Source organism: Pagrus major, chromosome 17 (genome assembly GCF_040436345.1).
Source record: "Pagrus major chromosome 17, Pma_NU_1.0".
In the NCBI taxonomy this organism is placed as follows: Eukaryota; Metazoa; Chordata; class Actinopteri; order Spariformes; family Sparidae; genus Pagrus; species Pagrus major.
Window position 1 is genome coordinate 13,375,865 of NC_133231.1, and position 71,189 is coordinate 13,447,053.

Consider the following 71,189-nt stretch of genomic DNA (forward strand, 5'->3'; position numbering starts at 1 on the left):
TTTGCAATCACACATTTAATCCATTGCTGAGTTTTTCAGTAGAACTGGACGATTAGTTGATAAATCGATTAGTTGATTGAAAGAAATTAAGTTGCCAAACCATCGATTGTTTCAGACATTTTCCAGCAACAATGTTAAATATTTGCCGGCTCCAGCTACTTTTTGTTTGGGCACAAGCTATTTGAAGACGTCACTTTGGGATCCGGGAAATTGTGATGAGCAATTTTCACAAATTTTTTGGGGCCTTTATTTTGACAGGATAGCTGAAGAGTTGTGGTAATGACACAGCCGCTGAACATGGGGTGCACACATTACCATAACACACCCCATTTTTCATGATTGTTTGACTGTTTATTGAAAACATGATTAATCCTGAGCAGCTCTTTCGATCGATTTCCTATTTTCACAATAATAATTAGTCAGGAAAAAACTCCCACACTCTATTTGCTTCACTTGCAATTAATTTTAATAACAATGTTTTGGTACTCAGACCTTCATCAGGTCAGGAAACGTTATTAAAATTAATTGGAAATGAAGTGTGGGAGTTTTTGCAATTGTATATTTTTTTCAGAAAACATTCAAAAACAATTATTAAAACAGTGTTGGGCCTATAAAATTAAGTGTTACTTCAGTATAATCCGATTGAGTAACAAACGGCAGCTCAGTAGAGCACATACCTCCACCAAGGACCAATAGTCCCCCTTTAAATTAATCAAGCCTAAGCCAATGTCAAACTCCACAGCCCTTTATCTCTCTGAGCATAATTTAAGATCACCAGATCTCAGAACCGCATCAAGATTAATTTACTGTATTATTCCTTGAGAAATAAATGATGTTGAAAGACGCCCTATCTTGCAATGTTAAAGAAAGTAAAAAAAACAACTAAAATCTCAAAAACCCTGGATGTAATGGATCTATTCTGGTCGGACACCCATCCTCCATCCAAGTTTTGTGGAAATCCGTTCCGTAGTTTTTGTGTAATCCTGATGACAAACCAACCAACCAAACCGCCATAGGTGAAAACATAACCTCCTTGGTGGAGGCACTTACTGAAATAATTCTTCTTATAACACAAGCTGTTCCTGTCCACCAGCCATCCTCACCAAAGCAGAAAGCAGAAAATGTGTCTCTCATGCATAATAATAAAGTGTAGTGTCTAGTCATCTTATAATACAATGCCAAGTCAGAATAAAACAATTAGCTGCTCTGAAGCTTTCTGTTATGAAGTTCAACTACTTCACAGATCATTTCATGTTATCTTGGCATGACAGATGTTTTTGCCAGAAACTTGTAGCCAGCTCCTTTTGGAGAAAACAACACGACTGGCGGCGAGGGTTGTATCTCATCACGGGGATCCAGAAATCTTAGCAGTGTTCCTGATCAGTTTGTACTGATGACAAACAAAAAAATCTGACTGTCGGTCATAATGTAGCCCTGCCCTGTGCTGCACTGCTCGTGGCTTTGTTTTAACTGTCTGAATAACAGCTACCATACAGACCATAGCCTGATAATGTAACACATATGTCTTAGAGACACACACAGAATCCTTATATCTTGTTGTAGTCAGGAAGTTGCACACAAAAAAAAGACTCCAAAACACTTTATTGTGTTACAAATAAAGATAAAATATGTACATTCATAAAGTCATTAAATTATTACTGTAGTTAGAAATTAAATGAACGAGTGGGAAAAGTTTTAAAATCGCGTTTGAAAGCAGCTACAAAGAAAAGAAGACTGAACCCTGAAGCCAACATCGAAGCCCTCGTGGCCTCTCAGTGACTGCAGCCAGAGCAGAGTGTACTTCTGTTGGATGGCTCGGGAGCAGTGGGAGTGTATCAGAATAGACACAAGATTAAAAAGAAAAACATAAAACATCTAAAACAAAAATATATTTCTTTGTGATCGCCTTAGTGAAGAAACGATAAAATCAAATAAAGGATTAAGCTCATTAAAACAGGCTTAATGTAACAATTTAAAACTAATTAGGAAGGCTTAAAAAGTAAACACGTATAAATGTGTGGAAATCTGCAGTTTTTTAAGGTTGAAATAGACATTTGTTCCACTTATTCCTTAAGACTGTCTTCACTTCTTTGAGGTTTTCTCCAACACCCAGTCAATGACCTACAACAACAGAAAATAACATTAAGCAGGTTCAGTTTAGGAGCACAAAACCAAGTGGAGAACCACTGGTGTTCGGTGGCGTTACCTGTTTGACGTTGCTGCTGGCTGCCTTCTTCATCTCGTCATGGAGACCCCGAGATGTCTTCAGATCCTGGGGTCAAGCAACAGAAGAGCAGGATCACTCATACTGACAAAGTGAGATTCTTTGGTACAAATCAAATATTTTAGGTCACAGGGAACTGCGGATGATGATTTAAGTAGAAGAGAGAACAGGAAAAAGTGTACAGTATATAAGATCATGTAGTCAGCTAGCACATTCAGCATTAAGTACATTTGTCCTCCACGGTGTTTCAGAGGGAAATAATGTACTTGACAGCTATAGTTACTAGATTGAATTTTTTTACATTTTACATAGAAAACATACGAGTTGTAATAGATTTTAGATTTTCCCCACAATTAATATAAGTGAATTCAACAGACCACTGATGCACCACAGGAATAAATGATATTCAAGCAAAACAAGTTGATTGTCATCCATTTGTCAACGTTTTCCTAATGTATTATTTATGACCATTTTAGTGTTGTCAAAAATGTGGATATAGCTTACATAGCTTCTGAATATTTGAAACAGTTTCAATACTCATTTTCTTGATACACCAGTACCAGCTGAGCTTTCTCGCTCTCTCTCCTCTCTGACAATGAGCTGACACACTATTTTCAAAGGCCTTATCTAAAGAGGATTAAAAATGTTTTTGAATAAGTTAGATGTTTATTATTTACTACAGTTTTTCTGCTGTATTCTGCTACTAGGCAAAAGAAGAAAAGTCGTATCTCATTGTCATGTTATAGCCTTATGTTTCTTATCCTCTCCATAGTGGTGAATGGATATTCTTCAAAGTATCAAAGTATTATATAAAAGTGATGTCAACACTAGACTTTTTCATGACTTTTGATTAACTTTATTTGTTGTCTTTTTATCCATTTCCCTTTTCCTTTCCTTTCCATCTTCATTTTCTTTCACTTATTTAGTTTTATCATCATCATGTGGGAGCTCTTGTTCAGTTTGTTCTGTTTAGAATAAGGTGCTCTTATGTTTCCTTATAACCTTCTTTGTCTTTACGGTTTGTTAAAACTTGAACCAAAAAAGATGTATTATAACATATATTATATATATATTAAGAAATGTGTTTTTCTTAAAAAGGTTTTATTGCAGTTGGCCAGCATGAAAAAGTTTGCAAAGAAATCACAGCTCGTTCAGCCCGTCTTGCTCGGGTAAAAAAAGACAGACCCTCCCAGGTGCATGCTGGGTTTATATATAAACCTGAGATGCCTGCAGTGCTGCCCAGTTCTTCCAAAACAAAAAAGTAGGAAAAGAAATAAAGAAAACATCTCGATTACAACACTCAAAGGAAACTATATATAACTCCTACATTACCCAACAGCTCCTCCTCGAACAGTTATAACATCAAAATATACAATAACGCATCAGTAATCATGATCAAATTATATAATATACACAGTATACTACACTCTGGAAAGAGCATAACAAGTACTTGAGTACATTGCTGATAATATTTATGTATCTGAAGGCAATTCTTTACATTCTACAAATGTACTTTACATTGTTGTTTTCCTATGTTTACTTAAGTAAATTATCTGAATACTTCTGCTGGCAAGTTTTCCCTCATTGTTTATTTCAATCAAACAACAACACCTGATTACAATTTACAAGGCGGCACAAGAGGAAAATCGATGACAATGTGGGTACTGGCAGAAATAGCTAATCATACAACAAAAGGTGTCTTCAAACTGCTGTTATTATCCTGCTAATTTGCTGCAAGGATCTGTGACAAAACACAACATATGGTCCAAACATTGCAGTACAAAACCTGGATGCATGGAAGCATACAAATAAAGAAAGAGAGGATGGCGCTGACTGTGTGTGGGCAGTAAAAAGACTAACCTTGAGGTAGAATTTGGAAATATCAAAGAGTCTTTTGCTGCAGGCCTCAAAGCACTCATGCTCGGCACAGATCCCGTGCTGTTTGAGTGTTTTAGCTACCACCTCCAGCAGCATCTGAGGACACACAAGACAGACACAAACACAATGTCATATTAGCACGATTGTCAAAACATTAAATGTAGTTGTTCTTATTCCCACCTGATGCAAACTTGGTTCAGAGAAACTAATTTTAGCAAGGCTCCTTTTTTTAAGGACAAGATGTCAAAATGTCTCGACTTTGGGGGACGTCCTTGCACAGAACTGCACGCCTTTACATTCACAGTATGAGCAGGTAGAAACATACAAATATTTTACTGATAGCGTCAACAGGGAAAAGACATTCCTGAAATAAATAGATCTGCCTTTAATCTTGTCACAGCGACTGTTCTGAGGAAACACCATAAATTATTGTGAGGAATCATCTGTGCCACTCTGTCTCATGAGGAGCAGAAAGCAGCTTTTAATCTCTGTCCCGAATAAACTGCTATCATTATTTCTGAATAGGACCAACTGTTCTTTCCTATACTTGGGTCTGGATGATAAGCCTGTTTGCATAGTAATCACAAATCAGAACAAGTCAAGGTCGGGATGCAGATTGTGAACTGTGCGTGGGACAGAAGAAATGGTGTGAAGGTGTGTGTGTGTGTGTGTGTGTGTGTGTGAGCACTTGAGCACGTATCCACGTATGAGCTGCTGTCATTGCACACACTAAGTCGAAGAGGAGTGTGAAAAGTGTGTGTGTGTGTGTGTGGAGGCAGGCAGCAGGTGATATGGTAATCGTAGAGTTGCTGAAGTGCTCCTGCCATGACATTATAATTCAGCCCACATATTCACGGTGATCACATGCAAAACGTAAAACATTTATCTTTACTGGAGCTGTTGCATAACTCTCTGTCTGCCACTGGGTCCAGTTTGTGGTGAATAAGGGAATTTTAGTAGAAAGGTAAAAGATTTTTTTTTTTTTTTATTCACTGCTAAATAAGTGAATATTATAGGAATATTTTTTTCGTGGCTCCAGCCTCTGCTTCTTTTGCTTTTGTTTTTACTCACCAAAGTAGCTGAGATCTTGTTTAAACATGGCAACAGGGGCCGCAACTAAGGATTATTGATTAATTTGCCAATTATTTTCCTAGTTGATCGACTGTTCAATCGATGTCTGTAAATGTCAAAAAATACTCATTAAAATTTAGCAGCACTGAAAGTGACATCTTCAAATCCCTTATTTTGTCCAACCAGCAGTCCAAAACCCCAAACCTCTTCATCTACCATCATAAATGACAAGGAAAAGCAGTAAATCCTTACATTAAAGAAGCTGGAACCAGCAAATGGTTGATATTTTTGCTTGAAAAATGACTGAAAATATTAATTATCAAAATAGTTGGCAGTTCATTTTCTTTCCCTTGCCTGATCGACTAATTATTGCAGGTCTAGAGGTGACATCGGTAAAAATCTTGCAACATCTTGTTTCCAAGAAGTCAACAATAACTGTTCTCCATTCTTCCTGTGAACCTCTGTGTGAACGGCAACATACTAAAATTGCTAAAAGGAAAGTTATATTTATTCATTTTTTTACTTTTCACCATTTTAAAAGCTTGAATGTCAAAATCAATAATAGTAGGTTTGCATCCCTTTAAAAATAAGACACACACACGCGCGCGCGCGCACACGCACACACACACACACACACACACACACACACACACACACACACACACACACACACACACACACACACACTCACTCTGTTGTGTTTCTGGGAGCGTGACTCTTTGGCAGCTTTGTCCTCTGTTTGTCCATCATGTGTCTTCTGCGGCGGAGCTTTAACTTTGTCAGCAGTCAGAAGAGTTGCCAAACCTGTATAGCACCGTCAGGAAAATGAACAATGAGGCATTACCATCATGGCAGTACAAATCCTTACCATATGACTGATAGGAACAACATATAACAAATGAGAATATTCATAATAATCACCAATATAAAAATGGTCCTATGATCTCCTGTAAAGAATTGCTCGCTGCAGTCTAAAGTAATTTATTTTGTATTTGTATTCTGTGTTTTAACTAAGCCTTTAGAAGTTTTCACCTAATACATTTGAAGGGTTTGAAGTATTAAAAATTGGAATTAGCTTATAAACATATTTATAATATCCTTTCTAAAAAAGAAAAAAAGGATCTATCTAAAGTATGTTGTTTCATCTTGCATTCCATCATTTGCAAATCCACTCCGATATGAGAGGATTTGTAATGTAATGTGGTAATTGGATAGCTTAATTGGCAGCTTGTTGGTGCCATAATCACACTCAGAAGAACTTTCATGCCTTTAGATTAATTCAATAAATAATTTGTGAAAATCATCACGGAAACCCAGTTTATTATTATATATGATGATACAGATTTGTATTGAGAAGAGTTGACGGATAATTGCTAGGTTCAAGCCCCGTCTCCACACACATATTAATCTTTGATAAATTCAGCGACATAGAGGAGACCATTTGACAGGAGCGGGGACATACTGTCTTCCATCCAGTTTAGGTTATCTAGATGTTGATTTTGATTTTGTTATACCTGGTGCATTCCCAGGATTAGTTTGGCGCAGAAAAATTAAGCTGATGATTTCTTTAACGTTAAAATGTATAATGTGCATAAGTGCCAATTTTGAAATTCAACTACAACAGAATGAGTGTTGTTTCGAACATTAATGCTGTGCAATGTAAAGCAGTATCACCAGTCCCTCTCATTTAAAGTTGAGTATTTTTTTGTTGTACCTGAGGATGTCCGTCTTGCTGCTGATGAGGATGCAGGGCTGTTGGAGGAGGAGGTGGACTGAGATCTGCTCGGCTGTTTTCGTAGAGACCTGACGGCGGGGTGTGTCCCACTGCTGCCACTGCTCTGAGAACAGAGGGAGTCGCTGCTCTCTGACTTCACCAGCCTGGATCAGACAAACACAGAAAGACATAAACATGCTGAACAGATGACGACATTCCACAACCCTAAGATCTACCCAGCCATCCACTCATCAATGTATCCATCCACTCAAACGCTTTCTTGTTGCTCACCAGGAGCAACATATGCTACCACCGTACCTCTTGCGAGGATGACCTCCGATAACGTCCGTGTCCCACGACCTGCGCTTGAGTCGTGCTACATCAGCGTTCTGCAAAGTCTCTCCATCGGGAACACTTCCTGGTTCTGACATCACAGCAGGGGAGGGGGCGGGGCTGAGGGCGAAGGGGAGGGCACAGGGCTCCTTGGAGCAGGTGGTTTGGGTCTCGTAGCGAATGAGACGGGACTGGAGTTTCACAAAAGCCTGGTCCCGGTCCAAGGACTGCTGGTTGTCTAGACAGAACCTAGATGAACACATTTAATTAATTAAAAATTGAAAACTGTAAAGACGTAATGGAGACTGATGTGGCTGAGCTTCTCTGATCATAATACATTTTTTATATCTGCCTTCAGTGTATAATACCAGCTACTGTAGCTCTTTGTATAGTTTATAGAAACTTACTCTATGCCATGGTAATGTGATGCTGAGGCTTTGTTGAAGGGCATCTGGCTGACTCTCCCGGGAGAGAGGTCTGGTGACAACTGAAACACATTACTACTGTATAACAGAGAGAGAAGAGAAACAAATAAACAGTCTGTCAGACAATAAATCAGTCTCTTCATTAAAACACAAATTTCACTAATTAAAGCACACACAGTTCGGCCTGACAGAATTATTAGCACTAAGTGATGACTGCTCTGTTCGAGAATAATGTTTGGTTGAACCAGACTCAATCATTTTTCTAAAAGGTTGTGAGCTCACTGTAGCCGTCTGATGATCATAATCAAATCCTCATTACGGCCTCATTAACCGTTTGTCATTGAGAAATATCCTACAACAACACAGATGCTGTTTAACTGACTAGAGTATGTGTCTTTTGTCTATGTTAATTTTTTAAAAAGAAGAACAACAGTTAGCCTATTTTGTGTGCCTAATGACTAGTTTTTCTTTTTGCTGGTTTCGTCACAACCTTAGTATAAGATTCAGTCAGTTCTGACTTTGGAAATCCAGACAAGTGATATCTAAAGTTTCATAACAAAGTGCTACTCAGCAAGTAAAACATGAGTGAACCCACCCTCTATTGATAGTCAGTGGTTGTAGCTCCGCAGTAGGCAGGCCATCAGATGTGAAGTGTTTCAGAAGCTCTTTGGCGTCCAGCAAAGCAGCAGAGCCCTTTTGACTGTCTTTAGGACCCAGCAGACTGTCGCTGGAGCCTGGACCTAACAGGCCAAATCTAAGACACACAAAATGCACTGCAGGTCAAACAAAGCACATTAAGAACACAGAGTTTCATGTGTCTGTTTAAATCTCATTTACCTCCTCTTCTGTCGTCTCCTCTGCAGGTTCTCGATGTTGTGGAGGACGCTCCTCTCAGGCCAGTCAGACTGCAGGTGGGTAACGGTCTTAAAACCTACAATGACATAACAACAAGGCTGAGCTGGTTAGAGATGTCGTTCCCGCTGGTTAACATGGAAATTCCCTTCAAGCAAGAACCAGCATCTCTGAATGTGGGTCTCACATGAAACATTTTGTTTGTCCGCGAGGATTGAAAATATGACCAAATGTTGAAAGGAATCACGGTCTTCTTCTTTTTCAAAACAGTTTGAAGAACAAGTTAATTTCCATAGAAACTGCAGTCACATAGCATTTCATAGTATGAAGTAACTTCAGTCACAAAGGTACACTCAGCCTTCGAGTCTGAATAGAGAGATTGTGTATATTAGGCTTTACTTGTTCGATAGGGACATGCCTAAAAATACCAAGCAACTGCTTAGCTGTTATACTGTTTGACACTGCTTGATCCCTTAGCTGGAGCTCACAGTAGTCTTTAAGTGCTGATAGATTACTTACAGCATCTTAAAGTATATAGAGTTTTGCTCTGCCAAGAAAAATCTGTAAAACATTATGGTGCACAGGCACAGGCAACAGGGGCACTATGTACGGTATGATGTACTGTAGTGGTGAAATATAACTAAGTACATTCACTCAAGAACTGTATAAAGTAGAAATTGGAGGTACTTGTACTTTACCTGATTATTTGAATTTTTAGCAACTTTATATTTCTACTCCACTACATTCAAGAGGCAAATACCTACTATCAGCTATAGTTACATTTCAGATAACTCTTGTTATCCAGTAAAAACAATATACTGTATCTCCTTTTGGTGATTTTTAATTTTAATTAAGTGTTCCTATTTGGGTTAAGAAAATGTTCCTGCTTCTTAAGCTATATAAACAATTTAAAAACCCTCTTGGATTGGCTAAAATGGATCATCACAAAGCTTAAAACTGTTTTTATGAGCACATGAAAAGTTGACTTTTTGGAGATATGTGGTTCACAAAGGACAGTGACTCAACAAGACATAATGATCTTATAGATTATTACATCTATAAACTACCCAACAGTGTATAAAGTAGTTAAAATGAGCTCAACCTTAAAACATCTACAGTGGTAAAATACAACACACATCACCACCACCACCATTGTTCTGCAGAATGACTACTTTTACTTTTAATACATTCAGTAAATTGCTGATAATACACTTATTAAGTAATGCTTGAATACTACTTTTAATTAAATGAAGGCTCTGGATATAAGACCTGTTTCATTAACTCTCTCTTTCAAAAAATGACTAAAACAAGAACTGCTGACTCTTTCTTAGATGTTATTTTATTGTGGCTGTTTTTGTAATACCTGTTTGTTTTTGTTTATTTTTTGGTGCTATGGGTGTGTGATAATTTTGTTTTTGTTTCCACTGTGGGCTGCTGCTGTTTACAGTTTCGTGTGTAGAGTCAGTTAACTTGTTTTCTGATATTTGTAATCAGCTTGTATTTGTGTTCTCGTGTTTTGTTTGCACTATGCAATTTTAGATTGTTGTCTTTTTGTTTAGCTTGTTTGTGCAGAGATCCCAGAAAGAGTAGCCCCCGCTCTGTGGAACAGGGATCTAAAAAAATGATTAAAAAACAAACAATGCTTCTCCTACCAATGACAGACTGCAAGAGTTATCCCTACTTTCACTTGAGCCAAAACACTGAATTCTTGGCAGACAGAAACCTGAACAGATAAAATCTCAGCATCCGAAATATGATCATTCTACACTTTTCTTGTGTTTGGACAGGAAGATTGTATGTTATCTCAAGAAGGACAAAAATGTAATGAAACTGTATACAGCAGGTTCACTGCTGAGATGCACAGCAATGGCCTGAGGTGGTAAAGTGCGTAATAAGAAGAGACTGAAGCTCTCCGCCAGCTAGAGCAACACAAAGTCATTCACACCTTAAGGCGATGCAGACACTAGATTGCTGGAGCTGTTTATTGCTGAAGACAACATTCCAGTCTCCAGAGCAGAAAGTGGGATTATGGAAAAAATAACCTGATTTCCACCTTGTGCAATATATGTTTCTGCATGTGTACCACCTATCATCACTTCTGACTGGCTAACGTCTTGCAAAATTCAAGTTCATACTTATGTGAGGTCATGGAGAGCTAAATGCATGTAAATGGTACAGAACATGAAATTGGGAGGAAAGCCACTATATGGACTTAGACACAATTAGACAAGTGGTACTTTTGCTGGTAAAGTTGTTTGTGTTGATTTGTTTCTGTCATATCTAATGCAATAACACTTTAATTGCAAAATAAACATTATCAAAGACAATGTTGTGCAGAAACTCCAAAAATAATTGGCAAATAAAGTCACAACATTAACAACATGAAAATTATTTGACATGCAGGTTTATTAGCCCCACAGCTACGTCTTTAAAACCGGCACCAGCCTCACTGTGCACATTTAGCTATGGCTGCAGGCTGGGACTCGTTTTATTGCTCACGATTTATATGTGTATTATTAACTGGCATTGTTTCCTCAAACTGGCATCCTATGAATGTGCGTGAGGTGAATACTGATGCACTCCTGCATGACAATTCACAGGCACACTGCTTTTCACGCTGTGTCTATCTTTAGATTGGCTGAAAGGCCAATTAATACCTGTAAATCTTAAAATCATTACAATAACCTTTTTACGTGCATAACTATCATCATAGAAGTCCCCAGTATGATATAGTCAGGGCCAGAATTTAGAAGTTTAATACATACAAGTTATCTAGAAGCAAGTTTTCTACTTTTCGTCTAATAAGTGAAAGAACTCGCAAAATATCAGGAAAAAGAATATTTTTACAACTAAATTCCTTCCTAAACAGAAAAAAGAGCAGCAGTGGTCAGTTCTTTTTGGATCTTCCCTCAAATGTTGTCCATATCTTACAAATTACACCTTTAACACATATACAATCGATTCAGCTGTTTTAAAAGGGTCTGACAACAAGGCTAACGAAGAGGGTAACCATAATAACTCTTCTGAGTTGCAATAATGGCAGTTTCCCCAGTTTTCCCAGTCAGCCAACATGGTGTAAATGTAGCATTTCCAAACAGGCATTACATGAATGGAGTATAAGACTGATCACGAGTAATAATCAATGATGCTTCAAACTCCAAAAATTGTGAAAATACTGTTAGATTGTTTTCTGGTCTCTTTCTTACCTGAGTTCTTGGTGGCCATGCCCTCCTGCCCGTCTGTCAGACAGGAGGCAGCAGAGGGCAGAGTGGAGTCAATCATCTTTAGATATTGTTCCCTGGCCAGACTCAGAATGACCTTCAAGTCATTTACAGGTATTGAGGTTGAGGCTGATGTTTCTTCTTTCTGTCCTGGACACAGAAACAGAGGCTGGTTTTCATTTTGGCAACATCAGTATCAATGCTCTTGTTACTTGAAAGGTGGGTTGTTGATTCTCCTGTAAAACAGGAGACTATTCTTTAAATTAGTTTTGTTTCAAAGCAGCACTGGGTAATGACACATAGACATAGTCCCACAGACATAAATATGGCTGGGCAAAAAACCTAATGTAGGTAATTTGATTAATACAATGTTATTTATTATTGGTATATTTGGTAAATTAATCTATTCATCCAGGCTGGCATATGTGGATCGCTTTAAGGCATTTACCTCCTTACTGAGGTAAAGTTAACAAGGACATTGGTTAGGTAGCAGTTATGCAACATTAGTAATCTAAACCATCCTGAGAGAATCTCAATGTATTCATTATGACCTGTTGGGAAGAAGTAACAAAAAAGTGTTTCTCACTGGATTAACTTCCTTACAATTACAGATAGTTTTGCATTTCTTCACTACACTACAAGTTTCAATTTCTCACTTCTTGTGTTGAGAACATTTCCCTCTTTTGACTACAATAAACTCAAAAGATTCTTTGTATAGAAACAGATTAAGTTCCTCTCTGGCAGAGCCACAGATGATGAAGAAGCAGTTGCATTTTTACATTAAAATCTTGGAACAGCAAACCCTCTTAAACTCTCTCTCTGGACATTTGAACAGGGGGCAAGTTGGGCATGTGAAGGGTAAAAGCACATTTTCATGTAGTGGTTTATTAAGAAAAAAAAGGAAAGTCCATTTCTATCTGTTGAGTAACATCGCTTTGTAACTTTTGAGCTGGAAAAGTTACTAGATGTTTTCACAAGTAATTTTAACATTTGTCAGCAGAAGTGACATGGGTGTGATGGGGCAATTAAAAAAGTTTCACATTAAATAAGAAATGGTGGAGAGTTAGATATCCAGTGAAATTGAAAGTGAGAGGAATGATAAATGAAGTCCTTGGCATGCACATGCATCAGCTTGCATACGTATCAGGCAGACTGATTACAGGCTGTAAGACAAAGGAGAGAGACCCACGATATTGCACGCACACACTGCACATAATCTGAAAAACTTCCAACAGTACTTCCAACTTTTGCAATTTAGAAGGACATGCCTTGTCCCAATTTCGAGTCAGAATATATTGAGTTGAATTTCATTAAGGCCCGTGGTCTGTCAGGACTCTTCATTCTGCTCATGGCCTTTTCAAAGAACAGCCCTATTGCTTTTCCTCAACTCTGAAGAATTTCACTCCACTTCCTTTAATCTGGCTCTGCTCCACTGGTGTTTCACTATCTGCCTGCCAAGGGGACATTATGTGTGTCTGTAAAGTAATGATATTTTAACAGACTTTCTATGCAGCAGCCTGTGCTGAGGGCTGGAGGGAGCTGAGAGTTCAAACTGACGACAATCCAGGAAGCTTCGAGTGGTCCCGACAGGTGATACATCTCTTTGTATTTGGCTTTGGCTCCGGCTCAGGAATGAATACATATCTTAGAGACTGACATTTATTTTCAACACTGGGGACTTTTCAGGCTTTTTCTTTATACCGCCAGGTGACTAAAGAAAGCGGACAAGTACAGTCAGTAATTACATTACAGCAACACACCGTTGGTCTGGCATTACTATTTACATATCAATGTATATATCAAAGAAATTGTTTTTTGATTACGACAGTATCACATACCATGTATTATGTTATAAATGTAAGAGCTGCAAGTAAAGACTATTTTCATTATTGACTAAAATACCAATTATTTTACTTATTATTTTACTTAATTGTCTTCTCTATAAAATGTGATTTCTTGTTTTATTCAGTGAACATAACAAAACCCAAAGAATCTACAGCTACATAAAACAGAGAAAAGCAGCATATTTTCACATTTGAGAAGCTGGAACCAACAAATGTTTGGCATTTTGAAATGAAATCAATTACCAAAATAGCTGTCTGGTTTTTTTTGTAGATTGACTGAACAATTAATTGTTTTTGAAGAGATAAGCCATGAAGCGCATGGCATGATCTGTTCTTCCATCGATGACACTGTAAATTCTACAGTATGTATTTTCGATGTAATTTGATTGACATATCTTATACGAGTGTAACAATCCGTCAATCAATGCATCAATTCAGCAAGCAACATTCCAATATCATCAATGTAAAGGGAAAACAGTGATCTATGTCATTGTCTTTAAGACTGTGTAACCGTTTCCTTCCAAACACACATCCTCCCAACATTCAAACAATATACGATATACTAACAATTGTTATCTGCTGTTATGGTCAAAAGCATCAATATAATATATTGTGATGAAACTTGTGATTTACAACCTTAATATCTCAATGATCTCAAGGTTGGTTGCCTTGGTTATTATATATACATGAGCATGAAGGCAAGGAAATCAACGACATGCAAATGCAACCATTATTTGCAGAGACTATATGTTCATCACCTCCTTTTTCGTTACAGAACTATATTTGTTTACATTACAGGTGTGCTTTTATTGTAGTACTTACTGAGATATTCTTTGAGTACCAGTGTCTGGACCTGGGTCACCTTCCTCTCTCTCTTCAGGAGGCCGTCTCCTTGGAAACAGGGCAGAGGGCTGAGGATGTTGTCTACAGTACCTGGTTAAATAGAGAGAAGCAATGACAGGAAAAAAAAGAGAGAAAATGATTAGATCATTTGCAAACCTCACTGTGTACTGTCTGGAGTAGACCTTGTAGAACATTTTGATATATATATATGTATTTATAGGCGTGATGAATTAAATGTGTAACCTCTTAGTTGGAAAGACAGATTTGATTGAAACCAACCAGAAACCTTGTGCTGCTACAAGACACAAAGGTTTATTGAGTATTTCATGCTTTTGTTGAAGTACAACAACCCTCAGGTGTGCATTTTAAGACTTTCATTTTTAATGAAAACAGTGCTGTGTTCATGCTGTGTCACGGCAGCAGTTGGGGCACCTTTTAGAGTCTTGCTCTGCATTTAAAAGTATTTCAAAAATGTCTCCTGAAGGTTGCATAAAATGTTAACAACAGCAAGAACTCTCAAGAGGAAACAGCATAGTGGGTCTCTTGAATATCATATAAAGCTCAAGAACAATGAAGGACTTTCATCAGGAAAAAATCTTTAAGGGAGCAAAACAAACAAAAGTGTGAGCGTCAAATATCTGTCCTTCTAGTCAATCAACCAAGGTTTTTATTTCAACCATCCAGTTCATCCTCCATACTTCTATACATTCTCTCAATTCCTCAGCACCTTTCCTCCTTTCTTATCTCGCTCTGACTTCATCTGTCCCTTCAATACCTTATCCTCACTCCTTTCTTCTTGAATTAATTGCCCTTGTTTCAGTGACAAACACAAGAAACAGAACAGTCGAACCTTTTCAGTGCTACAAGACAGGAGGAAGAAGAAACAGTGAAGAAGAAGTAGCAAAATGGAGACATGCAGCCCTGTTTTTGTAATACAGGTCGATGCCTGATGAAAAAGGCCAACCTCTAGACTTCTGTCGATGAAGCCGGGGGGCTTCTACTTCAATCAAGCTGAGGAGCTGCTTTAAAAAGGGAAAGGGCACTTGAGGGGCTTTTCTTTACAAAATGTCAGAAAACAAATTACTGCTAGATGTTTCCAAACCTAAAAATGTTGATATAAAGGTGCTCTTTAAAATTGATTTGATTACAGTGCGATACTGGTTCTCAAACTGTGAGGCAGAGAGAAAGAAATTAGGAAAATATAGTGTTTCAGGGGCAAGGGTCAAGAACAACAGGAAGTTTGTTTAGTTTGGTCCACTGATTTGGTCCAAACTAAACGAATGATGGTCAGTGGTAACCCAATCCTTTGCATTACAACTTGTACTTCTTATCTGAGTCATAACTCGGTTAAATCTGAACAGAGACAACACACACTTATTTTTAGATTAAGTGTGACTAACATTTCCGAGAATAAAGTCATCTCTAATGTCCCTCACAAATAAACATCCTTAAATCACTTAGAAACTGTAGGGAAAATATGCTCCTTATAAGTCCAAAACTTGATTCAGAAGTTTTCTTTCTCATCAAAGTAATGCAGAGAAAATTACATGGACGGATTCACACTGCAAATAGGAATTGCCAATAGCTAATTCAGCTAATTGTTACAATAGAAGTTTTTATTTTATTTTTATCTCAGCAGAAAAGTCCCATTGAAGTACAATATCTCATCGCCAGGGAGTCCTGGACAAGTTGGGAGCAGAAATGTCTTGCCAAAATGTTTTAAAGGAAAAAATCATCACAACAAAAAACATAAAATAAACATCATATTTCCTGTTAAAACCCCCTTAAGTGTTTATGGAAAGCTGAATTATTTACCAGTAACCCAAATCCAAGTAAGACAAAGAATAATAGAAATTTTGTCTGAGGGAACCCCTTCAGTAAAACTTTGTGATAAAAACTAGACTGAGTTAGCTAAAGGCGTCAGTGAATATCTTTCTCACTCTTGGGTTTACCAAATTTCAACAAAAACACTCACAGTGACACTGAATAACACACTCAGAAACATACATACACACGACAACATAATATACCTGATGATGACAGAGACTTCTCCCTCAGCAACCCAGAGACGGTTGCCATGGCAGCCCCTCCATTGATTTGATTGTCTGAGTGCAACATCCTGACCCTGCAGGCTCCACACCTGACGTCGTCCGAGCCCTGGACCAAGAGGAAGTAGTGAGCGCTCTCACCTTTCACCTCTACGTCCGGCACTACAGGGTACAGACAGAAGGAAAGAGATTACATCCAGAGTTAATCTTGACAAAGAGGAATTTCACTCTTTCATATTTTATTTCATAAAACTTGTTTTAATATAAAAAGGTCAGCAGCACACTGTACCCATTTCTTCCTTTGCTTTACTGCTGCGATTGAAAATTCATTTTACCTTTTATATTGTGACAAATGCATCAATATATTTCTACTTAATATATCAAACTCTACAAAATCATTGGTCAAGCATTTTGTATACTTAATCCCTGCTGTCCAGTTTTATATTAGTTATATTAATCTTGTCTCTTAAAGGCACTGGCTAAGATCTGGAGTTGGTCCCCAGGCATGAATGTTGCTAATTGCTTCCTCGGGATGGGTTAAATGCAAAGTACCAATGTCATATGTTGTACATTGTAAGTTATGTTATCAATTAAAGATTCTTCTTCTTAAAAGGATTTGAACATAAAGTCTTACCAGGTAAGGACTTTGGTTTCTTGGCTATCGACTCTCTCCAGCGCTGAGAGCTGAGCTGGCTGGCTGGGGGCTGGGAGATGGGGGTGATTATACAGGAGAGGCTAAACAATGCTCCAACCTGGAGACAGAAACACAGCAGATAAACATAAACATACACAGACAGTCTCTACGAATCACATAGTGCATCTTCTGTATAACCTTTTCACATGTGACTGTGGACTAAAGTAAACAGCAGAAATCTAAGCTTGAACAGAATTTATTTATATCATTGGAAATTACAAAGTTCCATGGCTACCGTTTTAAGTGTTTCTACGTATACGAGCACAGCTTAGGGGCAGATACCTTTCCACGCAGTGACCTCAGCTGGTCCAACAGTAGTTTAGCTTTCATTGATTTCCCAGACACGCTTCTTTTTGTTGGTGGTGAAGGAACAATACAATATTGTGGAGTAGGTGCTACCAACCAACTTTTGAGACAGGGGGCTGCAATAGAAATGTTAGATAATGCAGCCTCTACTGTTATTTAACCATGTACCTAAGGTAAGTCTATTAGATATGGATAAAGAATCAAAGGCGTTTGCATCTAGGTAAAACTACATGTTATCAATATATTTAAGTTTTCACATACGGTCTATCTACTTCACACACGTGGGACCATTCAATTGTGGATGAAGGTACAGTACTATACACATGAGGTCACTTTAATCCTAAGAAACACACTGAAATACACACACTTCAGAAATGAGGATACAGATCAAACTGGGTTCCAGACATCAGAAAGCTGGGCAGGTCTGACAGATTAACCAGCTGAACCAAATCTAAAGCTGGTGTGTAGTAATGGAAGACCTGCAAAAACAGAACAGAAGATAAAACACACAGAACAACATCTAAAAATAAACAACAATCACTTCAGCTTCGGGAGTTGGATACCTTCCATCAGTTTTATGACAAGGATACAACTGAAGTGTCCTTGAGCAAGATATTGTGCCCAGACCAGGTCAGAGGTGATGTTATGTAATTGAGCCTGAAATCTGATCTTCTTTTGCTCTAAATCTGGATTTGAAAAAGTCAGCAAAATAATATTGTGTGATAAAGGAATAGGAGGGTTTTAAGGAGGGAGAAAGATTTAGATGTCCACATAGATGTGAGAAAAATGTTTGGCAGTTATCTTCAATAAATGACTTAATATAATAAAGTGTAACATCAAAATCACAGGAGCTGCAATTTTTTGAGAAATGTAAAATGTTTCACAACATACAGTACCATTTTAAATAAAGCACTGTGGTGTTACAAAGACACAAACCCCTGGCCTACAAATCATACATTCTACATGTAACATTTTACCACTTAAAATGTGACTCATCACAATATCTGTCAAGGGACTCACAATATGATTTTGTTTTGTACATCATTCATCTGTACTTCTATCATTATGTATATATATATATATATATATATATATATATATATATATATATATATATATATATATATATATATATATATATATATATATATATATATGTGTGTGTGTGTGTGTGTGAGATATATATATATAAATATAAATAAAATTATATATTTTATATTTATATAAAATTATTCAACCCCCACTACAAATTAGGTTTATTGGCAAAATGTACAAACTAGCAGCTGTTTGCAATAAACATCAAACAAGAACAATTTAAATAGCTCAACACAACTAATATTCCAAGTGGTTTCTCCAAATTCAACACAAAATGCTACTTTTAATGACTACTGCAGTCTCAAAATTATTCAACCCCTTCATGACAAGCATCTTTAGAACTTAATAGAGCACCCTTTTGCTGTTATGACCTACTGCAACGTGATGCATAGCCAGACACCAGCTTCTGGCAGTGTTCCTGAGGAATCTTAGCCCATTCCTCATGGGCAAAGGCCTTCAGTTCATTAATATTCTTGGGTTTGCGTGCTGCAACCGCCTTTTTCAAATCCCACCAGAGATTTTCAATGGGGTTCAAGTCAGGCGACTGTGATGGCCACTCTAGTATCTTCCAGGACTTCTTCTGAAACCAAGCCTTGGTGGACTTTGAGGTATGCTTGGAATCATTGTCCTGTTGGAAGGTCCAATGATGCCCAAGCTTCAGCTTCCTCACAGACGGCATGACATTTTCTCCCAGGATTTCCTGGTACTTGATTGAATCCATCTTGCCCTCCACATGCTGCAGGTTTCCAGTGCCAGAGGAAGCTAAGCAGCCCCAGAGCATCACTGAGCCACCGCCATGCTTCACTGTAGGCAGGGTGTTCTTTTTTTTTAGCGTATGCTTTATTCTTTCTCCTCCAGACATACCGCTGATCCATAGGCCCAAAAAGTTACCAGTTTTGTTTGATCGCTCCACAGAACAGAATCCCAAAACCTCTTTGGCTTATTTATATAGTTTTGAGCAAATTGGAGCCGACTTTTCTTATGCTTTTGGGTCAGTAGTGGTGTACGTCTTGGAGTTCGGGCATGGAGCCCTTCAGCGTTTAGTATGCGCCTTACTGTAGAAACTGAAACCTCAGTGCCTGCTGCCACCAAGTCTTGCTGCAGGTCTTTTGCAGTCACTCGAGGGTTTTTGACCATCTGCCTCCTCAGGACTCTGGTGGCAGCCGCTGATAGCTTCCTCTTTCTGCCACGTCCAGGTAGTGTAGCCACTGTTCCTTTAACTTTAAACTTGCGAACTATGCTCCCAACTGTATCTCTAGGAACATTCAGTGCCTTTGCTATCTTTTTGTATCCTTTTCCTTGTTTGTGCAAGGCAATGATCTCTTCTCTGAATGTTTTGGACAATTCTCTTGACTTAGCCATATTTCCAACATGCAATGAAACGTCACCGTCAACAGTCCAGGTATTTGAGGTGTTCAATCTCAAGCACACCTGATGCAACTAATGAAGCCCTTGATTGGTTGCATCAGGTGTGCTTGAGACCACACCTGATTTGCAAATGTGTGCTCTTATGAGGAATTCTATTCAGGGGGTTGAATATTTTTGAGACTGCAGCAGTTATTGAAAGTAGGATTTAGTGTTGAATTTGGATAAAATCCTTGTAATATTAGTTTTATTTAACTATTTAAAATGTTCTTGTGTAATTTGTTTATCGCAAACACCTGAATTTTTTTTAAATTTTGCCAATAAACCTAAAATGCAATGGGGGTTGAATAATTTTGATTGCAACTGTATATATGTATATATATATATATATATACTATAATATTGTCAGTAATGCTGATTAACTTTCTGTTGACCAACTAATTGTTTCAGCATTACCATAACACACAGAATATATTATGTTTTCGGTCAGGAACCCATCAGGTTTTTAACACACTGTAGCTCATATTTAAAAAAATGTAACATTCTGCAGTTGTCCTACTTATCTAATGAGCTCATGACATTACGAGGAAATCAATAATATATAAATCATTTGTCACAAGGAAAAACAGGTCATTTACATACACGGAAAATTACAAGAATACTAAAGAAAGCCTGAAATCTCAATCTCATAATTTATTGATCTGGAAGAAAAAAATGAAGTGCTGACCTACTTCTGATAGACTCCTATAGATTAAGAGAAGATAAAAATTTTAACGAGCCGAAGTCGAACTCTCAGTTTCACCCACTTTCCCTAACAAGTAGGGAAAGTTTACTTCCCCCTTGTCTAAATGCAAATTGCATATGCCTTTGTACAGTATGTTTAAACATGACTGAGTGATTCAACATGACTTCATTCTGATTTCTGTGCTGTGTATTTTTCCATTACCACAGAAATACATTTTATTCTCATTCATTTTTTGTGAAGAGTACTTCCTCTGTGAATAGCACTGTGAACAGTGAGAGCTGTTCATTAGCCATCCATTTTTGTGTTACATTGTGTAACAGTCATCCAGATACATTAGGCTACTGTGAAGGCACTTCACTGACCAACACTGGCACTACTTTCACAAATACTACAGACATATTGTACATATATTTCCAAACCCACAAAATCATTAGAATCACATATATTTTTTTGTGACAGGAGGATGTTATGGTGAAACAAAAAGTCTTTTGTGCAGCTTAACAGATTAGGTATCAACAAGCAGTTATTGTGATGTTGCTATGAATAGGACAGACTGACGCATGACTTTTGCTGCAGTTTTAGGTTGCTTAGGAGAGGGACGTGTCTGAATGCAGATTTTGTGGCCAGAAAACCCAAAAGAAAGTGCGATGTCAAGCTCTTTCCTTCCCTTGACAAACTGTCTTGAGGTGCTTTCAAAAAGGACACTCCAAGAGACTAAATGTCAACATTTGAATATGCTGGAGGGCTGTTGGATCGGTGTAGGAGAACATTTACCATTAATAAAAAGTGTCTCTAACATACAGCTCCCTGGAGATAAAGTTGGAAGGATAAAAAAGGTGACTGTAACATGATTCATAGGCATTTCCTCCATACAGTGGGCCTTGAAAATGTGTAGAAAGGATATACAATTACCTTTTCAGCAACATTCACTAAAACTCCAAAAAAGATGCAATATGAACTGACCACCCGTCAAATTCATACTCCAAACTGTAACTGTAGCTGCCGTTAGCTTGTTAGCTCAGTTGATCGTGCAACTAGCAGTCTTTAGCCGACTCTGCCTAGACAGGGAGCTCGGAGCACCGGAGGAGTGTTAGCAAATGCTGGTGGGGAGAGAATGGGCAGACTGGGTGAGTGTGTAACAGAACCAGGCTCAGCAGCCTCCCAATGAACACAACCTTTATAAAAAAATGCTATCTTATAAAAAAAATGTTGTTCTATTTTTACCTATTCATTTTTTTTATTTTTAAACGGCATCCAGCACAGCAGCTGCAGACTTGCGTAGTTTCATTGTACAATGCCAAATTAAGATTATTCTATCCAATCTTTTCTACTCTATTCTATTCATTGTGTGCAGCGTGATTGAACATTTAATCCATATAACAGACAACTATATTACAAGTATGTGATATAAGCATGCCTATATTCAATACTTGCCTGCAGGTTATTCCTAATGTGCAATAGATCATAAATCTTATACTGAACACATACTTCAGGTTCGGTGCTCACACAGCACAGTGTGGCCTCCCTGCCTGCTGAGCCAAAGCTTGTGCATGTGTGTGTGTTAGTAATTATCATAACAATTACTCCTGACAGTGAGGAGGGCTAATAGTTTTCGTCTGAGCAGAGTTTAGATTGTGTGTTTGTGTCTAAGTCATTTTACAGTCAGTTATCCCAGCAGTGTGGAGATGTGATAGTTTTGTTGTCCTCAGAGTTCTTTTTAATTGTGTGCCAAGACAATCACCACCATCTGCTTCTCTGTACAGAGATCTGATGAGATCACACACCCCCACACACAAAACACAAACGCACATAAACACACCGACTCACTCTTCGTAGACATGCAAATGAGCAGAGTGCAGAATGCACAACACACACACGCGAGCGCGCGCCCTCACACACACGCCCTCACACACACACACACACACACACACACACACACACACACACTAACTATGGTGCTCTGCTGTGTTAACTGATGAGCACACACAACAACACAAACACATATTGTCTGCTGCCAGACACAAACACACAAGAGCAGACAATGGTTAAGATAAACACATCACACATAATTAAACAATATTAAACTTACAAATGTCTCTGTATATCACTCCCCTCACCTGAAAAGATTATTTTCAATATTTCTTTAATGTGTAAAACAGACATCCTTTCAAGTAATTGTCTTTAATGCTAATGCTATTAATGTCACTAGTGTGTATGTGCATGTGTGCAGTAGACCCTGTGTGGTTTTATTGTTATTGATATTATTTTACATTAGGAGACTCATTAGAGAACTATACCAACTATTATAAAAGACATAGTCTCACACTCTCTATACAAAAACACAGCTTTTACACAGCACACAACCACCACCAACACACAAACATACCATTGGAGTTTCAACACTCAATCACAAAGACTATATTATTTCAGCATTTTAAAAAATTCAGTAAAACAGCCGACAGTCTACCTCCATGCTTGTGATTCTGTGAGGCTGTAGTAGGCACCATTTTGCTTTGAGCAAAGTGGTAACATCAGCACACTAACATTCTCAATGCTAACTGGCTGATGTTTATCAGGTATGTTTACCATTAACTACCAACTAAGATGTTGACAGCTTGTAAGCATGCTAACATTCACCAATTAGTGAAAATGCCTTCAGTCTTTTAGGTAAAAAAACAACATATTATACAAATTAAAATGTGTACCTAATGATGGTGCTAGGCGGACCAACCGCTAATGGGTAATGAGGCTAATGGGGCTAAATGCCAGTAGTTTGCTTGGTCCTGCCTTTACAACACAAAGATTTGCTGCTTTTCTCTGTTTCACATGATCGTTAATTGAATATCTTTGAATTTTAGACTGTTAGTCGGACCAAACTTTTGAAGCATCAACATGGATCGTGAAACTCTTTTTCATTATTTTTTGACATTTTATAGACCAAATGATTAATGGCTTAATAAGGAAAACAACTGGCAGAGGCATGAGTTATTACTGTCAATAGTGTTGATACACATTTACTGAGGTGACACACTGTGTGGATGGAAATATCACAGCGAGCCGACAGCTCACTCAAGTTTTACGGTATCAGCCAGTTATTCATATCACCACAAGACAAATAATTTTGATCTGCTCCATCAAGAAATGTAGGATACAAGATCTGACAGAAAAGGAAAAGCTGAGGAATTAAAAGTGAAAGATGCAACTTGGCAAAAAAAGGTTGATGCCAAATGAAAGTGAGGTTTGCCCTTAAAGTAAATAAACACTGGTGAAAGACGGATGGGCGAAAGATGCGCGCAAAATCGAGGAAGGCTGACTGCAGCCTACAGATTCCTCTCAGTTGAAACCTTGGGCATTGGCTTTCCGTCATGAGATGATAAATCTATATTCGAATACTGTTTTCTGGCTACGAAGTCATCACAGGTACAAGAGGTCGGCAGTATTTGGCAGATAAAATACATTTGATTTAACTGACGGATGTGAGGGTCCTCCTGTCACAGGTTTCTCTATGTGATTAAAGGGCAACCAGGAAGTGACCCCTCATGTGAACTCATCTTCTTCTAGCCACCAGAAATCATTAGGAGACAAAACTGTGTGAAGCTCATTCTACTCCCCCAGCTAGGAACTAAGATGTGGGTTAAAATGGGGTTAAACTGGGGTTAAAGGAACAGTTGTCCCCTAAATGAAAATTCAGTCATTATCTACTAAACGTCCTGTCAATCAAAACCTCCCCTGAAGATTGTAGGAACATGGACACAGACATAATTTCATCAATCTTCTTTCAAGCTGCAGAAATGAACAGCCTCAAACAAGGTTTCCTCCCTGACAACTTTTGGATCAACTACAGGGCCAACAACTCTCTGGCAGAAGATTCTGCTTGTGGCTGTGGGGACACTGCTGGCATGTTGGAGAACAAATCTTTGTTATAGGGAAAGAAACAAAACAGAATGAAGTGAACGGCTCTATGACACCCATAAATTTAGCTGCATAAGGTTTTTCGAAAAGTTAAATGAGAAGATATCTTTAATTTGTTCAGTGATTCAAACATATCTGTTGTTTAGCCCACTGACTGCCATTTCTCCAGTATTTCCCTGAGTATTTCCCGCAGAGGGATTACGAGTAGGGATATCTTCTTCCTGCATACTTTAGTTAGCTGGCTATTAAGTCACTGCCATGAACAATTTCGCCGGAACTGTAGGGGACCCGAAACTGTAGATTTGCAAAAAATCCCTTGTGAGATTTGTAATCTTTCTTTAATGTGCGTGTTGTACAAACTATGTTATTGTTATGTTTTATCGTATGTATAATGCCACAGGGTACCTTTAAGGTATCTTCTCCTAATAAAGTCCATGTCAACTGAATGATGTTGGTGGTTCAGAAATGGGACTCACTACTCAACAAAAAACATATAAAAACAAGCACACATGCAACCCATTATCAGGCCAGATATCACACACTTGACCTGACATGATGAACAAATTCTCATTTCAGGGTGAAGGGTCAATTTTGACAACAAAACAATGAAGACATAAGAAGACGTGACAAGTAGTGAAGAGCTCAGGACTCACCTCAGATTGTAGTTTGTGGTCTGTAGTTGTGTATGGAGCTTCCAAGGGACTGAACCCTGATATCTGATGCAATGGAGAGCGCAGAGAAAAGCCATCGAAACGGAGCTCTGACACATACTGAGCAAAACACACACACACACACACACACACAAAAGAGAAAAAGCAGAAAGCGATTTTATTTTTTTGATTAAATCACACACAATCTCTCGCAATCAGCACAACTTTAGTTGGAAATAAATAGTTGTACTACATATAACAGAGATACACAAACTTTTTGGCCTCACGCAGATTGCTATGTTACAGTAGGCCTATATTACTCAGTTGTCAAGCGATTGCTCTCAAGTCTTTGTCACGTGGCTGTACATCTAATGATACACGTGCACATACACATATTAGTTGTTATGCTGTGTATAACACGGCTGTAAAGTGGTGGTGGTTATATCAGACAGGCATTTATTCCTTTGGGAATTCTCCTTTGTTCCATCACTCTCCAACTGTGAAGCTTTTACTGACTGACTGTCGGAGCCAACTCACTTCTGAAAGCAGCAACTTAGAAAAGGTCACTTTATTGAAGGGGAAGCTGCATGCTTGCCTCAGCATACTCAGAGCTCAGTCGACCGAGCAGAGAAAACTTTTGTCAAGCATGCAATAGCATTGCCGGTTGACTAGGATAAAAATTCAACTCAGATTATAGTATGACTGAAACTTGATGAGGCCAATACCAATATAAATATTTGAGAATTTTGAAAATATCAATTTACATTTGTTTTATTCAACATTTTGATAAGCAACCCTTACATTTATTTAAATGCGTTCAAAAGATTGTGTGCACTTTCAAATCATTTATTTATTTATTCATTTAAAGTGGCAATAATCTTTTTTTTTAAATCAACAATGGAATGGAAGGTGTTGCTCTGTGATGAATTCTAGCTCGTTGATTTTGTTTTTGTGCAACTTTACTTAAGATGTTGTGTTTCGAGCTTGTTCTGCTGCTCACATGGCCAAAAAATAAAAATTAATGCTACTTTCAACTTGTTTCAAGGTCGCACACAGACAAATATATTAAAAATACAAACAGAAATATTCAACCTATGTTAAATTAAACTAAAAAATTCAGGTATTAATGACCTTTGCTACAGATATGCATTAGCTTTTGTGAGCCTTTTGTACCTTATTTCCACAACAAAATATCAAAAGTGAAGAAATGAGCAGTTCTGCTAATATTGCAGGCTAATAAGATGAATCTTTATTTATGCCCAAGTGATGCACAACGCTGACCAAGTACAGTAGTTCTTATTTTGCCTCATAAATATGTATTTTGAAAAGTACTGTATGTCTGCATCAGCCAGTGGGCCATCAAGATAAGATCAGGCATAATGATATGTTATTTCCACTACAGGAGAGACATTATGTTCTTTCTTAGGTGGAAGTGTATGTGCATTGAGAACACTGTGAGAAATGGTAAACATGCATTGTCATCAAGCAAAAAAAAGATAAAAGCAGGCAGCTTAGTGCTTAAAAAGGTTGATACTATAAAAAACCTGACATATGACATCCTTTGCAAAACGCATTATTTAACATCATGATGTAACTTCAGAGTCATTTCAAGATACCTCTCTTTGTATTTTCAGGCACAAACTGAAAATGGCAAATAAAAATCTCAGCCAGTTTTTTAAAAAATCAACAGTATGAGACATGAAGGGAAACTCCACAGCGAAACAGATTGCTCACCATCCCCAGAGAAACATGGAAGAATAGCACAAAATTTGCCAATTCTGTCCAGAGACAGAAAACTGCTGCACCTGCCAGAGATTGGGCTTAATGAGAAAGAAGTACAAGTGGGCATGAAGTTGTCTCCAGAGAAGAAACAAAAAATGCTGTCAGCTCACCTCAGCCTACTAACTTTGACATTAAAAGGCAGTGTGTAAAGCTTCTTGGAAATTAAGTACACTACATGGGCAAGATTGTTATTGTTTAACATCTTGATCCAAAATAATGGCCTCTATTCATCTGGAAGAGTTCCCACAAGACTCTGGGGCCTTGCTGCAGAGATCTGTTCCTATTCAGCCTCAAAAATGTAAAGAAAATGTGTGTTTAATCGTAGGGAGTTCCTTCTTACTTTTAGTGAAGGGAATGAGGTTGAGCACTGTTGTTAAAGCCTTTATTTTCATCTAAATACACTTTTTCAATTTAAATTCCTTTAAATACTGACAGAAACTGCCCAGTGGTGTTCTCTTTGTCCTTTGCCGAAGCCCGGCCCAATAATCAATTGCAGCCGACTCCTCAGGGAGCAAGGTCGAGTCAGAGCGGGGCAGAGCCGGGTCGGGCTGTGCCAGGGCAGGCCAGGCCGGGCCGAGTCGGGTTAGCTGCCAGGGCAATGCCAGCAGGGCAGAGCCATTTCCCATGACCCCCAGTGACCTCCAGTAATGCCTCTAGATTTAGTCAGCAGCAGAATAAGACTTATGCCCCACAGAATCAAAAATTCACTCAATTTAAAAGAAAACGTGTGAAATTTCCCCCCATGGCTTTGTGTGCACTGCATGAGGAATTTCATATGAAAAAGATAAAGGAACAAACACTGAGGCATGAATCAGGTCTCTGAACCATGATTAGCCCTTTCTGTACTATTTCTCACTGGGGCCAGCAAGCTGTGCACTCCAGCCTACAGAGATCACTGCTCATCATAAAGAGCCCTGGGTGAGCAAGCAGGTAGGTTCAAGAGGACACAGATTTTCTTGATGCTCTCTTCAGTACATATTCAGAATACACACACAATCACATACACAGAGTTGATAAGACAAAACAAGTTATTTCCCTGCAAGAGGCTAACACACACACCTTTTCCTTCATTGCTGCTTCTAAATAATCTATCACACTTACAGTACTTCAAAACTGGGCAATATATAGATATTATATTGTTATATTGTGTGATATGACATAAGTGTTGTCTATTGTTGGTTTTAATGGCTGCATTACAGTCAAGTGATGTCATTTTCTGAACGTAACTTAACTGTTTTACCTGTTCTAACACTTGCCTTCCTTCAACATCCACATACACTTTTTTCTAATATCTTAACTATCTTTTTAATGGCAAACAGCTTTGTTTTACTGCAGAGGCATGCAAATGTTGTACACGCATATACAGACACACAACCTTCTTCGAAATCCTTCTTCCTCTTTCTCATTAGCCAGTCTCTTTGGCCCCCCCAGAGTCCTGTGTCGCCAACACCCTCTCTTCTGTGTTTGTAACCATTAAAGTGTTTTCAACAAAACTAATACTGCTGAGGTGATCTCCTGCTGTAAATTCTATAGATTCAAGTGAGTTCATGTTTTCTCCTCCAATTTTCTATACCCCATAATGAAGACGAAAGTGAAATGAATATGCAAAAGGAGCAGACTCCACACACTCGCTCCACTTCCTGGGGTCCTTACCTTCTTCTCTCTGATGACCAGACCGCCCCTCCATAGTTCTCTGTGGTCAATACAGCTGTCTAGATTAGCGGGCTCCACCAGACTGGCACTCAGGTAGGATGCTGCTTTCTGCCACCTGGGCAAGAAAAAAAGGCAAATAATGGCCATGACTGTTGAAATTTGGGAACTTTTATTCCTGCTTCCTGTAAATTAGGAATTAAAGTCCTGAATCATCTTAAATTCCTTTTTAGGTAGTACAGCAGCAAAATATTGTTAAAGGATTACTGCAGCAGTTTTGTCTCTAATTCAAAAGAGTGAGAAAGAGTGTTGCGTAGACTAATTCATCAGCTACTTTAAGTTGACACCAGCTCATATGTACTCTTCTACCTCCCCCTAGTGGTAAAAACTGAGCATTTCACAAACAATTTTATCTGCAAATGTACACAATACTGCTGCCTTTCCTACATTGTGATCCATCACTGCAATCTTCAGCCTTTCATTTTTAGCATACCACAAAAACAATATTAGGTGCATGCGTCTGTGTTGGCACTTTGACTCCAAACCCAGTTAATGTGCACGTATACTGAATTACAATGACTTCTTCTCTTGCTGTGTTTGCATATAAGATTTAATCATTCATTTTTTTGTTTTGTGCAAATCACGAAATGTGTTTCTTCTCCTCACCCAGTGGTGTGTTTTGTGACTACAGTGATCTTAGCAGTGTGCCAGCAGGACATGTGTTTGAGGGCTCCCAGCAGAGGCAGCAGGTCTTTGATAGGAGGAGACTGCTCTGCAGAGCCCAACACCAGCACATCCAGCAAGGCTTTACCTGAGGGAGAAAAAATGTGACAAACCTTAGAGGAATTCATTAGACCTTTTCGTTCTCTTTCTTTCTTCTTTTTTGTCTCTAAAGAATTTCATGAGAGGTCAATGAACCAAGCTGGTTGCTCCACTCACAACATCTTTTAAGCAGGTGGGTAGAATTGCCTGTTGGCAATTCTAAATATCAATATCTGTAGAAACCACTAGTGACTCCAGCTCCTCAGGGCAGCTAACGATGGAGGGAGACTGGTCCTGAACTCCTGAGGTGGAGTGCTACGAAACACTTTTAAAGAAAAGTGAAATATTACTTCAGGAGGCACACTTGTAGTCAGAGCAGAAGTATCCCCATCTTCCCACTGATGAGTGCATATTTATGAAGTACACTAGGCCATTTTTTCTACATGGCTGCTGCGGGCAGATTTTCAAAACCTAATTGCTTGAAATTGGACTGGCTCCTTGCAACACAGCTGAGGAGTTTGGCTTCAATAAAAAGGTTTAAATTCCTCGTTACTGGAAACTTTTGGCAAAGAGAGAACTCTCGCTTGACATTGCTTTGTGAAGCAAACTAACTTTTTGCTCAGTTGCCCCCTCAGAAAACTAGACAAATGTTGTTCTCCTTGTTAAAGTAAACTGGCGAGCTGTGCTGTACAGACACCCAAAACACCCAAAAATCATCTGAGAAGTAGCGAGTGGAAACATTTTGGATTAAACGCCATCGGTAGAATAATTGTGCCCTTGAATTGATTTGAATACATTTCATGTTAGTTCTAATTTATTCCAGCTGGATGTTTTGAAACAGCCCTACTGAGCACACAGAAGCAAGCAAATTACAGCCACGCCAATAAGACAGCTACAAAAGATGACTCACTTTATTCTGTATATAAATACAGTGAGTACTATGGATTGGCCAGCAGTACCTGGAGGTGGTAGCTTGTCTGAAAGTAGGTGCAGTCCTTCTGCTGCCTCCTCTATCAGCCTGTTCAGAAAGGAAATTCAGATTCAGACTTTGATTCTTTAAGACACATAAATAATATTTTTTAATAATATTTATATACCAATTTGTTTCATTTTTAACCTGTACAATAGCAAGTTGTCTTAAAATAAATTTCATGATTCGACTATACAAAAAAATATTAATTTGTTTCCTTCCATTAACTCATTAGGGTTAATCCAGTAGTATCATCAACAATGAAGTTTAATATGCTCAAATAATATCAACTGCACACAGATGTATCAGGCTCATACCTGCAACACTAAGCAGAAAAAATAAGCATATATATTTATATATAGAACAGAAATTGTTATCTGTCACTCACTCTGTCAGTGCTGCCTGGTCAGCCTTCTGGTCTGTTGCTTCCTGATTATTCAGAGAACTGAGACATGACTCCAAAGCAGTAGACCTCTCCTCCTCACTATCAGTTTTCTGATGGACCGTCCCCAGCTCTTCCCAGTCTGAGCTGCAAAACTACACACAGGCGATATAAGTTTGGACACAGAATTCAGCCACCCCTTTATCCATATATCAATAGTTTGAATTTTAAAAATCCTGATACTTTTGCTCTTTAAATGTCATATCCCCCTTCTTCGTTGGAAATCAAAACACTGATGTGACAGGATACAGTATGTTGATGACATGTTGCAAAGTTGTAATAAAGTTGTGTGTTTTGTCATTTATTTCTGACAGTATTATCAGATCCAATATTCAATTTTTTTTTTGATTATTGGTATTGGTAACACCGATAAAATAAATATAATTCTTTATGCACTTAAATGGCATGAAGTCTCTATATGCTTAGGACCAGGAAATTACAATCAAAAAAAGCCTTCTTAGTGCTGACTGAATTGTGTCAAGTATTGAGAACTGATTACATGCACCACAAGTTGAAGCTTGAGCAGCATTTTCTAATTCTGTGGATACTTTTCTTATCTCTTGACTGAGGCATGTTCTACATCACAATATAAGACTGCAGGCACGTTTAAAGATTCCCAGTTCCCTGCAACATAAACCATGTTGATGACAAAACTGTCCCGATGTCTCACCTGCGTAGCTCCTTGGCATGCCTGAACAGCAAAGTACCACCTCTGACCTGATGGGCTGCCACTGAGAGAACAAGCTGGGAAAACATGAAGAGTGAAAGAGATGAGGAAAGATGTTGAAAAAAACAATCGGTTCAGTGTGAAACATGCCCATAGTGCCCAAGTTACTGTACCTGGAAACACAGAGATCACTCTCTCTGCTTCCTGAGTTGAGATGTCCACAAGTCTGTCATATATCTGCTTTACTGGCTCCAGGTCTGTGAACAATGACAAGTCAGCTGAGCTACCATCACAACCAGACTACTGGTTTATTTAAGATAAAAGCATATACATAGATAGCACCAACATCAATGCCTGGATAACTTAAAATGTCTACAAGCCAAATGTATGTGACTGTCTTGAAACCAACTTATCTTAAGAAACAATTAAACCTGGATATTAACTGCTCTACAGAGTTAAATCACTAGCTAGCTAATTCAACTTGGCTTAGCAGAGTTGACGTTAGCAAAGTAGTTAGTATGAGTGTAACGTAGCTAACGCTGTAAGTTTCAAACGTCGAGTTAAAACTTACATTTATAATCCTCCGCCAGGCCGTCATCAATTTGGCAAAATGATAAAACCAACACGTACCGGTCCATATCGCATATCAGTAAATTCAGCGCGTATCTCTGCTTAGAGTAAAAAAAATCGGCCGATCGTGAACAACAATCTTTCGCGCACTGTCAAATTTCCCACCGGTGCTTCTTCTTCTGCTGTAGTAGAACGTGTCGGCGCTACAAAGCACGCCACCGCCTCCTACTGGACTGAGACTGAACTACCAGACAGGCCTGCTAACTATTTACAAATCTAACCAGTCTGCCTCAGATCATCTCATTTCAGCACGTCTCTTTCTCTCACATACAGTACACAGTGCATTATTAGATGCTTTCTTGTCAACAATCCCATCTTAATATGTCCATTCATAGTTTAATTTAAAAAAGACACCTATAGTAATTAGACCACACTGTCTAAGTTATCTTTCTGACTTAATAATATTTAAAGGATTGTTTTACAACCCATCTTCCTTATCAAGAACGTATTTAAATGCACCTAAAGTGGGATGTGATAAAGTTGTCTTTTAACAGTTTTACCTATACCTATACGTTATATCTGTTCACACCCTGCATGAGCGAGTATACATAATCCGTAAGGGGTTTTTCTTTACTTCATTTAGCATGATGTTCGTCTCCAAACATCTTCTTACCAGTATTTTAATGTTGGAAACTGTCATTGACATCAGTGTATAAAAACTCTAAATTGACATCATAATGCAAGCCGTAGCCTCTCCAATTGCCACAATCTCCAGCTCTTTCCGCTCTTATGCTCATAATTTACTCCCAGATAAAAAAATATTTTTGATACTTTGGAAGCACATTGCAAACAGTCTGTGCTGTTTTATTACAAACTGTATTTTAACACATGCCAAAAACTTGCCATAATTTGAAAACTGTACCAAAAAAAAGAATCGTTGATAGCCAAACTGTTTCATGACAAAATATTTTCATCAACAACAGAAAAAAAATCAACAACTTTGAGATCTGTTTTTTAGTAAATGAAGCCACTCCAGTTTATCAAGCAGTGCAGGACAGGGGTTTTATTTAAATATACTCTGTAAGTACAAAATACATCACATAATAACACAATTGCACTTATGGTTTTTATTTTTACCAAGTGACTGATTGATGTAAATTCTTCATGATGACGGGGAAACATTCACTAAATCCTGATTTGATTGTTTAATGGTACATAATGTTATGTTACATTTTAAAAACTGATCCACTGATACTCACTGATAAACAGGTCTATGTTGAATTGCTAGCATTACTAGTTGATTTCTACAGTGTGTTCCTGGACATAGACGATATAGTGGTGAGTGTTATCTCCCTGAGTGAGGACTGTCAGAGCCTCCAGGCCGTGCGCCTCCTCCACCACCATCACCTGGTCACCAGTCAGACCCCCCTCTGCGTTCACCACCATCAGCTGGTTGCTGACGTTACCGACCTCCTGCTCATCAGCCACCTGCAACTTCAGCCACAAGTCCAGATTAATGTTTTGCTGTAACCAAACATGATTTCCTGACAAAGTGATGTGATGTTGTTTACCTGTTGTACGACGGTAACAGTGCCTGGAGCCATGGCAACCATGGAGGTGACGGCATCGTGAGTCTCTGAACTGTATTCAGTGATCTGCTGGATATTAACTGCAGAAGAAGACGACACACATTTAAGCCTTTTTAATGTGTAAAATACATATGCTAAGGCACTTTAATAACAAACATAAACCCAAGTAACAAAAGCAGCACTTCCTCTGTTTATCTGTGGGCAAAATAAAGGTGTCCATTGGTTTGTCTAAGTCAGTTATTCACTGTGTGTTTATCAGTGTTGCTGTTGTTACCATTGTCCTGCAGGGCTGCTACAGGTGTGTCTGTCAGCAGCTGCTCTCCATCGTCCACAGGAATATAGTGGGCTTCTACTGCCTCCCCCACCTGGATATTTATACACATGGCATGAGACTGTATCATCCTGAAAACACTGGCTCTGACATATAAATATTATTGAGAACTACAACAGATATTTTTGCAGCAGTTTTCAAGTTCCTAAATCAGAAATTGATTTTTTTTTAATGACAAGAGATTGTCTTAGACACAGCGGTGCTTTGAGCTCAATGCTAGTGTTAGCATGCTAACATGCTTACAATGATAATGCTGTCATGATGATCTTTAGCAGGTTAGTTTAGCACAGTAGCAACCTAGCATTTGCTAATTTGCAGTAAATACCACTGATCACCATGCATGTTTGCACAAAAGTCACAGCAATCCATCTGAATTGTCAAAATATTTCTCTCTGGTTCAAAGTGGTGGACTGACAGACACAGAGCTAGCATGGCTAAAAATAACCCAAAGCAATTTTTCACTGTATCTAGTGCAAATGTATACTGTTTACCTCCCAGGTGCCCTCCACCACTTTCAGGCTATGTTTGCTCTTCAGGTGGCGATTCAGCTCCCACTTGGTGCCATAAACAAACTCACATTCAGGACACTTCAGACCACCTAAACACACATGAAAACTATGTCAGTTTACGCTGAACGCACCTTTGGCTCTATACAAACCGCACATGTCAGACAGTATCTACACTTACAGTTGCTATACTTACATGGGCAAAATATGTCATTAATGGTAGTAATCATTCACTAACTATGCACTGTATTTACCACTTTATACTACTATTAAAGCTTGTCAAGTGCTGTCTCAATACAGATACTTAAGAGGTCTAGATGTGTCAGTATGAGAGCAGAGATGGGGACCTTGCTGTTCAAGAGCATCAGGGTTAGGCAGTCCAGGTCCGGCATTGTGATATTTCTGATCAGGGTGTTTCAAGTTGTAGTGCCGCTTCAGGGGACCAGTGATGTTACAGGAGTAGTGGCAGTGAGCGCAGCGGAATGGCTACATTGATAGATAAAAACAAACACAAGTTAATGCAAATGAAAAATCTGTGAGGCAGGAGTGCGCTTAAAATATTGATTCATTTTTCTTATTAACATGACAGATAATGGGCAGAGATTAGGTTATGTCTATGAACCACTGGTATTGTTTCATTTTGGTCAAGAAAGTAGCAATAGGCAATTGGCAGTTACAGCTGTCAGTTTGTATGAAAAAATGAAATCACATCTTTGTTTTGTCTGTGACCAAAAATAATTAAATAAAATAGTTAGAAAAAAGAAATAACTACATTACAATAAATGCAGAGTACATCCCCACACAATGAGGATGAATGACATTTTAAGGCAATTTCTTCCTATTTATATTTTATAATTCATACACATGTAGTAGAGTGTAAGGGTGACATTTCTACATACTAAGGCTGTAAGCTTTGTGTGTATTCTGACCTTAAACTCAGCGTGCTGTTCCACGTGTCTGAGCAGGGAAGGTTTAGAGACCGAGGTGAAGTCGCACTCCGAACAATGAAACCGTTTCCCTGAATGAACACAAAATAACAGCTATTTTTTCTATCAGCACTTTTCTGGCAGAATTAATGATAAAACAGAGAGTAATAAATAGACATATAAATTAATAACCAGCAAATTAGCAGTGACAACAATGACATAAAAAAAACCATCATCAATGACAGAGCAGCGAGTGCGAGTGTACATGTACCTTCATCGGTGTGGCTCAGTCTGTGGCTTTTAAGCGTCACTTTAGATTTGAACTTTTTACCACACAGATCGCAGAGGTGACGTCTCTCTGTGTTGTGTCGGTTCATATGAGTCTTCAAGTTACTCCTGCTGCGGCCTGCATAGTCACACAGGTTGCAGACGTATGGCTTCAAACCTGCACACACAGACACAAATTTACATATACACACTTAATAAGATCGCCAGCAGTTCAGCAAAGACAAACTAATAAGTGTTGGATTACTGGTTTGGTGAATGGCTCATATGTCTTATTAACATGCACTGTGTTGAATGGAGGCACTGAAGGCAGTAAAATAAACAACAAGACAGTAGAATAACTATAGACTGTTTTTAGTCCACCAGAAAGCAGCAAGAAAACAAAGCTACATAAACCTGTTGCAAAAAATAACGAGCATATGCTTTGCTGGGTTGTTTTTGTCAACCGGCTGTTTTCAGTTTAGAGGCTGAGACCTGAGACCTTCACCAACACCTGTGCTAGATTTATGCCTGCCAGCTACCTCAGTTTCAGGACAGATGTGACTTCAATAGAAACAGTTCATCAAGGTAAGCTTAAGCAAACAAGGACTAAAAATCCACTTCCTCAAGACAAAACATTGCACATCTTAGCTAATGTCGATTATGCATACAGCAATGTTAGATTTTGAGAGAAATCAGCATGGCATAGTGAAAGTTACATATTTTGCAGAGCATGTAGAAGAGGCCGCTGTAAAAGAAAAACAGTCTTTAAAACTGAAAGAAATTGCACGTCTCAAAACTTTGATGCAAATTTTGCCAATTGTCATCGCCAGATTTGAAATTTTTTCATCTTTGAGATGATGCCAGCAACAAAAACATCCAGATTTTTGTTTGTGCTTTCATAATTTCAGAAGTAACTTGACCAACAGGCCAATTTCCTTCAACGTCTGTCCTCCTGGAGGACAGCCAGGAGGGGAGACAGATGGAAGCTGAGATCACGCTGTAATCAAGCAGTAAAATATTGTGCATGGACACTGATGGGCCCAGATGCGTTTCCACACACACCAGTGTTGTGTGTATGTGTTTCTCTGGGTTAAAGATAGAGGAAAATCACACCTTGGTGGGCCCAGATGTGCCTCTGAAAGTCGCTGCTGTTCTTCAGGAAGTAGGAGTCGCAGTAGGGGCACTTCTCTGCACGCTGCACCATCAGTCCTTTGCCCTGCAGAGGGAGTGTGTCTGTCCAAAACACAACACACACAGAATTAAATCGCTACCTTGGAAACTCACAAGTGACAAAAAACGCTTACATCAAAACAACAACAACAAAAAAAGAAGGAATCTTTAGTCCCATAGTTATAAATTAAAAGTTTCTGGTGCTTGGCCATTACATAATATAATATACTGCACAAGGAGACACCTTGAATTATTAATAGGGAATGCCATACTGTAAAATGACCGAACAGTCATTTTTCAGCCTAAAGCTTGAATTTGGTGGAATGACCAAATGTTAATTAATTCTCACACTAATTTAAAGACATGTTTGAAATGGTTTTAACCAGTGTTGTATAGTAACGAAGTAAAAATACTTCACTACTGTACTTAAGTATATTTTGGGATACTTTGTACTTTTCTGGAGTTGATTTTTTTTTTACAACTTTCACTTTTACTTCACTATATTTCCGAGCTTAATTGCATACTTTTACTCCGATATATTTTCAAAGTCCCATTTCGTTACTCGTTACAAAAAAAAAAAAAAAAAAAAAAATGAAACAAAACAAAGAAATAAAAGGAAACAGTGTTTTGGCTCCGCCCCACCCTCACTGTCTGACGCAGCGAAGTTAGTGCATGCCCGGGCTTGTTGGCAATTGCCTTAACTACGACATTGACAACACCTGCGAGTCTCGCAGTCAACAATGGAAGAAGAAGAGGAGACGCCAGACACAGCGACAGCGACAACGTCGACTACAAATGAAGGGGAACCACAACCCGACGAGCACCCGTGGCCTTATTTGAGCCGTTTGTTTTCATTTTCCGATGTCAGGGATTCATCGTACCGGATGAAGTGCCTGCTATGCCTTCCAACTTGACCAAGTAAATCATAATAAAAAAAAAGGAACTTCAGACTGCCTTTGCTTGTTATTTACTTTTACTTGTACTTTTAATTACATTACTTGAGTACATTTATTTTTACAGTACTTGTAATACTTAAGTGCAAGAAATTTCAGATACTTTAAGACTTTAACTCAAGTAATATTTCAGTCAGTGACTTTGACTTTTACCAAAGTCATTTTTTGGAGAGCTACCGATACTTTTACTTGAGTGTGATTGTTAAGTACTTTATACAACACTGGTTTTAACAGAACATATATTCACCGGTAGTATGTGTGTTTTGTCCATGTCTGTCGATATATCTGTGTGTTCTTTACCTGGGTGGGATGTTTTGATGTGGTGTTTCAGTCTGTGCTCTGGACAGCTGTGCTGACAGACTGGGCAAGTCACACTCTTCCCCTGAAAACAACAGCAAGACAAACACATAAATACATCCAACAAACCTACCCAAGAGAATCCAGCAGTCGATGTTTTCAACAAGTTATTTTTCAAGTAAGGTGAAGGGCTGCTTACCTGTTCCTGGTGCGTCCTCAAATGGGCTTGAAGCTTGTATTTGTCAGGTGTGGTGTATTTACAGCCAGGATTCGAACAAGGCAGCAACAAGCCGCTGTGCTTCTGGATCTGGTGGCGCTTTAAAGAGCTTTTGGTGATGGAAGAGTAGCTACACTTTGAACAGTAATGTGAGTGCTCCTTGGTGTGTGTGCGTACATGGACGTTATAGTGGACTTTGTACCAGAACAGTTTACCTGTGCAACAGAAACAAAACTATTTAATGCTCAACCCAGACAGAGGAAACTCTTAGTAATAAATAACAATATGTCATATAAAGTCAAGGGGGTTTCATCATCTCACCACAGTATTGACATTCCAGGTCTCCGTAAATTTTCCTGAGCCGTTGGAAAGACTCCATATTAAGCCGAGTCTTCTGAAGAGATGAGAACACCTGCTGGAACGCACTCTGATGGAAAACTTCCGACACCTACCGACAGCAAACAGAGAACAGGTCAGAATGTCTACGCCAGGACGAGAAGAAAAGATGATTCTAAGAGGAACTCGTGCAAAATTAGTTATGTATTGCAAATGCATATATAAACTAAGTGATGTAGTCTAATTAAATAATTTTCAATACAGCATTCCTAATGCAATAGAATCAAGACAGTATCAAGAGGAGTAACCAACATTTTAAGGAACAGGAAGAAGAACTTCTTAAAAAAGGCTCTCAACTATATTTAGTAACATTGGGGTTATCATTATTTATATTTATAAACAAAACATTAATAAATAGGGTGACTGAGCCATAATCTTTACTCAGTGTAATCATTGCCTTCTATATATACAGAAGGATATCGCATTGGCAGGATAATCAATAGTAATGTAATCATAGAGGAACTAACTATTGGCTTCCACTGCAGAATTTAGTGCTGACAATAAAGTCAAAACAATTAGTCCGTTAATGATAAGTTGGTTGACAGCAGCTATTTTGATAATCAATTAATTCAAGTGATTAGTTATCACTATCAGTTAGTCAGTTATTTTTTAAGTCAAACCTCCCAACATTTTCTTGTTTGAGCTTCTCAAAAGTGAAAATTGGCTGCTGTCCTTCGTGTTAACTTTCTATCAAATCAAATCTCTTTTAGTTTTGGGTTGTTGGTCAGACAAAATAAGACACTTGATGACATCACCTCAGGCTCAATAGTGATAGACATTTTTAACTGTTTTCAGATGTTTCATAGGCCAAGCGATTAATCTGCAGGTTAATCAATTATAAAAACAATCGTTAACTCCGGTCCTCACTCCTGTGTTTCTCTAGTCCCTGTAATCGATTTACCCTTTCTGAATCTGGAGTGTGTCCATCTTCCCCTGGAGGTGCTGATGATAAATGTGTGTTTACATCCAAATCACACACAATTACATTTCCTGATGATAAAGATGTGCACGTGTTTTTGGCTGTGTGTGTGTTCTCATCAGCTGGGTGTGTGTTTTCTTGAGTCCTGTCCTCCAAGAGAGGAGTGTGAATGCTCTCTGGTGATAAAAATGTCTGATTATTGTCTTCAGTTGCAGGGATGCATGAGTCTGTCATGTTGTCCAGTGACTTCTCCCCAGCTGTTCCTTCTTCCTGTCTGTCAGCGGGAGTTGTGGTCTCCATGGAAATGGCTTGATGGAGCAGTTCTTGGGAATCTTGCTGTGCACTTCTGTTTTCTAATTCTCCTTCTTTCCCCGTTTCTTCCTCTATCACCTGCACTTCTTCTGCACTTTCACCCTGAGCTTTATCTCGTTCTTCCTCCTTCTCCTCTCTATCGTCCCTCACTGATACTTCCATCTGCTGCCCTTCCCCATCCTGCCACTCCGCCCCTCCTACACCATTTCTTCCACCCTCCTCTCCTGTCCTCTCGTCTTCCCCCGCCTGCTCTATCCTGTGTTCTTCCTTCATCCCTTCCCTCTCCTCATCCCCCCACATGCCTCCTCCAGGCTGCATTAGATAGTAGCTGTTGTTGATGCAGTCGGCAAAGGCCTGCTCCTGGTCCAGCTCAGCATGGGACTCTGTCAGGTGACCCTTCAGCCTTTGAGAGCTTACAAACTTCCCGTCACACATGCAGCACACGTACAGGAAGAGGTGCTTCCTGACGTGAGCAACAAGGGCAGCCATCTTGGTCGCAGCATGGTCACAGAGGAGGCAGGCGAAGGGACGCTGGGACCCATGGACCAACAGGTGGCGCTCCCGCTCCAGCTGATTCTTAAAGCGTCGGTTACAGGTGGGACAGTGGTAGAGGAGCTGTCTGAGGCCCTGACGAGTCTTTAACCTGGACAAGATGAACAGATCAGATGGGCAGGTGTGTCATATGGTTGTTGGAGTTAAAAAGATATACAGTTAGGTAAAATAATGGAGAAAATGCGGATCAAACCTGAGTTGTTGGTAACTCTGTTGGACAGTAGGGTCTTTCAAGTTATGCCGTTTCTCCATGTGTTTCAGCAAGTTTTTCACATCTGAGTACTTTTTCTCACAGAAGCTGCAGTGCTGCTTCACCTTCAAATGAACTCGCTCTATGTGGACCTGCATTGGCAGAAACACAGAATTACTGTTTCAACAAGTGTATCTGCACCCTGAAGATTCATCGAATACTTCTGGATGTAGAAATTTGAATGAAAAGTCCTCCCCAAAGTGGGCCAGTATAAACAAATTAGAAGAAAAATACAGCTACAAATAAAACACAAAACTACATGCAGTTGTACATACAATCCACTTATCGTCATGATGTTATTATGCCTAAAAGTTATTGTAGTATGAAGATAAGTAATAACAACCTTACCCTTATAGAAAAAGGAGCTTCAGCTGTATCTTAAATACTGTATGTTAATACTTATTATAAACTTATAATAAAGTGCTAATATCACCTTGAGGTGTCCTGGGCTGAGGCAGTTGAAAGGACAGTGCTGGCAGCTGAACTTCTCTCCAGTGTGCTTCCTCAGATGAACATTCAGGTTGGCTGTAACGGGAAAAACAAGGAAGGCAGCAGGAAAGAAAGTAAGCAGCTTTTACAGGAATTTTAAATAGTTTGTAACTAAAAAGTTAGAGAAGTATAATTTTGTCATTTAAAGATTACAGAAGTTATCATGGTCTGTGACTTCAATTCAAAAAGGTACTTGATTATATATTCAAGGAGCAGTTAAGACAAAATATCTCTACAGCCCCCTCCCACCCATTATGCAACAAGGGATACTAAAAAAATGGGATAAAAGCAACACGTACAAAATGCACCCATTTGTATTGGCATTGCTTCATTTTGCAAACACAAAAACTTGTGCCATCAGAATAATTTGAAACATGTGGTAATCAGATAAATACCTAAAAATAAGGACATGGGTTCGTTAAGACGCATACCATATGACCTGGGAACTGTCACACACCACCCAAAACAAATCCTACAAATAGTAACGTTGACAATTTGATTTTCTACTTTTCATTTTCAAGCTGAAATTTCTGCGTAGGTGTAAACAGTCTCTCCTGTGAGCCTGGATTTACCTTTGATGGCTGATGCGTAGTCACAGTGTGGACACTGGAAGGGTTTCTCCTGGGTGTGTGTCCTGAGGTGGGCGACCAGCGAGTGTCTGAATTTAAAGATCTTATTACAGAACTCACAGGCGAAGATCTTCAACTGGCTCTGAGGTAAACTGGGAGACAGATAGTGACAATATCATAGTTAATTCATTGAGAGTTGCTGCTGTGGTGGTGGAGGTATTAGTTTATGTTGTTTATGAAATAGATGAATTTCTTCGACTAGATCTGAGCTGCACATTTTACCAATTACAAAACTAAATAACTTTCAGCCCCTCAAAAATGGAAATCAGATTTATTTACTGTAGTGTGTAGCTTGTAGTTTACACAGAAGTATTCAGCTATACTTTACCCACATCAAAGCTACAACTTTGTTCAATCAATGTTCAACAATTTAAAAGAAAAATATTCATACAGTACTTGGTAGCATCTTGCTTGATAGAATATTCCTGGAAGCCTCTGTTGGCTGCTGTTGTTGTTGTTGTGGAGGTCTTGTCAGAACTAGGAGAGAAAACACAAGTATCAGACTGCTGACAGAAAATAACACTGATCCATTTTGTGGATATACAGTTGAAGAGTCAACTCTCATTGTCAGATCTTCTATAACAAGCTTACTGATAATTCGTTAATTAGACCAGCAATTATGTTTTACAGTCAAAGAATTATAGGAGATAGAGACGATTTCCTTAATATTACCTTGGCTCCTGATATGTTTTAGGATCGCCTTCACAGACAGTGGCATCATTTGCAAGGTCTTCTGACTGACTATGGAAGACTGCAGACTGCTGATGTCCCAGAAGAAAAAAAGAAAAAAATGAAAATCAATAAATAAACTCACATGACATTGGGATTCACAGATCCATTCAGATCAAATACATATTAGATAACAATAAAAAAAGTAGAAGAAAAGGGAGAAAGAATAACACACAGTGCTACATTTTATCACACAATCATCATATTTGAAATGACAAGTTATGCTTTAGAAAGGAAATGTTTTGGAGTACTGCAAATCAGTCTGTCAACAGTTATTATTACATCAATAATTTGGTTTCTATGAAAACTGCTTACAAAAGGTCTGTGCACTATCATGTGTAACTGGGATACTATTTCTGAAAATGAGATGTTGCTGCTAAATGTAATTCTGCACTGTTGTGAGCAACACAAATTAAATTCTATACACATTTATGTATAGAGTATAAATCGGTATAAATCTCAGAGATATTTCAAAAACTGTCTGCCAGGCTAGATATACTAGAAGAAGGTGAGAAAATATATGCTAAAGTTTGAGCAAGCCAACCTTTTAATGCTTACCTGAGGTTGAGCCTGGACGGCTGCAGACTCTGTTTCTGCTGAACGGTCCTCTACTGGAACCATTTTAGAAACACCTGTTGAATTATAGATAACACATTTTAGTTCTGAATATGCTTCCTATAGCAGTCAAATCACATGTTAGTCAAAAGGTAAAAAGTAGCACCAATTGTGGTTCTTTAAGGCTAACCTGGAAGTCTTTCATCTTCTGTCAGCACAACACTGATGACTGACTTCTTGTTTCCTGTTGCTAGGTATCCGTCTTTGGAGATGCGGCTTCGGCTGGTTCTCTGGGTTCTGGAGTTGCCCCCGTCTACAAGCAGAGAACAAGAAAGGGTTAAAACTAAACATGAACCCTTCATTGACAGATGTAGGTGTGCTCTGATGAGAAAGAGTAAGAATTAATTTTAAGAAACCTGTTCCTGCACTTTAAACTTACCCTTTTCTCTCATGAGTCCTGGTCTTGCTGAGTTTTGTTGCATATGATTTGGACCTGGATCTGAACTCCCAGAACCATCAACTCCTGCTCCACCACAGATGCTCCCTGAAAATTGATTACCGCTATTGATCAGAATCACTTATATCACAGTTTACATACATGTCCCTTACTTTTTCCACAACATCTCTAGTTTACATAGAAGTATTTAAGTATCTATAATTATAGTAAGTATAATTCCCTGCATGCTCCCTCAGTCCACTCCAATGTTTTCAATGTTGTTTGTTGAATGCCTCTTTGTCAAATATTAATTTTTCTTATTACTGATTTGTTACACTCACCATTCTCCTCTGCGTCGTCCTCCTCTTGCTCTTCTCTCAGGCAGATGTGTTTCAAGATCTGTCGTCTGTTGCTGAACGAGCGATGACAGACTCTACATTCCAGCCCCAACGTCACTTCGTGGCTTTCTCCTAGCAGAAAAAAAAAAGAGAATACAGAATATAGTCAGTCCACCTAACCAGCAACTCGACGATTTGAGTGATTCTCCCATGCAGACGGTATTTTTCCCAGCCCTCTGCATGAAAACAAAGAATTATGGGATACATAAAAACAGCAACGGTACTACCTTCTATCGAGCTACATTGTCTGCCGCCCTCCTCCTTATTCCCTTCTTCTTCTCTCTTAACATTGTCCTCTACAGAATGGGTGGAGTCAGCCTTGCCGTCTGTCAAATCAGTGCGAGTCTTCTTTGTAGAGCCTTTCGGTCGTCCTCGCTTTCGCTTCACTGGGCTCTCTGTGGGACACCGAGACAGCAGAAAACATAAAACGATAACATTGGGTCTTACAAAACCACCTAAGACCATAAGCAACAATGAGCCTACTCTACACATCTAAGATGATATCCTACAGTACCAAGCCTGATATACAGTAGTTGATGTCATGTGTCATACATGACGTCCATTACTATCCCTCTAAAACAATGGTAAAACTGATAATAAAGTCAAAGTCAAATTCATCCCTGACGTAGTGAATGTATTGCAATGATATATACTTTTTAGATGATTTTGTAATCCTGGCACGCTTATCTGACCTGTGAGCGTCTCCACAGGCTCTCCTACGAGGGGTTGCAGTGCAATGATGATGTCATCAGGAGGCTCTTGCTGGGGGTGTAGCTGGGAGCAATGGGCCAGCAGCTGAGAGCGACTGGGAGAGAAGAGGTTGCACAGCCGACACATAAACACAGAACCGCCTGGAGAGAGGGGGAGAAGAGCAGTGGCAGATTAAGGGGCAGTGAGGGAGATTAACATAATTTGTCTGCTTGAACTAATTTTGTTACTTGGAGTTATTGTATCTCATGTTCTCATCCTGACTCCACTTATCTAAAACATCTCATGGAAACTGTTTTTGCTTTGGCTTGGCAAAGTGCATTTAATCAAAGATGCCAAACAAACAAATACATCAAACCTGCTTCAAATAGTGTCACTCCAGTGGACTTCAAAACTGCCTTAAATGAAATGAAATAGAAAGTGCAAACAAAGCACAACCAGGGAGACTCTTTTTGAAGTGTTAAATAACCTACAACATATTGTATTATATTATTTTTAATTTGTTTTTTTTTTCTCTTCCATTTCCCTTTTCTTCTTTTCAATTAACTTTCTATATTATATGAGTTAAAAGTATAGAGAAAAGAAAGGAAATGGATGAAGTTTGCTATCGTACTTATATGCTGTTCAATAAGAGGAGACGGATGCTGGAATGTAGGCCTAATATTTGCTGGATAATAACAATATTATACACAACTGTTCAGTTTCAACCAGCACTTTGGTTTCTATTGTTTCACAATCCACATCTAACAGAACAGGCTGCTTGGCCTCATTCTCCTGATACATAACATGGCATTCACGGTAAATGAGGCTCACACCCACAACTGGACAATTCTTCAGTCCATTCATTTTATTTTGAGATAGTTCATTTTCCCGTAACAGAGTGACATATTGCTTCTCTTTTTTGGGAATTTCACCATAATCATTATTGTGGAAAATACGAGCTAGCTTTATGGATATCTCGCTGTTTTCCTATTTAAATAAGGCCCATCATTTTTCTCGACTACACAATTTCATCGTATTACAAAACTTTCATCATTTATAATCTAACAGTCGGGGTCATATCGTTGAGCTAAAGGGCTAACGTCAGTCAACTTTGCGCCTTCAGTAGCAAACACGTCAAATCCTACAAAAAGCTGTCGTCACCACCAACTCTGGACGAGCAAGTCGTACCTTTATTGCAAAACATAATTTACAAATTCTGTAAATTAAAAATACATTAGACTGTAAACTGAAAATCAGTGTGGGCACACGTTTTAAACCAAACACGTTTGTTTATTTTGATTAAGCCCAAACTACCATGAAGACCCGACGAACATATTCGAGTTGAAGCTAGCCAAAATTCTTACCTGCTTTTTGTCCGTCCATCTCTCCAGCGTCCAAACGACAAAAGAATACTAATTTATCGATGGTTCTGAGGCATCGTACGACTTAATGTAATCCCTGAAATAGGATTTAGAGCCTAATTTTACATTACGCACATAGAAATTTATGTCGAATCTGCCACACAAGTCCTTCCAAACAGCGGAAACGGACAGCGGAGTCCAATGATAGTGTAGTCGTCAGAGCAGCGCCCTCTGTGGCAGGAGGACTGTACTGCGGCTGGTGAGGGAACTACAGCATTCTTGTGGCTTCACTTCACCTTAAAGAAATACATTTTCCCCTTAGACAATGTAGTTTTTGACCAAGAATTTGCAGTATACATTATGTTTAGGATTTTATGTTTTATACTTTCCAGTAGAGTTGAGTTTAAAGTGATAGTTTGTGTCTGTTGTTGTGGGGTTGTATGAGGTACTTATCCCTAGTCAGTGTATTACCTGCTGTAGATGACCATCAGCTCTCCACCTGTGTGGACTTATTTTTGGTGGCTACAATACGTCTTGCTGCTGGTACGGTTTACAGCGGTAAAACATCCTGCTTCCTGCTGGTGCCACACGCTGCTTTTCCACACAGGCGGAGAGCTGACGGTCATCTTCTGCAGGTGTTACAATGTCTTGGGATAAGTACCTCATACAACTCCACATCAAAAGACCCGAACTATCACTTTAAAAGCACTATATGTAAGAATTCTGCTGTAAAACGTATACAAATTAGCTGAAATAAAAACAGTTTGAAGGAATAAGCATTGAAGTCATTCCAAAGACATTTATGTATTGTGTTGCAGAATTGTCGGCTGAAGTAAACATGCAAACCAGCTAGCCTCTTCCCATCCGGTCTCGTAGTACCAAGGTAGTACCTCAAAAGAGCCAACAGTGTGTCACTGTAGCGTCTAGTGTGCCCTCAGTCCAACATGAGAGAATGAAGAAGTAGTGCCTCATTCGTCAGCACAGAAAGAAGTGACAGAAATTGAAGCAAATCAATGGTTGGTGTAACATTCACGTTACCACTGATGGAGACAGCTCTTAGCGCGTAAACTTACATATAGCACCTTTAATAACACTGCAAAATATTGATTGATAAAGACTGACAGAGGAACTGATGGACAACAGTTATAAAGGGACGATGACAAAACCTTTATTACAATGCAAGAATTTACAGACATACAGACATTTACAGCATTTTATTTTTTTACATTAAAAAAGTGCCAGCTCAGGCCAGTCCCAATGATAAGCAATCACTAAAGACTACCAAACACACACGCACACACGCTTCATATCAACGAGTAAACTGTTTTTGTTTTGTTTTTAAAGGTAAAAGCTTTCGGGTAAAGATGGTAGATCCTCTTTCCTCTCTACATCTCTACTGCTTGTTAACCTCTATTTTACACCCTTTGCTCTCATCACAATATTTTGTTTGGGACATTTTGTTTTTGTAACAGAGATGATGAGAAAACGATTATAAGCGACCTACTAATTCATAAAATGCGCGTGCTCTACAATCAGCAAAAATATATATATATCAATTTTGAATGAAAAAGTGTCATAAGCTGTTGGTTACATGCATCATTCAGGAACAATACAAATAAGTAAACTCAACCCCACAAGAAAATATGTATAAGATACTGTAAGCTAAAAGATGTGATGGTGCGTGGCAATATTTGCTAGGATTAGATCAGTTACTCACTTATCCAGTTATATATCAGTATATCAGTTGTGTCATTGACTGCTGATAAAAGAAAAACAGACAGACACAGGAACATAAAAAAATATATGTGTAATACCTGCTATGATTGAATTTCCTTTGCACATTATTGTTGTCAGTGAATGGAGGGAGTGGTTCACCCAGAATTAAAGTGGAAAATAGAGATCCCTCATTTAATATTATTTACAACTGGTTCACATCTCTGTCATTTTAGAATGTGTACTGTGTCATTACTTAAGAATTATTAACATTTCCTTTTGTTATTTTACACATATTTACTTTAAACCTGGTTTGGAATCAGCTGCTGCTTACAAAGATGTTTCCTTCTGTGGATGTCAGTAAACGGAGCATAATATACTGTAATGCGTACACAGATATGTGAACACTTGAGCGCAATTAAGTTATATTAGAACAGTGACTGTGACAAAACCAAATGAAGGTGTTATATTTTAACAAAATGCTCCATCTAGCATTTCATTTTCATGAGCCCTTATATCTCAAGTTACAGTGAGAACAGACAATAGGAAAAATGTAAGAGAGGGTCAACTTAGAGAACTGATCGCTAAAAATGTGTCTCAATGGGTTTTTCATGTCAGAAAACAACCTCAAAGAAACACTCACAGCAATTAAAGATTATGCTGAGGTTAAAACATATCGAAAATATGAACAAAATAATTACCCAGCTGGCACCGGACGTCAATGTAACGCCAGGAAGACATTGGATGTGAGATATTTAAGTTGGAAATTAAAATTGGCTGTGTTGTCCAGTGTTGGCTAGATGTTGAATTTTGGTTGGAATTCAAAATCTGATGGCCATTAAAACTCAATATTAGGTTGACATCAATCTCCAACGTTGGATAGACGCTGAATTTTGGTTACCAAACAGAACGACAAAGGCCAGCTGGGGAAAATTCAACTGTATTCATACAAAATATCCAATATGATTTGAACCCCTCACCATATCTGTCCAGGTGTCTCCATAAATGCATGCTACTGTTTATATTTGCTTTGTTGAAAATTTCAATATGATTCATAGACCTCAAAACATGATCACTGACCCAATTTTGCGTCTTTTCCAAAAGTATTAAATAAAAAGCAGATATGCCTCAACAATTAGCCACAAAACCTAACTTTTATGTGATTTTCTCTCCCTCCCTCATCTTTTCCATATTTCTTCACTGTAAACTATATTATGAAGCAAACATGCCAATAAAAGACAAGAAATCATTACAAACAATTGCTGTAAAAACATTCAAAAGATCCTTGGGCTAATGACACCCGTGTGTTTTAGTGTTTGTGACAGTGACACAAGGCTTGTATGGTTGGATTCCTGAGAGCATTTGTTGAGGGGTATAAGATGTATTTGTGTGTGCGTCTGTCTTTGTGTGCGTGTGTGTCTGCGTCTGTCTTTGTGTGTATGTGTGTTCACATGGTGCAACACTTGTTCTTCTGTGTGTGAGAGTCTTTGAAGCGGAGTCTCTGCTTGGATCGATATTTCTCCAGGTAGGTCAGCTGTTTGCTATTGATGGCTCCACGGCGCTTCCTGAAACACACACAAAGACAAACAACGTATGGTGAAAGTGAATGGTACTGAAGTTTAAAATACTCTTTACGATACTTTTATATTATATACATAGAACGTTACAGATAAAGTCTTGATATTTTATACCAGTCTGGATGAGGATTCATTGGACTCATTATGGAATGAGAGGAAATCCATGACGCATATTCTCTTGCCATGATTCATCTCTTGCATGATGAAAATGTTCCCTAACGTTTTGTTAATTAAGCGCTCTAGGTGGCAGTGTGCATTGCTTTCTGGCCCCTTTGTCTTCTTTGACACCACCACCAGATGGCACCAAAGAAAGAAAATTTAAATTTCTACACAGACTGTTGCTGTGCTCTGACGCCGTCATTTGTTGTTTGCATGATGAAGATGTAGTATACACTGTACATAAAATGTACTTACTGTCTGATGAGTTGGATAGCATCTTCATACTTCATCCCGCTCTCAATCAGAGCCAGAGCAACCAGCACAGGAGCCCTGTGTGCATAAATATACACACAAACACACAGAGTCATGTTTGTTCAGTCTGATGCCTGAGTTAAAAATAATGACAGATCATCTGCACAATCCTAAAAAAGTTTCAGAAATGCTGTTTGGAAATAGATCAGGCTGCAGCTACTGTTTCTGTCTCATGTTTGGTCATTTTTTGCCAGAAGCATGAAACCAGTCCATGTGTATATATATACTGTGTGTGTGTGTGTGTGTGTGTGTGTGTGTGTGTGTGTGTGTGTGTGTGTGTGTGTGTGTACTCCTCTGTAAGGTGCATGCACTTTCTTTCATTGTTTGGAGTGTCTCTTACCTCCCCAGTCCAGCCACACAATGGACAGCCACGCAGCATCCTGGATCCTCTTGAAATTTCTTCTTCAGCAGACTCAACCAATCATCAACCAGTTTACTAGGAGGCGGGGCTCCATCATCAAATGGCCAATCCTGAAAGAAACGCAAAAGAGTTACAGCACTTCTGGCACCCTTTACTTTGAGGGTAAATGCTGTGCATACGTGTGTGTGTGTATCTGTGCTTAGTGTGTGCTCACCACCACATTAATGCCATCTTTCTCCAGTGGTGTTTTATCATAGGTGATGTCACAGACTCGCACAACTGTGGTGGCACCGTAGTGCTTCAGGTCCTGAAAGGAATGACAGAGGTAGGAGATGAAATAAGTCAAAATGTGTGTTTGTTGTTTCAGTTTACATGCCATCAACAAGTGAAATATGTATTTGTATGTCCACACACACACACACACACACACACATTTGTTACCTCTATGAAGGAGCTGAGTGTGCTGTCCGTTGGGTTGTGTGTGATAAGGAATCTCATGTTCTTGTGGCACAGTTCCACTGGAGCGGGTCGGTTCATGGTGGCCAGTATGACCTTTGACAACCCAGGATGACTTCTGACCTTTATGTGTGAGTAGTTAATTGTTAGTCATAAGCCCAACGTCCGCAAGTAATGACTGTATATAACTAAAAGAAAACTGAACATGGTTTCAAATATTTGAGTCACATTGGTGCGAGGGGAGCTTTAACTATCAACCTTATTTGCTGCTCTCATGCGATTTTTCCGATTTGTCCAAGTATCACTATCACTTTGACACCAGTAGGCCTTTTTCCACATGACATTTTAACATGTCGCAGTTGGAAAAGCACAGGTGTACATAATAAAATTAATGATGGCTGAATTCCATTTAGCTGCTTCAGTTTCAGGGTCCTGCAGCCGCTCACTCTCACACTGGTATGGCTCACTGACGCACTTGAAAAGATCAGAGCCATCGTTTACGCTATTATTAACACCTGTGCTTTTTCCTAATCTGCATGGTCTAAACATCTGCTGTGAAAAAAGGTGTATTTAACCCAACCTGCCCACACACCCACTAACCCTCTCTAACATGTTTTCAATGTAGTCAAACCTGTTACAACTTTACGATATCTCAGAACTCACCACAAGGTCAAATATCAGCAATTCCTTTGTGTAACTTCCACGCAGTATAGAGCGAAAACAAGCAAATCTGGAAATTCATGTGAACGCTGAAAGTTATCACAACATAAGTTCTTCTCTGCAACCAAAATGGCTTGTGTTGCATTTTTTGGTGCTTAACTCCTTCCATTTTTATTTCAATGTAGAATTTTTATTCAAACAAGTTGTCCAGCTCAATTAGGACTCAAATTCATACCTTTCATTCTTTCAGAAATGTTCTACATTTCCAGATATTTTACTCACTTGAATTAACTGAATGTTCAGAATTCCCTAAGTTTCACACTTATTAAAGTTTTTCAACTCTTTGCAATCATAATTTCAGCTACAGCCTAATAACTTTTTCATATCATTCCTACACAGTTTCAAGTTTAACGAAATTCTCAACCCTCCTCAGATTTTACATTAGTGTGTATTGGGTGGAATGTTCAGCACTAGAGTGGGTAACATCATCATTAGAGCGGAGAGAAGCTGAAGAAAATTTCCTTAATTTCACCTTCATTTCCTCAAATTTCACTCTTCATACTTCCTTTTATACATCAAAATGTTGGTACATTTAGCACTGTGAGCCTCCAAGGTCAGCTGCTCACGAGTGAAATCAGGAATGCAGTTTAGCTCCCAGCTATAGGTCAAGTAATGCAGTTCAGCTCCTAACTTGCACTATATTTTTGCATCCTTCAGCCCATTCCCACTTTTCCAGTTATTCATATTGCTTTCTCCACTCTTTCATGCATTTTCTTTTTAAAAGTTCTATCTACTCGTTCATGCTGTCAGCAAAAAACTTGAACTTCAAACTGATGTTCTTTCATAAAATACAGACATTATTGATCTTTTAGAGCAAGAAGAATATTCCACATCTTTCATACATTATTGGTATTATTTCATTTTAAAAGCCAACAATGCAGTTTAGCATTAGCTTTTCAAAATTCAACATTCACACCACAGTTTCTTCAGGAATTGCCTTCTCTAGTGGGACAACAGTGTTCAAACAGATCCTAAAGATCCTAAACCCCAACAGGTGCTTTCACTTATAAGCTTGATGTGACCTCATCTCACAGCTCTATAGGCGGATACAAACTGTACCTGACATTCACTTCCCTTACTGTTCAGTTAACATCTCACACATATATAGATATTTGCATATTGCAATATCAGTATCTACTGTGACCTTGCACAATCTAGGTCAAACTTTTTGCACTACTGGATAAATCTGGACAGTCTTCACCTACTTTAAAATTAGTCACACTCTATTTATATTTATATTCACATTCAATTTATATTTATATTATGTCTTTTAAGAATTTTTTTTAGTATTGTTTGTTGTTTTGCACCTACAGACCACAGCAAATTCCTCGTATGTGTAAACTTACCTGGCAATAAAAGCAATTCTGATTCTGATTTTGACACCTCTATATATCTCTGTGCCAAAGTACAAGAGTATCTCTTGTACACTGGCATTGCTCTTGCGCACATTATTTGAATAAGATAAGAGGGATATGAGTGTATTTTAGGATGGAATTTTAATTTCAATAATCTTAATTCAGAGATGCCTCACATTCCCTGACACAAACACAGCAACTATTTTGGAGTACTGATAAGAACTAGGTGCCATCAGAGTCCTCAGTAAACAAATGCTGCATAGAGAGCAGAGCAGAAGTTTTGCAGTCACAGGTTTACACTTCCAAAGAAAATAGGAGAGGCGTATCTGGCAACTCCTCTTCCCAGAAGCATTGGCATATTGACAGGGTGACAGAGATCATCTGTCAATGCATTATATTATTTTTATTTATTTATTTATTTTTTAAGGAGGAAAAAGCACTAAAAATGGGTAAGATGATTTATACTTCTGTGCAAGGCCTGGGACATAAAACATTCCCGGATATTAATCTTACACCCCTGGAAGGGAGAGCCAATTTCAGCTCATACTGACCAGACTAAAACTACCACATCATTCATTATGTACTGTAAAGTCAGTGCAGTGCAGGAGTGAAAAAGTGAATAACTTTTGTCCCCTCACCTTTAGCTCCAGCTCCAGCAGTTACCTGCAGTGTCTTCAACTTATACCAGGTCTCCAGGTGACTCTGGACTTCCCGTATTGTGGAACTTCCTATTGGGAGACTGTTTATAGCCGTTCAAGGTATTATCCCAATTCTGAGGTCCAGTCGACTTGTATTACCCCATCAGTTGTATCCTATAGTCCTGGAGGGTACAGGATGTCAGCTCTCTCTCTCTGTGTTGTCTCTTTATTTTAATCTCTTGGATTGTCCAGTCCTTTTCTCTCTTTGTCTCTCAGTAGCTCTCGCTTTCCTTCTCTCTCCAGTTAGCTTTCAGTGCCGAAGCTCCACTTGTTACCCCATGAGCCGGCTGGTTCAGAGGGCAAAGGCCAACCGTCCTTCAGGTTTTCACGGCGGCAGGACTGTATGGTCCATTCCAGACAGGGTCTAAATGTGTTGTGCGTGGCAGTAGTCACCACTCCGCCGCACAAACTCCATCAACCAACAATTCTGAAGTACAAAACAAATTTAAAAAAAAAAGTTAGGTCAGGAAAAGAGGGACAAATACAATTTCAATAATTCAGTGTTCTAAACACAGTATCTACAAAATCAGCCCATACTTTACTGCAAAATATACTAATGATAGCCACATCAGTGATGTGGAGGCCAGCAGGAGACAGCTGATTGGCAGATGTAAATGCACAAACAGAATTACAGCATAGTTTCAAGTATTGAGTGAAATCTGCAAACATTAAGACCACTGATATTTGCAAGTGAGTTCTGATTCTGCCGTGTCTGAGAAGTCAGTTTTGTGCACATACACATACATACGCATGTACACACACACACAACACAACAAACTATCATGTCACACAGCTTCTGACATTGTCAAAAAAACTGTTCCTACTTTCATAGAAACAGATGACAGATGCTGCATGAGCTAGAAAATCTAATACATGATGTGGCTCACAACATATAAAAAATGTTATTAGATCAGCCTGCACAATATCAACAAAATTCAATGTGATCCAAAGGAAATAGAGACAAAATCTGAAAACTGGTGATCTATCTAAAGTAATCAAGGAAGACTGTAGTAGAGTAGTGAATCTGAGGACAGCTCTGCAGGTTTTGGAACAAAAGACCACATATTGAGGTAGAAACTGAAAAACAAGTTAGCAGCTAAGTTAGCTCACTCACTACTTCAAGTAGAGGTAGGTAGAGGAGAGGCCTAGAGGAGGTCTGGAATGATTCATCCTTTTGCCAATTTACATGACAAAAATTGGAGTATAAAATGGTTGCTGGCGATTTGGAGTTCTTGGGGTCGAATCACTACATTGTGAAAAATGCACACCTATTGACATATTAGTATATTTTGTCACACAAACAGTTTTCTGTCTATAAGATGTTAAAATGATATTGTTTGAGCTTAAAGGTGCAATATGTAAGAATCAGCCACCTCTCAAATTCCTACTCCAAACAAAAAGGGAGCAGCATATTACCGCACAGCATATTAGTAACCACTTACTGCAGCTGCCATTAGCTGTGCAGCTAGTGGTCCAGAGTCAGAGCTCGGAGTGGTATTATGAGAAAGGACAGGCTGGGGCTTGCTAACTTCAGTAGATATCCCTGTTTGACATGTCAAAACTCTTTTTTTCACATTCTGCCTGTAATTTTTAGTGAATTTTGGAATATTTCAAAATAAAATCCTTACATATTGAACCTTTAACAAAGATACACTTATAATTATGACCTGTTTATCCAAAATAATATTGTGTCATGAGCTTATTTACTAACACTCAAAAGACATTGGCCTGAACTTCAGTTATCCTTTAATATGCAAATACAGTGTATTTGTAGAAAAATTCATGTCTGACACATTCTGTCCAGGTAAACATGAAGTACTTGAGAAGTACTCAGACTGAACGTAATGTACTTATGTGAAAGTGTTTTACCCAGGCCAGGATCTGACTAACAAATGCTGATTATCTCTGCGAGCTGCTCCACTCTACAGTAGACGTTTTGGCGGCGAACCAGGCCTTGTCACAAAGGAAGTTTCTAATGGCCTGTCTGTCTGAAAATGCTTGTGTAACTCACAATGTTATGGACAAGGGGCAGTAGTGAGGGAAAGAAGAAGGAATGTGGTCAAACATGTAAACCTCCCCTTACTCACATGCCCAAACATTCAGACAAACAACCAGGGAACGTCCAGAGGTACTCTGGGTAATCTCTGGTAACCTCTTCACCTCAGCTCTGGCACACACGCACATAATCACATGCCATCTTACTCACTAACTCCTCCAGAAGAGTGTGGTCTCTTCGAGGTTGTTGACTATCTATAATTAGGAATTTATCCTGTGTTACAGCTAATCAGGATAGAGGCTATTATTTTCCACCCAGTCAACGTGTACAACACAAGCACAACAACATCAAAAACTGAGACAAACAGGACATCACACAGAGGGCACCGTCACAGACAAAACGAAGCAGGTTCACTGAAACGTAAACAGACTAGCTATTCAGAACAAGCTCTAAAGCATCTAAACATCAAACAAATTTAAATGCTAACTTTTCACAAGCACTGCTGTCACTTTAGGCATTTAGCTGTCATCTAGAGCCGAGTGACTTCTTTTAAAAAAACGACAAAGAATAAAGGAGTATGAGGGAAATGGAGAGACGGTAGCAGTAATTCCAATTAAAACTGTAAAGCCGATCTTCCCTGTTACCTTAGAGCGCAGTTTGGTTTGTAAAAACAGGTGCGTCCCCAGTTGGTCGTCTGGCTGCCTAGCTGTTTCCCTGTCACACACTGGGTCAGGACCCAAAGGAGTTAAAAATGGATCTCAATATTATTTTAGAGCCGTGTCAGGCTGCCAAACTTTCCTACAGTAACTGCAATGTGAGGCTAAATTAAACACAAGTAAGCTTGTAGGGTAGTAGTAAAGACAAGGCAGGTTAGTAGTAGCCTCAAATAGGATAAATCCTGTTACAGCACATTCACCTCTCCTGCCCTTCAGTTATCTGTTATAGAGGAGGTTTCCTGTAGTAGAAGCTCCAATGGCAAGTCACTCTGGAGAACAAGATGTGCTAAATGCCTAACTTGGAGCTGTCTCTGAAAGCCTACAATGCGCAGCCTTCCCTCTTACCTCAGTGGGCAGCTTGGCTGCTGAACTTGGAAATCCACAAACCACTCACTGGCAAGGTCCTGCAGCAGCAGCAGCAGCAGAAGCAGCAGCAGCAGCGGCGGCGGCAGCCCTACAACAGTGTGAGTGCTGACAGACAACCAGCTGACTGCCTGTTATAGTAAACCCCTGTAGACACTGAATACCCTGCAGCTGTATTTATAGCTGTATCTATACTAGCGGCTGATTCTATGACACATCAGATTTTTGTGGAAACAACTGCCTCCGAAGCTGGTGCACTCCTGTCTCCCTGCTCTCTCAGGCTGTTCCAGTGAAGAACTGTGATTAGTTTTATTACTTTTTATGCAAATGACCTAAATGATACCTACACGTTCTTACAAGACTTCTTGAAGCAGGTTGCCAGTAGTAATTGGGAACTTTTCCCAATTACTACCTAATGTTCATTTTCCTGGAATCAAGCACCAAAACAACAACAATATCTAGTGAGTGTTTCTCCTTACCTGCTCTTAAATGTCATCTCCAACCAAAGACTAAACTTCAGCTCCTCTTGCCACAAACGACTCCACCTGCTTTAAGTCTTTTTCTGCTACTAGAGGCAAACACATTACAAAAATGAAGTCCTTCTGGAGCAACCTGTAGCTCTGCCCCACTGTGACACTGAACTATACACCTCCCTGTGCCTGCTGGCCTCTCAGTACCCGAGGTAGTGAGCTGTACGTGCCAGATTGTAGCTCTACCTTGCTCGTAGCAGTAGTGCAGTGTGCAGGGGCTGAGGATCTGCTGTGAGCTGGTCTAATCAGGCTGAGCAGCCATCTGACCCTGACAGCCCTGTCACCAGCAGAACACTCTACAGTTAATGCTCTTAGAGAGAGAGAAGAGCCTAACCCCCTCCCTCCCTCCTCCTCCTCCTTGTCTTCCTCCTCTTCATCCAATCTTTTTTCCCTCCTCTCTTTCATGAAGAGGTGCTCTTTCTCCCCCTTCCTCTCTTTCCTCACCTTTCCTATAGGCTACAAGGTTCAGTCAAGGAAGTGTGCAGTCTCACATACAGTCCAGTGCACAGGAACAAAATAAAAGCAGATTAGTGTTTCCAGATTATGTTTCTCTCAAATATAACCAAAATAATTTGTGAAATTGTAGGTCTAATGGGCTTTTTCCGACGTGACACGTCTGTCTGGACCTTCTCTTGTTTTCCTCTCCTCCCTCTCTCCCCCCTTCCCCTCCCTGAACCAACTAAAAATAGACAGTCCTTTGAGCCACCAGACAGATTGGACAAGTCGAACCTTTGAGTGTCAGTTCATGGAATTAACTTTCTCCTTAGCTGACAATAGTCCCAAGTTTGTTGTTGTTGTTTTCCTCCAGCTAAATACCGTGTGAAGTCACAGATTATATAGTCATGTGTTTGTCCAAAAAAACTAATACAAAGGGTGGAAATTGCAGGAGAAAACTTCTATAACCAACACATATTGAAGCCTTCTTCCAAGAAATACATTCAGCTTTGGATTTTGGAGTTTTTTAAGAATTATTTTCTGCTTCATGCAATTTGTTTACAAGGTTGTGGTAGGGATACGTGAGTCTGGAGAGTCACAAGGCACAGACTTTTTAAAGCAGAACAAGCTGGGGCCTCACCTCACTATCAATCACTTTGAGTAGAGGTTAACATGACTGTTCAGCCAGGCACTGAGCTTTAAAAAACACCTCTTACTCGCTAAAATTAGCCGAAGCACCACTTGAACGCTTTCCAATTTATTGCATTAAAACGTGTTTGTGATCATGACCTCAGCTTTAGTGATTTCCTGTGTGTGTGTATGTGTGAGCTGTGATTCCTGCATGCGCCATGGTGACAAATAATCTGCCACTGTATGAACCCACGGCTGGTTTTCATTATAGTGACCTGTCACCTCTTTTATTCTAAGTGTAAATATAGCCACAAGTGGGGATTAGCGGGTTGCGAACACAAAGTGACAGTTAATGATAAAGAAGAGGTGCAGGATGGAAAAAGAGACGCCTTTACTTTGCTTCGGTGTCCTTTAATGAAGACTTTGACTGCAATCCAACCAACATCTAAACATAGTATAGAAGTGAATATGGCTCGTTCACATTCTGTACAGTACGTGTATTTTACAGTCAATAGAGACTGGAGGGTGGGGGCGAGATAAGGGCATGGCATTCAGAAAAAGTTTAATTGGGACATTGCAGTACGTGTCTGAGGCCATGAAGCTGATTCTTTTGGTCACAGTTGTTATTCATTGTCTCAACAGTAGACTATAAACATTACATAATTATAGAGACAGTGAGGGTTATTGAAGCTGACTGACTGCAGTGCTTTTATTATCAACTTAAATAGATAATTACATTAATTATCAAACAATCAGTACAATATGGTGAGTATGAAAAAAGCTAACCTGGGTCACTATGCTTGATTCACCAAAATTTCACATTTGTAGAACATTTTGTCAAAGATTTTCTTGGAGTTTAATCACATATTTGACACTTTATGATAATTGTTTTTACAATTATCCCTCCAGCCTCAGTGTTTCACATATTTTTTTACACAAATGTTAAGAATCTGTGAGTCAATCCCAGACGCACCACTGGGAGAGCCAAACCAGGCAAATGTTTGGGGGCCCCCAAAAAAATTTGGAAAGAGAGGCCGCCAATTGGCCGCTTATATTGGCACATTTTGCAATGACAACTATATACCTTCTTAAACATCCCATTAAAGCACTATACTGTGCACCGCTACTGCCTCAAAATCAGTGCTTTATGTGTTTATGATCACTGGCCTTATAATGTGGGTTATTTACAGTTTGACAATGTTATAGTTTAGCTATCAATTTAGGTTTTAATTGTTCCAGTTTATACAGTTATTAATATTGAAAAATTCTACTAATTCTGCATTTAATTTTGTACTTCTTAGTTGATGTCAAAAAAAATTACAGCCCAAAAAGGCCCAGATGTTTTGCATTTAAATGTATTTTATTCAGTTACTGTTGAATTTTTGAATAAACTACACGTTAATACCCACCTGGAATCCTCCCATTATCTACCTGTTGTAATTGTTTGACATATGCTCAAACTCTTCCTCTATCTGATCCCCCTGAGGAACAGTCCGCTGCAGTGTGGCCATCTGTTTTGATGGTACAAACAGCCGTGCACTGACCTAAACATGGTTGCTGCAATGGTTTCTGGAAATGTGAGCTGACACCTTGTAGGTCAACCCTCAGCTGGCAGTCTTGTGCTTTTTGAGAAGCCTAAAGGACACTGTGGGCGCCGACTGAAGCCTGATGAAAGCACTGGGCTGACCTGCAAAGACTTCAGAACTGAATCCTTTAACCACAGCTACATGGAAATGCCAAGGAAGTGTTCAAGCCTTATTTTTAACAGCCAAACATTGCAGATGGTAATGATCATGGTAATTATGAATCATTATGTTTCGACTCACCTGCTAATGCTGGATTAAAGCAGCAACTATGAATAGAGATAATTTATTACTTTGTTTTTCATATCAAACCTCTCCATGTAGCAACTCCAACCCAATCACGTGAATAGATGCTGGCAAACCATGGATATGTTGCAACTTTACATTTCCTGATGCGTCGTTCTGGTTAGGTTAAGGTTTAGGATTAGAAAATTATCTTTTTTTGACTTACCTGGTTCTGTCCTCACAAATATGGCTGGAAATTGTCCCGATGTCTCGTCAAAAATATCTGCAAGTACGACGGGGAAAAGTTTTCCCCAAGCCTGTTTGTACCTCAAGAGGTGATTAGTCAAATAGTAAACAACACCGACTCTCCCCCAGTGCGCTGAGCTCCCAGTCCAGGAAGAACCAGTTAATGCGATGGTTAGCTGCACGATAAACTGAGCTAACTAGCTAACAGCAGCTTCAGTTAGCAGCCGTTAGCAGTTACTCTGGCGATATGCTGCCCCCTATTGGTTTGGAGTATAAATTCGGCAGGTTTCCAGTTCTTACATATGGCACCTTTAAATTCAGTGACACAAAAATTCAACAATAGGGCATAAATAAGAAAGATTTAACACTATGAACATAGCCCTATTGTTTTGCACTTCATATGTTTAAGTAAAATGTTGTTTACCTGTTGTTTAACTAGATTCCTCTTAAGCTATTTTTGGCATTATGTAATGATTGATGCTATTTAAACCTCCTAGCGCCTTTATCGAAGAGCTCTAATCTGGCTCAGAAGCGTCTCGTGTGTTGTATTTGTGTCTGAGAAATACAGACTTAGCTTCCACAAAAAAAACATCTGATCTTGTGACATAACCAGGATATATAACTGACTGGTTGCCAGCCAGCCTTTTATACAATGGGTAACTGCTTCTATTGCCACAATACAGATAACACAGCTAATGACACTATAATCAGTAATGGCTTTTATACTACAAAGTAATTACAGCGGGTAATTCCCAGTTAATAGCCCAAATTCATCTGCAGACTACTCAGAAATGAGGTCAATCTTCTGAAAATTAACCTCCTGACTACTGACGTCTATAAAACTTTTCCTCTGTGTCATTCACTCCTGATGAGGTGGGAGTGGAGGGGAACATCTACGCTGATTTACCATGTTGGTATATACAATTACACAGCGTGCCCCCTCCCCTGTGCCAGTGTGTAATTCCGTCCCTCAGGCCCACTACTCATGCAGCAGTGTGAAATACTATGTAATATCCAGAGCAATAAGAAGAAACTGGATATGAAAAGGAAGCATTACTCTCAACAGTTTTATAATGTAAGCTGCCACTTCTAGGAAGTGTTAATGACATCTAAGTAGCCCACAATCACATAATGTCTGAGTCCAGGTTTATACCTGTGTTAAGAGTATGTGTTGTAGTAGCAGGCGCATCACTATGCTGGAAAACTGAGCCCCTCACTGGCTGGGAGTGGATGTTGGAGAAGTCGCAGTATGCTCTGTGGCGGATCAAATGATATTTCAGGAGCGTCCTGTCCTGAGCCATGTTAATATTTTGAGGTTCAACTAGATTACTCGAGGAAACACATGATTAAGTGTGTCAATGTGACTTAGTGCTTATCAGTTTACAGTTGACTGCAGCATACCATGTTGTAGTTGCAGTTTCATCAGCCATTTTAAAACTTAAGAATGACACAGCCCAATCTGAAACGGGAAAAACATCTGGGGCCAACCAAAACTTCCAATCACAACGCTGTTACCGTCATTGACATGATATAAGACACTGGCAATTTTGGTTGATTTGCTTATAACCAATAAACATATGGAACTAACGATGATGACTACTATGGTTTGTTTTAAGACGACATTAACCAAAAAGGTTCTCTGCCTACCTCTGTGGGGATTTAATGGATCTTTACTTCACGTTTTACTTTTAGAAAACTGTTGGAGGAACTACATATTGTGCCTTTACAACAAATATACAAGCGTACATCAGTATCAGTAATCACTTTTGAAGACTTATTTTTATCAGAAGCCTTTTCGTATAATTTTTCTTCTAATCTTTAGACTTATTTTTATTCTTAACTATTTAGTTACACTGGAGCCTTGTGCTGCTCTATTTTAACGTTTAACTCACCATCATTTACATTTTATCATTGGTGTTTTATTTGTTTGTTTCTATGTTTTTTATATTATCCATTGTTTCATATATATAATGGATAATTGAAAAACAAATGTTTTATACAGTATATTCATTAGTTTATTTTTCCTGTATTTCTTATGCCTGCGTGTTTGTTCAGACATTAGTGTATATTTTATTGTTGTTTTCTGTCTGTTGTAGAGAACTTTAATGCTGGTTTGCAGTACACATAAATTATTAGTATTGTTGTTGTTGTTGTGGTTATGTTTTTACACATAAACATGCACATACCCTCAGAGAAACATGTCTACAGGAGAACACACACATTCACAGGAGGAGGTTCAGAGACAGATCCTACGCATTCATACTAACACACACCCACACACACACAGATAACAAACACACATACACACACAGAGTCAAGCATGTAGCAGGCGGCAGCAGCTGCTGCATGTATAATTAGAATGTTTTGAAAGCTGAGACTCGACCAGCAGGACTTTCACCTGCACAGTTTCCATGACAACCCGCTGTCAGCATGACAATACAACTTTACTGTGACAAGTACATTATAAAGGTCTATGTAACTTATATAACTTCAGGTGCCCCGAAGTGAAGGAAGAAAGAGAATGAAGAAAGACAGTGAAGAAAGTGTGGGATACATACCCTCATGCAACCTGTTGTTATAAAAGCAGTAAACACACAGAATGTCCCTAACACATGTGCAGCTGGTTATGCAGGAGGTTACACATCAATACTTGTAACTCAACAACCACTTGACCATATGCTGAGATTTCTGGCGTTCAAAACTTTCCATCTCACCATCCGTCCCGTCTGTTTTGGAACAGACACACCCACACAGGATTTCAAGACAAAGAAAAAGTTCCAAATGACTTTCCTAAATAGATTGTTGAATACATTTAATGCAGAATTAAATAGAAGCTATATGAACATACATGGTAAATGAGTATTGCGCTCATCTTATCTACCAAAGAATCTGCAGAAAGTTAGTTCATTATATTATTATAATGTTATTATTAAAAACATTCTAATGTAAGCAATGGTATATATTTCAAAATCAAGGTTTGTCAGGTGAAAAACAAAGCAGTGTAATGAGAGCCTGACCTTCTTTCTGCTGCCAGTTGACAAGCTGCATCCAGAAAGTTGACATGAGCCTCCATCTAGTGGACGCTACATGGAAATTACTCAAAGGTTCAGACTGTACTGCTGCAAGCATGAGTGACACTGGAAACTGACTCTTTTCTCCAGACAGTTGGGATGTAGAGCTTTTTTACATTCATCTAAAATATTTTACTTATAGCAGCTTTAATAGATCCAAGACGTTTTATAAATTGTCTCTTTTTTCTTTCATTGAGGCAGTTTCCCCTTTTTCTTTATTTGTTGATGAAAAACAGTTGATTAACAAAGCAGATCATCCATTAGATCCCACCTGCTTAAGTTCCTGCCATTGGGCCCGCGCCTCAGACAACCATCAGCCTAAACAAACAAAGATATAAATTATCTTTCATATGCTCATACTCTGCCATTTTACCGCTCAATTAAAGTGCAGGTTGCACCAGCACATCTGCAACCATGCCTGTTCCTTCAATAAAGGTCTTGAACTTCCTCCTGAGAGGACTGCAGGGAAGTATTTAATTCAAAATATGACTGTTAAAAGTAAAAAAAGAAAAACAATGTTGGTTTTGAAGCCATTTTGTATCAAATCACCAACTAGCATCAGCCCTAAATTCAGCACATTACTCTGTTCTCAGTTGGGTAAGATCAATGTGCATTATTGAATGTCTCTGTTGTAGTTATACGTCTCTGTTGTAGTTATAGTATAGTTATAGCATCTCTTTTACAAGCTTAATGTGCTGTTTTTGATTTTGTTTTTCAACACATTTGTTTTATTGATTTTATTTGATTTTACTGATTTGGGACATTACATGATATTTTTCACCCAGCATCTAAAAGTGTTCAGTTTTATATTTGTTCAAACAGAAACAGATAGACATACAGAAATAACGTGAAAGAGAAATAAAAATTACACACCCTCCAGTTGGTCTACTTTTCCCAGTTGACTTAGTGTTTTGTAGCATATACAGCATTGAGAGAGCAAACACATTTAAACAAGCCACCATCTTAAAGACTTCAGTTACATGATGCTGCAACAGAGGTAGAGTTGGATGTAAATTGATGAGCAATAGGAGCTGATACTTGCTGTTGGACAAGTGGCATTTAACAGCAGGTGTGATCCACTGAATGGGCAGCAATTCCAGCTGGTGACGTACTAGATATGGATAGAAATATCTAGAGCTGTGAGAATAAAATGTAATGTCAATAAAATGTAATTGACAGGTATTACTATCATAGTGTTAAAAGGTAATTACACCATGTGTGTTATTGTAAAGTCCCACAAAGTATATGCAAAATTAAAGGACAGGTTGATGTTGTTGGTATTGTCAAACCTCTTTGTACAGTCTGTGACACATCACACATGCTGCAATATAGGACAAGTGGTCAATGGTGAAATAGGCTAGCAGGCCAAAGCTTAGTCAGGGTTAGTATGATGTTAAAAATCAGCGTGACGTGAGGCTGAGTAAGACCCATCTGCTGCCCTCTGCTTTCCAGCCATCACTAAATGGATTAAACCTTCAGCGCACACAGCTCTCCTCTAGCTGTGTCTATGTGTGTTCCAGGCAGTGGTGGCATTACGTCTTAAAGAAGCGCAGTCTGCTGTGTTTCCACTGTGCCAGCTGTTACTGTCTGCAGTGCAGTCTAACTGTCTGGACCTCATTTGCATGTTTTAATCTATCCATCTAGGGAATATCCTGTTGTTGCATATGTAGTGTTGTACTTCTCAGGGTCACATGACTGAGAGGGGAGCACTCATTCATTTACCCACCCTGATTCTTGCAACTAATCCATAAACCTCTGACCTTCTGCATCATGGGGGAAACACCATTTCATTTAAGAACAATCAAATCACCTTGGACAATGCAAAGCAATTTGTAGATGTATGTCTGGTCTGGCCTATCCTCTTTTAAAGCACCCACACTATTTCCATACATCAGTAAACCTAATTAATAGAGAAAGTAATAAAAAAAAAACAGTTAACATCTGGTTTTTAATATTTGGTAAGTTTAAGACATAAACAAAGTTTAGAGTTCATGACACAAAAGCCTGGTGTGGTATACAGTCAGATGACCGAGAGGCCGATTCAGTATTTTTGAATGGTCTTTTATTCTTTTAGGTTGTGGAAAGTCCTCATTACAAATAGACAGGGTTTTTGTATGAAGGGTTTTTGGAAAAAAGTAATGTTTTGTACATGGATCAAATGGCTATATGATGGTTCAACCACACTGAAAAAATACATATTTATAGGCAGAAAGAGACAAAAATACCTCTGAGCAACAGTTAATGTTGTCATTGGTAAAGTAGATTGGAAGTTTTCTGTACTGGACATAAACTGTCTTCATCTCTGTTAAAATAACCAATATTGAAATAAAGAAGAAAAACATCCATTTAACAGGTGATTCCAAACTCTTGAACGGCAGTGTAACTGTAAGGATTGCCACAAATCTAGTTTACATCCTCAGTCAACAGCCCTGTATCTGTAAATCTATTTATTTATTCTTTATTCTATAACCTGTGGATAATTGCCCTATTGTGATGATTATATTTGTTCAAAAGCTTAATCAGAAACTCCTCAAACTGCTTTGAAAGGGCCACAAGACTTCCATTTCACTTCTTGTTATTATTGTAAAACGTGAAAATACAGTAAATATGGCGAATGGACATTTATATTGGCTTTTCTGTTCTACAGACAACTCAAATCCCTTTAACACACTTGCCACATCCCCCCATTGACACACCCATTGACACTATTTATACACTGATGGCAGAGGCTCCATGCAAGGTGCCAACCTGCTCATCAGGAGGGATACAGTGCTTCCTCACCTTAGCGCCCCACAATATTTCTATGCTCAGCCCTTCTCACACACCCATGGAAAGGCCATCGGGATCAGTTTTGAGTTGAGTACCTTGCCCAAGAATATGCAACTGAAGCTGGGGATCGAAACACCGGCCCTCCGATTGGAGGATAATTCACTCAACCTCCTGTTTTTATTTTACACTATACAACCATTTGGGAAGTCGTAAGATATATCAGTAATGGCATGTATAGTAATGGTAAAGCACGTGTCTTTAAAAAGTGCTTTCAAAACATAACAACAGTATCACGGCTATTTCAAGGTTAGACTAACCTAAGAACTTAAGTACTTTTTTGTAGGATTTCTTGAGGCTTTACCTCTGAAAACAGTTAATTTATCTGAAGTGCTGTATAAGACAGCGAGGTCAGACTGGCTGTCCAAATTCAATTAACATACTGTACTAAGTCATCAGGAGGAGGGTCAAGGTTACTGAAGTGCAGGGAGCTAAATGTTTCGCTGTGAGGAACAGATGGCGTGCTGAGATTAGACATCTGACCTGCTCACGACTTGGCTGAAGGTGTTGTGATTCCCTTGACGCCTCAGCACAAAAATTAACAAGCTTTACTTGTGATTTTAAGGAAGTTCCCACCTATCAAGTTTATAACAGGTCAAATGAGTAATTGGTTGCAATATGTTTCAGTGTCATGCATGACAGGGAATAAATAATGATTCAAAGCTGATTTTAAGATCAATGTAAAGTTCACTAAATGCCTAGAAACACATAATTCGATGAATCCTGAAGGGAAAACATGGAATTATGTGTCACTACAGCTGGGGATTTGGCTCAAAGTATCTTAAGATGCATGAAAAACTTCACAGGGAGGTTGTGTTTCTTCAGATTGTGCTTAATTCCCTCTAGAAATCCAGTGCTGTCTCTGTGGGAATGCGGCAGCCTGAGGTCAGATTAAAGCAGAAGGGGGCCAGTTGGCCACGTGCGGGCCAGTTTGGAGTTAAGGCTTAGAGACAGATCAGTGTCGGAGGATATATAAACCAGCTCAAACAAATAGTCCGTCACACAGTAGTGCTGCTCTCAGCTGGTTTCTAACTGCAAGACTAGCAGTGCCCGGAAATACAAATTAACTTGCTTCGAGAATTAAGAAGAAGTCAAGACTCAAGGATCTCCACTACAAGCAGGATATCTGCTCTGCATCTTCAGCACATCTTCTTTGTTTGTGTTGCAGTCTACTCTACATCAGCAGCCATGGTCCTGGAGGCGAACGAGTGCGACTCCGTCTTTGAGCCCCAAATCACTGTGAGTATCCTATCAGAAAGAGATTAGGTTAATCTTGAGGCTGGAATCACTGTTTCAGCTGTAATCCGTGTGCAAAGTTAAATGACTTTTACCTCAATATCACTGGGTTTTACTGGTCTGCATGGCTACATTGACAAACACTTAAAAAGATGGGCGAAATGAAATAAATTATACGGATGCAGAGACTGAGGCATGGTTTATACTAAACTGACCTGTTTGATTTTGTGCAACATCTGTGCAGTTAAATGCATAGAAAGTTTGCACAAAGGCAAATAAGTATACTGCACCACCCAGCTAGAACCCTATTCTTATCTGCAAAAAACCCCTCTATTTCCAAATGTATATCCTCAGCCAGGCGCACAAACAGTAGCATGTATTAGTTATCTGAATGCGTGATTGAATCTATATGTTTGTTTCAGGAGGAGAACATAGAGACTCAGTATGGAAAGCTCCACTGCACCATGACAGGAACTCCGAGGGCGAACCGCCCTGTCATCCTGACATTTGCTGATGTCGGACTGAACCGTAAGTCCAATCTCTTCGCTGCAAAAAAGAACAGTAGTTATTATGCTTACATTCTGCACACACTGTAGAAATGGTGGAAAAAATCCAACAAAAACAAACTGTAAAATTGAGCACAAGTTCTTTAAATAACTTGATTTCCAAGTTAAGATTGGTATATCACAGGTATCTGATTTACCTCTATAACATCACTTTGTTTACATCATATCACAAGTCAAAACATTTGATTTCTTGTTTTTTCACTTGAACAGGATTGCATAAATATTGAATTCTTATCTTTTCTCCTTATAGACAAGACCTGTTTTGCGACAATGTTTGAGCACATGGACATGCTGGAAATCATCAGAAATATGCCTGTTTGTCATGTTGAAGCACCAGGACAAAATGAAGGAGCCAAAACTCTGCCTACTGGGTCAGTACACTGTCATCTTTATTACTCTCAGATGCTTTTTCAACTGCAGACTGACTCTTTATTTCTTTCATGTTGTAATTTTAAGATAATTTTACATATGTTTGCTAGTTATAAATGTGCTTGCTGATGGTTATGTTGACTTTTGACCACTTAGGTACACATACCCTTCTATGGACCAGCTGTCTGAAGCGCTGCCCAGTGTCCTCAAACACTTTGGGTAAGACAGAGTTTATCTGATGCTTAAATGCTTTTACAGTTGTCCTTTAAATTTTAAGGATTTATCTCAGTTTTGTCGTTTTGACTCCGTGCCCTGCAGGTTGCGTACTGTGATTGGACTGGGAGTTGGAGCAGGAGCCTACATCCTGGCTAAATTCGCTGTGAGTTCAAACATTTTTTCTTAAAGAAAAGAAAGAAAAAAGAGAGAAAACATAATTTGACACCTTTACTCTTTTGGCCCCGATCTGAACTTGGATGGGTTCCTCCAAGCATACATAAGCATATGTTAATCAGATCAATGCCAGAGTTATCAAACAGACCTTTCCTAAGATAAGCTACACAGTCCCAGAGGTGGGATGACACTGACAAACTGTAGTCTTGGCAGCGTATTACAGTAGCCATGTTATAGATTAAAAAATCAAGAGAGGGAACAGAAAGACAGTAGAAACTGCTCAGAATCTATGGCTGTAGAAATTAAGGATGTGATCTGTTTGTTCAAGAGCAACATGACAATAAATGAAAGAACTAACGAAAGAAACGTGCCAATAAGTGTAAATGAGAAGTCGGATCACTAACCGGTCTCCTGTGTGTGTTTAGCTTAATCACCCTGATCTGGTGGACGGATTAGTTCTGATTAACGTCAACCCCAATGCTGAGGGAATAATGGATAGTGTTGCAAACAAGGTAAGCTATATGCATCTATACCGCCACCTGTATTGATAGATATAGATTTAATTCTGAATGCAGCTGAATGCATCTGTGTGTGTTATAGATCACTGAATGGACCCACACTGTGCCAGACACAGTCATCACACACTTGTTTGGAAAGGTAGGTTATCAGTTTTTATTCTACAGTGATTGGCTCCATTATAATGAAAACAAAAATGAATTAATGCACCTTTATAAAAATCTGAAAAAAAGTTTTATATTTAGAATCCAAACATCTCCGCCTGATTTTTCAAATTGTTTTTTAGGAGGAGATTGAGACCAACCACGACCTCATAGCTACATACCGTCACTACATCACAACGACCATGAACCAGTCTAATGTCAGCCAGTTCCTCCGCTCCTACAACAGCCGCGGCGCTCTGGAGGTGGAGAGGCCTATTCCTGGAGGAAACATCAACGTCAGGACACTCAAGTTAGTACAACCATTGACCAAGTTTTTCACATATTGTCCTTGTTTATGGTAATAAGTTGAAATTGTACTTTTTTCTAAATTTGAATTGTAAAGAGAAGTCAGTCTGTTTCTGGTTAAGACACTTAAACTTACGTTACATTAAGAGGTAGCAACATATGAGCTAACACAATAATCCTCAATACCTGTTCAGGATCAATCCTGACTATGTGTCTTAGTTGTTCTGCCTATTTGACCTGCCTGTCTGTCTTTTCATAGGTGCGCCACTCTGCTGGTTGTAGGAGATAATTCTCCAGCTGTGGAGGCTGTCGTCGAGTGCAACTCTAAACTCAACCCCACCAAGACCACACTGCTCAAGGTAATAAATGAATAATTTGTGATAACAATTGATGTGACTCTAATGTGAGGGACTGGAGCCAACACCTGACCTTTGCACTTTGCTCTTCTAGATGGCTGACTGTGGAGGACTCCCTCAGGTGGATCAGCCAGCCAAAGTGATTGAAGCCTTCAAATATTTCATCCAGGGCATGGGATACTGTAAGTCACCATTACTTCACTCTAAAATAGTGCCCTGAACGTATTTCACCTTAATGTCTGGAGGTGCCACTCTTTGGTTAGTTATAGCAGCATTAGTGATAACTTCTCAGTTCTTCCTGTTTATTTCTTACAAACCACTTCTAAATATCACTTCCTGTAAATAAGTGGATTATTGTAACTCCACATAGGTGGATTGAACAGAAGAGGATAAAGGCATTTATTAGGGTGAATCAATATTGGGCTATATCAGTTACTGATTTGTATATGTGAAATAAAATAAATAAAAAAATAAAACAATAATCTCTCTTCCTCCTCCAGTGTCCAGCGCCAGCATGACCAGACTTCGCTCACGGACGACCTCCAGCTCCAGCATCTCGTCCTTCGATGGCTCTCGGAGCCGTGCACACACCAACGAGTTGCAGCGTGGCCGAACACACTCACGCACCGAGGATAAGCGTGGGCGCTCACACACCGATGTCTCCATGGAGAGTATTTCTAACAGTAACATGGACCATATGATCTCAAAGTCCACAGAAGTGGCATGCTAGAGTGCACTCTGCCCCATATCCCATGCACTTCTATCCAATCATACCTCATTATATCTAACCAGATAGCTTCCCTCCTCTTTAACTTCTTCATCTTTCCTTCATCCATCATGCCCTTTCATCTGCACTATGTCTAGCTGACAGGAAACAGGTCACACCTCCATGTGACTTCTTTGTCCTCTGTGTCTCCTTATTCTTTAATCAATGTAAAGACCTTTTCCTGTGTCTTTTCCTCTGCATCCAGTCGCTCATCCAACCTCAGCCTCTTTCTGTCTGTATCCTCCCCTCAACTGTTACTGTATGTCTCTACCTCTGTATGTCTTTTCTCCCTATCCCAGTTCACGTCTTTTTCTACTTTCCTTTCTTCTTCTTCTCTCTCCTCTGACAGTGATGTTGTATCAGAGATTCTCTTGCAGGCGTCCTCATTCTTTAATATGTATCATGGTATACGCTACATGAGGATTTTGTGAAAGCTGAAATGTATTATATGAAACTTGAGTCCTGTGATGTGTATTCATGTAAAATGAATGTAATTACAGTACTTCCTAGTGTAAAAACTGGATGTTCATAACT

General features: G+C 39.0%; 4 protein-coding genes across 8 annotated transcripts; 1 reads left to right on the forward strand and 3 right to left on the reverse strand.

Moving 5' to 3' along the window:
- Positions 1–1,585: 1,585 nt before the first annotated feature.
- On the reverse strand, positions 1,586–32,208 carry mtbp (MDM2 binding protein). Of its 2 annotated transcripts, none has more exons than XM_073485620.1 (23): positions 32,065–32,208; positions 31,667–31,750; positions 31,497–31,570; positions 30,773–30,921; positions 30,374–30,432; positions 29,319–29,463; positions 28,656–28,770; positions 25,224–25,340; positions 17,838–17,932; positions 17,430–17,496; positions 17,088–17,205; positions 16,436–16,615; positions 14,385–14,495; positions 11,704–11,868; positions 8,483–8,576; positions 8,241–8,399; positions 7,628–7,723; positions 7,206–7,469; positions 6,888–7,051; positions 5,865–5,977; positions 4,085–4,198; positions 2,207–2,272; positions 1,586–2,121 (listed from the first exon to the last, which is right to left on the reverse strand). In XM_073485620.1, exons 1-23 carry the CDS (start codon positions 32,129–32,131, stop codon positions 2,083–2,085), a joined length of 2,655 nt encoding a protein of 884 aa, XP_073341721.1. In that variant the 5' UTR covers positions 32,132–32,208; the 3' UTR covers positions 1,586–2,082. The 2 variants fall into 2 exon arrangements, with proteins under 2 accessions (XP_073341721.1, XP_073341722.1); XM_073485621.1 differs by having other exon boundaries at positions 1,998–2,121; positions 7,628–7,720; positions 32,065–32,200.
- A 903-nt stretch (positions 32,209–33,111) lies between these two features.
- zfat (zinc finger and AT hook domain containing) lies at positions 33,112–46,187 on the reverse strand. Of its 3 annotated transcripts, none has more exons than XM_073486111.1 (24): positions 46,039–46,187; positions 44,677–44,835; positions 44,212–44,379; positions 43,928–44,056; positions 43,590–43,694; positions 43,341–43,463; positions 43,154–43,227; positions 42,539–42,624; positions 42,263–42,343; positions 41,810–41,958; positions 41,182–41,273; positions 40,692–40,840; positions 39,617–40,589; positions 38,641–38,767; positions 38,302–38,534; positions 38,106–38,187; positions 36,796–36,915; positions 35,687–35,860; positions 35,419–35,507; positions 34,837–34,975; positions 34,475–34,581; positions 33,927–34,017; positions 33,635–33,732; positions 33,112–33,557 (listed from the first exon to the last, which is right to left on the reverse strand). In XM_073486111.1, the coding sequence occupies exons 1-24, from the start codon at positions 46,055–46,057 to the stop codon at positions 33,357–33,359; spliced, it is 3,768 nt and encodes a 1,255-aa protein (XP_073342212.1). In that variant the 5' UTR covers positions 46,058–46,187; the 3' UTR covers positions 33,112–33,356. The 3 variants fall into 3 exon arrangements, with proteins under 3 accessions (XP_073342212.1, XP_073342210.1, XP_073342211.1); XM_073486109.1 differs by having other exon boundaries at positions 42,539–42,627; XM_073486110.1 differs by lacking the exon at positions 46,039–46,187 and adding an exon at positions 45,863–45,937 and having other exon boundaries at positions 42,539–42,627.
- A 994-nt stretch (positions 46,188–47,181) lies between these two features.
- On the reverse strand, positions 47,182–57,352 carry LOC141012157 (protein tyrosine phosphatase type IVA 3). Of its 2 annotated transcripts, none has more exons than XM_073485560.1 (7): positions 56,941–57,352; positions 53,327–53,813; positions 50,599–50,736; positions 50,372–50,464; positions 50,137–50,267; positions 49,740–49,814; positions 47,182–49,313 (listed from the first exon to the last, which is right to left on the reverse strand). In XM_073485560.1, the coding sequence occupies exons 3-7, from the start codon at positions 50,692–50,694 to the stop codon at positions 49,196–49,198; spliced, it is 513 nt and encodes a 170-aa protein (XP_073341661.1). In that variant the 5' UTR covers positions 50,695–50,736; positions 53,327–53,813; positions 56,941–57,352; the 3' UTR covers positions 47,182–49,195. The 2 variants fall into 2 exon arrangements, with proteins under 2 accessions (XP_073341661.1, XP_073341662.1); XM_073485561.1 differs by lacking the exon at positions 56,941–57,352 and adding an exon at positions 56,444–56,608.
- Positions 57,353–67,192: 9,840 nt separating this feature from the next.
- Positions 67,193–70,619, forward strand: LOC141012043 (protein NDRG1-like). The gene is made up of 11 exons (XM_073485422.1): positions 67,193–67,246; positions 67,666–67,771; positions 68,060–68,180; positions 68,335–68,397; positions 68,497–68,557; positions 68,994–69,080; positions 69,169–69,225; positions 69,371–69,537; positions 69,793–69,892; positions 69,984–70,071; positions 70,390–70,619. The coding sequence occupies exons 1-11, from the start codon at positions 67,196–67,198 to the stop codon at positions 70,617–70,619; spliced, it is 1,131 nt and encodes a 376-aa protein (XP_073341523.1). The 5' UTR covers positions 67,193–67,195.
- The last annotated feature ends 570 nt before the right edge of the window (positions 70,620–71,189 follow it).

Excerpts from the sequence above, each read along its gene's own strand:
- mtbp (XM_073485620.1), bottom strand. The coding sequence starts at position 32,131 with ATGGACCGGTACGTGTTGGTTTTATCATTTTGCCAAATTGATGACGGC. Across the intron at positions 29,464-30,373 it reads AGACAAGCTACCACCTCCAG|GTAAAGCCTTGCTGGATGTG; the intron begins GTACTGCTGGCC and ends TTTCTCCCTCAG. Across the intron at positions 8,400-8,482 it reads AGGAGACGACAGAAGAGGAG|ATTTGGCCTGTTAGGTCCAG; the intron begins GTAAATGAGATT and ends TGTGTGTCTTAG.
- zfat (XM_073486109.1), bottom strand. Across the intron at positions 38,188-38,301 it reads TGAGGACGCACCAGGAACAG|GGGAAGAGTGTGACTTGCCC; the intron begins GTAAGCAGCCCT and ends TGTTGTTTTCAG. Across the intron at positions 33,558-33,634 it reads CTGTTACCGTCGTACAACAG|TTGCAGGTGGCTGATGAGCA; the intron begins GTAAACAACATC and ends TTGTGGCTGAAG.
- LOC141012157 (XM_073485560.1), bottom strand. The coding sequence starts at position 50,694 with ATGAACCGACCCGCTCCAGTGGAACTGTGCCACAAGAACATGAGATTC. Across the intron at positions 50,465-50,598 it reads CACTCAGCTCCTTCATAGAG|GACCTGAAGCACTACGGTGC; the intron begins GTAACAAATGTG and ends CATTCCTTTCAG. Across the intron at positions 50,268-50,371 it reads AAGATGGCATTAATGTGGTG|GATTGGCCATTTGATGATGG; the intron begins GTGAGCACACAC and ends CGTTTCTTTCAG.
- LOC141012043 (XM_073485422.1), top strand. The coding sequence starts at position 67,196 with ATGGTCCTGGAGGCGAACGAGTGCGACTCCGTCTTTGAGCCCCAAATC. Across the intron at positions 67,247-67,665 it reads TCTTTGAGCCCCAAATCACT|GAGGAGAACATAGAGACTCA; the intron begins GTGAGTATCCTA and ends TGTTTGTTTCAG. Across the intron at positions 68,181-68,334 it reads GCCAAAACTCTGCCTACTGG|GTACACATACCCTTCTATGG; the intron begins GTCAGTACACTG and ends TTGACCACTTAG.